General features: G+C 41.2%; 1 protein-coding gene across 4 annotated transcripts; it reads left to right on the top strand.

Moving 5' to 3' along the window:
- Positions 1-41,416: 41,416 nt before the first annotated feature.
- Positions 41,417-68,306, top strand: LOC131232939 (uncharacterized). 4 transcript variants are annotated; one of them, XR_009164998.1, is made up of 6 exons: positions 41,417-41,763; positions 54,527-55,805; positions 62,814-62,969; positions 66,820-66,942; positions 67,843-67,958; positions 68,104-68,306. XR_009164998.1 is itself a non-coding variant. In XM_058229479.1 (5 exons), exons 1-4 carry the CDS (start codon positions 41,756-41,758, stop codon positions 66,937-66,939), a joined length of 1,563 nt encoding a protein of 520 aa, XP_058085462.1. In that variant the 5' UTR covers positions 41,417-41,755; the 3' UTR covers positions 66,940-66,942; positions 67,843-68,306. The 4 variants fall into 4 exon arrangements, 3 of the variants coding, with proteins under 3 accessions (XP_058085462.1, XP_058085461.1, XP_058085463.1); XM_058229479.1 differs by having other exon boundaries at positions 67,843-68,306; XM_058229478.1 differs by lacking the exon at positions 67,843-67,958 and having other exon boundaries at positions 41,420-41,763.
- The last annotated feature ends 3,783 nt before the right edge of the window (positions 68,307-72,089 follow it).

Genomic DNA, 72,089 nt, shown 5'->3' with positions numbered 1-72,089 from the left:
GAGATTTTCTAGCTGATCTCAGTCAAACCCAATATAAAAAATTTTCTGGCTAATCTAAATAAAAAATGAAAAGTAAATAAATAAAAGTACTTATCTTCTTCTTCAAGATGCTGCTTGATGTAGCCCGCAGAACCGCTTTGCTTAATGTAGATGTTCAATGTCCAACAAATATAATCAAGGGCTCAAGGTTTTAAATAGATTTTAAATTATCTCAAACCTTGGGCTACTTGTTTGAATTCCTTGGATCTCAAAAGGTAAAGTAAAAACCCCCTTTAAAAGAAAATCAAATTCACAATACTGAGATCAAGGAATTACAAAAATAAATAAGTTATTTAAAAAATCTAAAATTACTGGACTATAGCTTGATAATGACAAGGACTTTTCTCTCAAAGTGGAAGCTTTCTGTGGCTTGAATTATTTGGAATGAGAAAAGACCTCTATTTATAGGCTAAAAAATGGTTCCTTCAACTGGTCTAAGGTCTCCTTCGACTGGTCTTAGATTCAACAAAATTTTAAATCTTCTAGCATGATCGAATAAAACTAACCTTCGACTGGTCGAGCGGCTTGCTCGACTGGTCGAGCATAGCCCTCGACTAGTCGTGGGATCAAAAAACATGTTGTTGGAGTTCAAGTCGAGCTCCCCACGAATGGTCAAGTAGATTTCCACGACTGGTCGAGCAGGATGCTCGACTAGTCGATTTACCAGAAAATTTTAAAAATTGAGTTTAAAACTTGGACTGGTCGAAGCAATTCTTGGACTGGTCGAACCAAAGCCTAGACTAGTCGAATTTTAGCCTATTCAAAGTATAAAAACCCGTAGATAATATACATGAGAAAGGACTTAAACCTAGGGTCTTTCTAAGGTCACTTATACCTGAAACATTAGACATTGAACTCAAATCTTCAATAGCTTCAAATCTTCTACTTGAAGTAGATTCGCATTAGAAGCTTGATCATGAAGTAAACTTACATTAGTAGCTTGATCTTGAAGTAGATCACAACCTTGTAGAAATATCTTCATGTCTTGTACTTCAAATCTTCATATGATGATGATCTTGAAGGTGAACTTTCCATCATGCTTCACTTGAAGGGGAAATTTCCATCATATGAACAAGTCATACTCTAAATTGTTGTCTTACCAAAATTTGACAACAAATGGTGCTTAATACATCATAGCACTTACAAATTTAATCATTTCTTTCAAGATTATTATCTGCAGCTACATCCTAAGCATATCAGGAAGGAATAAAGGACATTTGAATCCGCACAAGTCCTCTATCATTAAGATGGATGCTTTGCAAGCCAGAATTCTACCGGAATTGCCATTTTAAACCATTTTCCTTTACATCATTATATTCATTAAATACATTTTGTATTGGAATAAAAGGAAATATAAGGATGTAACTGAAATCTAGAATCAATAAAAATATTTGATGATGATTGTTCTTTCATTTTCCTTTATTATTATTAAATGTAGATATCCCAATCATGATACATTCATTTCTTGTCGAAACAAAATGGCGACTTTTCTGGGGATCGAACCCAGAATATCTAGTTGGGATATCAATATTTAATACTAATTTTGGAATAATTGAAAGAACGCTTGTCATCAAATGGCGAGCCAAAATGGCAACTCTCAACGGGAACATCCTCCCCTTCATCTCCAAAACAAAGTGTATTTTACTCAATCCGTATTACTAACATAATCGCCATCTTCTTTAGGAATTTCAACCTTTTTCAACTACAATGACTTTCCTCCCGATCAACACAGTTTTCTATTTTACGCCTAATGAATTCGCTATCGATTATGTCAATAACATGCGAACATCGTCTAAGATCTTAGTTAAGAAAGTTCGGTCAACTCCAATCAAGGGCCACAAGCCATGAGCAATGACCGGGGCGGTTTTTGCATCACCAATCATATAGAACAGTGAAGAGGAATGGACAGTTGTGTAATCTAAAAGAGTGAAAGTTCCCCGAACCAGAAGCCCAATTCCACTCCGGGCACTTAGCGAACCTATTACGCGTAATGCAGAAAGATGGAATCCTGAATTAGCTCCACCTCCACTTTATCCAGGACAAGTCAGAACTACTTCCTTTACTCCATAGGATTTTTCAGCCCTTCTGATCGTGACTTTATGATGGACTCGGAAAGAAAAGAGGCAGTCTCCTTTAATGAATAAATCGCCAACACCAGAGTACATTGCAACTACGCCATTGTGTATGTTGACATCGATTTTTCCCTCACCAAAATCGTTGGGATCGCACGAAAGCATTAAGGGGTCTAACAAAGGTTCCTTTTCTCTAAACGCTTCCATAGTGATGTATCCTTCCTTCTTCCCCTCCAACAACTAAACAAAGAGGAAGTGGAGAAGCAGCAATTTACATGGTAGGAACGAGCCAAAATCACCTGCCATCTGCAATTGAACGTCTAGCTGAAATGGCCCATCCACAAACAGTTCTCATGTAAGAATGTAAGAGTCTTAGCGAAGCACTGGAGCACCGGCTACATTGGCTCATAACGTGGCCCGGGTCATCAATTCTCCCATAATGGCTACAGTAAATGGAAATGAACAACAAGTAGAAGGTTCATAACCATCAAGGGTAGGGTCGCACAGATTGGCATCCGAGGTCCACATGATATCACAAGATGAAATACAGCAAGTAGTAGCAGAGGTTGTCATGGCAGAAAGAGAACGGGAACATCCTGGGAGATTCCGTTTCAAAACACCATACCCTCGTGAAGTCAAAGATGTGTCATTCCCTGCAAACTTCAAATATCCAGATTTTTTAAAATTCAACGGGGATGGATCACTGGAAGAACATCTTATGCACTTTATTACCACCATGGACAATTTCTCTATGGTCCTGCAATAGTACTTGCGATTGTTCGGATCATCATTGACAGGAAAAGCTTTCTAATGGAATTCTAGCTTGGCACCAGAATTTATACATACTTGGGATCAGATGTAAGATACTTTATGGAAAATTTATTTTCATTAGACTGGGATGTCAACATCACTGAATTAGCTTCTGTATGGCAACGGGAAGGCGAGCTAGTGTAGAATTTCATCGACCAGTGAAAGACCCAGGGGGCATCATGTCAACAACTCCTTGAAGAAAAAGAACAGGTGAAAATGTGTTTGAATTCCATAGAAACAAGAATCGCTTTTGGCCTAACAAGTGTCGATACACAGACTTTTTGTGACCTCTCTACGAAAGCTCACACACTTAAAATCATGACCAGAAAGATGCCCACCTTTCATGCTTAAATAGTACGGCGGAGACCAAGTGAGTAACAACAAATGTCACGGACCAAGAAAAAAGGAGAGAGGATCCTCACAACCGGCAGAGAACAGAAAAGAGAGAAGATGCGGATCGTTAAATAGGCAAGATGACTAATGACTGCCAAGATAATATGATTATTATGAAGTGTACACATTCATGAAGGAATATGTCCTCCTCATGATGAATCAACAACTGGTCGCTAGACCGATTGAGTTACCCCAACCTAAACGTCCGAAAGAAATAAAGAAGACGAAAGAAAAGAACTATTGTCATTACCATCGTTTTCTAGGTCAACTAACCGAGAATTGTTATATACTAAAGAATATATTACAGAAGATGATGAACAGAGGCGAGATTGTGATGGAGAAAGAAAAGAATGGAATGGGAAAGCAACAGCAAACATGGTGTTCATATGGAATTTCGCATATGAAAAGATTGAACATAAAAGAACTAAGCAAGAGTCGTGCAGGTCATATCTATACAATAAGTAGAAAAATGAAAAGCCTCGTGGACTGGGGCCATCTTCTACATGTGCGCAAGTAAACATGACCCATACAGTCCCAATAACTAGTTAAGAAATAAATCTCCAGACAACCAAAGATAATAATAAAGAAATCAGGCATCTTAAAATATCCCCCAAACAAATAGAAGACAAGGGCAACCAACTGTTGATACGCTATAAGAAGTGAACCTAGTGTCACTCCCCAAACTCATAAACCGAGCTTACAGAATTTCCGATCGCCAAAACCGGTGCCAACAGCCTCCGTAGTACCCCATTCTCGGCTCCCAGCGCCTATAAGCCAGATTTCGATCCTAGGATCCTACAAGGAGGATTTTCCAACATACATTTATCTTGTAAAAAGCATAACCACAAGTTTACCCAAATCACAAAGGCAACATCATCATCACATATCCACTAATATAAATAGTTGAATACAGTGCCGAAACGGAAATAAAGGTAAATGTCAAAAGCTCCAGAAGCTCTGCCGCACGCTCTTGCCTCAGCTCGATCACGTCCTATCATCACCTGCACGCATCTATCGTGCGTAAGCTTATAGAAAGCTAAGAGGGTGGTGTACGTGTGTGCGCAAGATAAGTGTCAAGCACACAAATATCAGCGTAAGCAGAATACTAGCAAGGCTATAAGTCATTCAATATCAGAGTAATGTGGAAACATGTCGGTAAGTCCATAAGTACTATCAGCCTTATCCAAGCTATGTGATGCAAAAAAATAATAAGCCAATATCATATACTGAGGAAGCAATGTAGATTAGTTATGCAATGCGGAGACATAGTAAACCAAATATCATATACTAAGGATGCAATGCAATATACAAATCCTGACGAGTCCACGAATACTACCAATCTCATCGAGGTCATATAAATGTTGAAACATAGCAACCCAAATGCCATATGCCACGGATGTAATGCAATATGCAAATCCTGGCAAGTCCATAATACCATCAACCTCATTCAGAATATGCAATACATGAGCATAGTAAACCAAATGCTATGTGTTGAAAATGTAATGCAATATGGGGTACGAATGAAATAACCAAGCTAGAGCGTGAAGTCGGGATGATAGTACGTAGTATCGTAAGCCGTGGGGTCCATCACAAGGAACTTTTATCCCAACCAGTACCATACATAAATTTAGATAGCTAGACTCAATGTGGCAAACTCCTGATCTCAGGTTAGTCGTGCGCCTAACTGAAATCCTGGCCATTTTGAAGGTACACATATCAAATTAGTTGCGCACCACCAGCCCAAGTGGATAGTGAATGAATGAGTAAAATATTGAGTATGCAACTCCTGCTTAATAAGTCCACATATCAGTACCGTACCTCTTTGGGATCATCACCGGGGTCTAGTACACTTTACGTCACCCGCCGCCCCATCAAGCACACAACTGGGTAAGTGGAAGAGACCTCACTATCCGCTTGCCAATATCGGGCCTGGCTCATCGATAGCAGACCCATTTATGAGCTGGTTAGACTCAGCCTAACATTGCCTACTCCCTCAGGCGGGTAAGGCCATACCCCCTCCCAACCAACCACGACACAACAGGAGATACGGCCTACTAGTATACGGCCCTCATGCACTCATATATATCCACTTGGTCTAGACATTGGGGCATCCTCTGGTACTAAGTGGGTCTAGGGACTTTCATCTAAGGACATCTTGGCACCCCATGTAGAAAAGATTTTCGGTGTCCCATCTGGCAATCCACGATATGCCTGTGGAGGCTAAGGCCCTGATGTCGCTAGGGCGTACAGTGGTCATATCGCAAAATGTGAGATGTATGAGTCATACCATCCAGTCATGCATCAAACCTGCACATACCGCACGCTCATATGAGATAACTCTGCCTATCAGGGAGTCCCATAAATAACCTGTCCAATGACATATGCAATGGTCAACCACATCTCATATCAAACATGCGAATGATGCGTATGGACATGTAACATATGCATGATTATCAAACATAATAATGATTAATCTCACACAATCACATTGGGCCTCTCACATCGTAATGGGCCTCATTTGGTCACAACGGGTCTCATACAATCACAATGGGCCTCTCACATCGCAATGGGCCTTATACATTCATAATAGGCCTCATACCATCACAACACAATGGTCCTCACACACATAATGGGCCTCATACATACATAATAGGCCTCATACCATCACAATGGGCCTTACATGGTCACGATAGGCTTCATACAATCACAATGGGCCTCACATGGTTACAATGGGCCTCACATGGTCATGATGGGCCTCATATAATTAAAATGTTATGCTAACATATACTCAGTGTGTATACCAACATAATCGTAATCGATGATCGGCCTATATATATGGCAGGGTCCATAGAAGGACAACTGATCTAATCCATAATATGAGGATCGATTCTCGATAGTGAATATACCAAATCAGATAACACAGATCCCTCCGTCTACGGTGATGTTGTACTCTCCTCATATCAAGGTTGGGCCTAGGTGGCCTACTTATATCCCTAAGGATCCGAAGCGGGCTTCTTTCGCCATACTATCATATGGCCCGCTAGATGCCCTAGGGGGCCCAAATAAGTCTTAGATGACTCCAAGATTAAAAGAAAATAATCCTACGAGTAACTAATGGGGGCCCAACGTTATGGGTTAACCCAGTATGAATAGGTGGGTCATGCAAATATCAATGGGGCCCAATGATTAGGGTCAACCCACTGAGAGAATAATGGGAATAGGCCTAACAAAGGCCTAAGGGAAGGTTACAATGTGGACATTTAACCATCATTGCCCATCAATGTGGACATTTAACCAACATTGCTCCCAAGGAGTGACTCACATGAAGCCTAACGTATAATGGGTCCATGGCCTCACATAAGGGTCTAATACACATCATAATAGGCCTCTCATGGGCCTCAAATACATCATAATGGGCCACATCACATGGGCCTAATACGTATCACAATGGGCCTCATACAAGGACCTCATATACATCGCATTGGACCACACTCATGGGCCTCGAATACATCACGTTGGGCCTCATTACACGGGCCGTATATACATCATAATGGGCTTCAAATACGGGCGCATATACATCACAATGAGCCTCAAGTACGGGCCGCATATACATCACAACCAGTCTTAAATACAGGCCACATATACACCACAATGGGCCACATCTCATGGGCCTTATATACATCGCAATGGGCCAGAACAATGGGCCTCTTATATATCAAGTGGGTGGTATCACATGGGCCACAACAATGGGCTTCATATACATCAAGTGGGCCGCATCACATGGGCCTCGTGTACATCAAGTGGGCTGTAATATATGGGCCTCATATATATCAAATGGGTCACAATACATGGGCCTCAACAATGGGCCTCCAAAATATCACAATGGGCCTCATATCTGGGCCTCAAATACATCACGTGGGCCGCAACAATGGGCCTCATATACATCAAGTGGGCTGCATCACATGGGCCTCATATACATTAAGTGGGCCATAATATATGGGCCTCGTATACATCAAGTGGGCCGCACCATCTACACCATTCATCTATTTTAAATATCATCTTAGTGCATTTCCAAAAAAAGAATCATATCGACGGATCATCTGGACCATACCACAAATAGCTGTGGAGATAATGATTTCCACTGTTTAATCCACATAGGGCCACCATAACATTTATTTTTGATCCAATCTATTCATATGGTCGCAAAGACCTAAATTAAGAGGAAAAACAAATATCATGTTAATCCAAAACTTCTGTGCTCCCAAAAGGTTTCAATGGTGGACGTTCAACTCTCCACTGGTTTGCAGCGTGGCCCACATAATAGACGGTGTGGATATACATATACATCAATGGTGGGTCCCACATACACATTCATCATGGTGTACGCCGCACAGCACCCTCCAGACGAACGGTGCAGATATAAAATATACATCAAGGTGGGTCCCACGGAACTTGCTGATGTCACCACATCAGCTATTTAGCTGGTGTGGGTACTCTAACCAATCTGCATCCCAGATAGGTGGGTCCCACATGGGGCCCACCACATACATATATATATATATATATATATCATATAATATTATATATATGTATGTATGATATATGTACATATATGATACATACATATATATATATAATATTATATGATATATGTATGATATATATATATATATATATATTAAATCGTCGAGAGTCCAGATGGTTGGACGTCCGTCCAACGGATGATCTGGATTTACTTACATCAAGGTAGGGCCCCACATGGCAGATGGATGGTGCTTATACATAATACATACATTGGGTGGGATCCACCTCAGCTTGGATGGATGGTTGAATATTAACATACCTCATGGTCAGACCCACATGCTAACATCATGTGGGTCCCACCGTCCCATGTGGACGGTGGATGTACAACACATCCATCAAAGGGACCTCACCGTCTAGGAATGGACGGTGTGGATATAGTATCACATCAAGGTGGGTCTCACCGTCTGGACAGACGGTATGAATATACAATACATACATCTGGTGGGTCCACACTTGTGGGACCCACCAGCCATAGGATAACACTGATATTTGAATTTTCTCTACATTTGGGCTTGTCCAGACGGTCGGGCAGCAAGCCCGTCCGCTGGACTGTCTAGCAAGATGGGCCCTACAAGTAGATGGCATGGATATAACACATCATGGTGGGCCATACACACACACCAAGTGGGCCACACACCTCATCATCATCATCACCATACAAAGGAAAAGAAAGAGAGAGGGGGGAGAGAGAGAGAGAGACGATGTAGTTGAGGGACCCCACTACTATGGGCCCCTCTTAGATCACAACACAAACATCAAAGTGGGTCCCATCATAAGTGGGCCCAAAATCAAAATCACGATATAAAGCTACGAACACCCACCGATTGCTAATCTTCTTAGTTTTATGGCTTCCTTAGCTCCTTGGCTTCTTCTTTAATGGTGGAAGATGAGAATTGAAGGGTTGGATGGTGAGATGAGGGGGTAGGAAGATGGGTCCTCTCTTGGTTTCTTTTTTCTCCTTAGGATTTTTCTCTCATGGAGGCTTGGGATTTGGTCGAGAATGGGATGGGATGGAATGATGTATGGGAGAGAGAGATGGTGTTGTAAGAAAGAGATGGGTGGAGAGAGAGAGTTAACTTTGGGAATGAGAGAGAGATGGGTAGGGTATGGGTGTTGTAAGGGGAGTGATGGGATGTGTACTTAGCTTGAGGTGATTGATTGATGTGATGGATAGTAGAGATTCTCTCAAAATTTACAATGCACGGTGTTGGAACCGCAACGACGGCGTGGTCGTTAGGATACAAGTTCAAGTTGAGTCGAGATATATATAGAGGATACGACTTAAGGTCGCATGCAAATGCTAATTATAGGTCGCGGGTTGCTGGAATTCAACCAGGAGGACCACGGGAGTCCACGGAATGGTACGTTCTAGGATATGGGCCTTACACCTGAGAACAAAGGAAAAACCTCAAAATACATATATAAGTGTCGACCTGCCAGAACAAGAAGCTAATTAATATGTTGAACTGCTAAAAAGGGACAAAGATGTGTTTGCCTGGACATATCCAAAAATGCCTAGATTAGAACCGGTAGTGGCAATGCACCGGCTCAACATCTTTAAAGATAAAAGACTGGTTAAATAGGCACAAAGGCGATTCCATCCCGATTTGATACCTTTAATAAAAGAAAAGGTGAACAAGCTAATTAAGGTCGGTTTTATAAGAGAGGTCAAATACCCCAAATGGATTTCTAATATTGTCCCTATAAAGAAGAAGAGCGAGTATATCAGAGTATGCATTGATTTCAGATACTTACACAAAGCATGCCTGAAAGATGATTTCCCACCCAAAACAGAATTGTTGATCGATAGCATGATGAAATATGTGGTCATGTCCTTCATGGATTGATATGCCGGATATAATCAAGTACACATGGCACCTGAAGGCGAAGAGGCTACGACATTCAGAACATCTTTAGGAACTATTGTTACAAGGTTATGACATTTAGACTTAAGAACGTCGGGGCTACATATCAAAGGGCGATATAGAACATTTTTCAGGACATAATGCACAAACACTTTGAATGTTATGTCGATGATTTGGTAGTTCAATCTAGCGATCATGAAGAACATTAAGAACATTTATCGTCAATCTTTCATCGGCTCAGGAAGAAATAGTTAAAAATGAACCCGAAAAAATGTGCATTCGGTGTATCGTCAGGAAAATTCCTAGCATTTGTTATCAGGCACTGCAGAATCGAAGTTGACTCAAGGAAAATCAGAGCTATTCAAGAATGACACCCTTGAAAATATTAAAAGAACTCAAGAGCTTGCAATGAAAGTTAGCGTATATACGACGCTTTATTTCAAACTTGGCCGGAAGATGTCAGCCATTCGCTCACCTTATGAAAAATGAAGTAGAAATCGTATGGGATCAAGCATGCTAGAACGCATTCGATTCCATCAAAGAGTTGTTGAAGTGGCCCCCAGTGCTGACAACACCCGTAAAAGGCAGACCCCTGATTCTATATATCGCCACATGGGAAAATTCTTTAAGGGCCTTGATGGCTCAATGCAATGAACAAGGGCAGGACACCTCCCTTTATTATCTGAGCAAGACTCTGATAGGCGCAGAATGAAACTACTCGCCCATTGAAAATATACGCCTAGCCCTTGTATTAGCAGTACAAAAGCTACGACATTATTGTCTCTCCCATGAGATAAATCTGATCTCACGAGTGGATCGGATAAAATACTTAATGATGAGGCCGATGCTATTAGGAAGATTAGCCAAATGGATGCTACTTCTCTCTGAATTTACAATCGCTTATGAGCCATCAAAAGTGGTAAAAGGGCAGGCAATCGCAGATTCCCTAGCAGCTCATCCAGTCCTAGATAATGAATAGATCTCTGATGAATTGTCAGATGAAAAGGTGTTGCTAGTTGAATCACCTAATTCTTGAAAAATGTACTTTGACGGTGCTTCTCGGATGTCAAGAGCGGGAGTCGTAATAATATTTATCAGTCCTCAAGGTAATCTATTACCATACTCCTTCACACTGGGAGCGGCATGTATGAACAATGAGGCCGAATATAATGCCCTCATTATAGGACTGGAAATAGCTCGTGAAATGAAAATACGGGTTCTATAGATTTTTGAGGATTTCAAGCTAGCAATAAATCAGTTGACGATAGAATTCAAGATAAGAAAACCGAAGTTGATACCCTATTGCTGACGAACACAACAATTGTTAGAAGGTTTTCTTAATGTTGAAATTAAACATATACTGCGATATGAGAACGTGAAAGCAGATACATTAGCCAATCTGGCCGCGGCTCTTTCCTGCCATGATAGGAGCCCTCTTCAGATAACGATTGAAGAACGAAGATTTTTACCATCACTAGAGCTCTTGAACGAGATCACCAAAGCCTAGCCGCTATCTTGTCTAAAAGTCACTATTAATGATTGGCGGTAACCCTTCGTCAATTATCTGAAGTATGGAATCTTACCAAAATAATAGTCACTGAAATTACAGATTAAACAGAGATAAAAAAAGGTTCGTCATATACAATGAGGTATTGTATTGAAAATCTTATAATGAAATATTGTTACATTGTTTGGATACAGAAGAAGCAGATAATGTACACTGTAAGAAGCCCACTCAGGAGAGTACGAGGCCCATCAGGCTAGCTAAAATTTATTCCATCATATACACTGCATGGGGTATTACTGGCCTTTTATGTTCAAAGATGCAATAACCTATGAAAAGTGATGTCATGAATGTCAAGTACACGGTGATATTATACATGTGTCGCCGGAAGATCTATATCAATCAGTGGCTTCATGGCCCTTCATGGCTTAGGGATGGGATGTCATCGGTCATATTAAGCCACCATCATCTAAGGGATGTCAATATATTCTAGTAGCGACAGATTATTTCTCTAAGTGGATAAAGGTGGTTGGCTTGTGTAGTGTCAAAGAAAAAGACGTCAACAACTTTATTCGTCACGCGATTATATATCGACATGGAATTTGGAAGAAAAATATTATTGATAATGGCACTCCTCTTAAGAACGAGAACATGGAAAACTATGTCAGAAATTTGGTATCCAACATTCCTTCTTGACACCCTTATCCACCCGCCAATGGGTTGGCAGAAGCTTTCAATAAGATCATAGTTATGATCTTGAATAAAATTGTCATGGAAAATAAGCACGATTGTGACGAGAAGCTATAGGATGCTTTATAGGCTAACCGAATGACTCATCGAATAGCAACAAAAGCCACACCTTATTCATTAGTTTATGGGGTCGAAGTTGTCATCCCAATTGAAACACAGATCGCGTCTCTCAGGATGGCAGTACATGAGTCGATAACTAAAGATGAAAATGCCAAAATAAGTCTTATGGAATTGGATGCTCTGAATGAAAGATGACTAGCGGCACAACAATGGTTAGAGATATATTAAGCACAAATATATGCCACTTTCGATTTAAAGAAAAAAAAGTGTTAAGCATCACTCCTTCAAGAATGGTGATAGGGTGCTAATGTTGAAAAGACCCATTATGGTTACCCACATAACAGGAGGCAAGTTTGATCCTAAATGGGATGGGCAATATGTTATAACCGAAGTTTATTCTAATGGAGACTATAAAGTTGTGAACCAAAATGGGCAAAGAATCGGAGTACCCATCAATGTCAACTTTATTAAAAAGTATCATCCTTGAAAGGAAAGAGATTTTGATGGTGAAGATTATCAGAAGAAAATATTACCCAATCAAAAGGGGGCAATATAGCATAGTTATACAATGAATGCAATGAGCATAATGTCACAGAAAGCCCTGCAAAATGGCAAGGCATGTATTTTCTATGTACTATCTCGAACGAGCAACGATTATAAATGAACAAGTTTAAAAGCACATTGGTCTGAGAAGAAATGATCACTAATCTACTGAAACAATAATTAACAATAAGATGATAAGACAATAATCAAACGATTGGCAATGGTAGCAATATCGCGAATAATAATCATGTCTGAAGCAAGATTAAAATATCATTATGATATTATTATGGCAGAATATTAACAGCCAGCAAAATTAACTTATAATATGCTGATGATTATCGCCGAATTTCTGAATTGATATTATCGCCGATTATCACCAAATGGATATTATTGCCAATAATTGTCGATTTGATATTATTGCCAATTATCACCAAATTGATATTATCGCCAATTATAGTATTACTTCATCTTATAAAGTAGCGGTGAGAGCTAGTGGGGAAAGCCCATGAATGCCAACCACGCATAAGACATATGTTATATCAGTGACGATTTATCATGCAAGGCAACGGTGACAGCCAATGGCTAAAAGCCACAAAGGCCAACCACGTATAAGACCTGCACTATATCGTCAATTCACCAAATATTATGCAGGCAACAATGAGAGCTAGTAGCCCTAAAAAGCCCACGAAGGTAATCATACGCTTAAACCCATTTGGGCAGCGAAGAAAGCTAGTGGCTTAAAAGCCTGCGAAGGGCAACCATGTGTGAGATCAATACCGCCTGTATTTCTCTTTGACGGTGCCATGTGGATGGGTGAGAGAAAATGCATTTTCATGAATGGATTCGGGTTATGCAGGCAAAGAAAAAGAAGGTCGCAGTATGAGCTCTTTGGTTCATTCATAGATAGGCCAACCATGCGTAAGACCACCCAGGTTCCTGGCTTGATTTCAGTAGAAACTCATGGGGAAGGGTCGACATCCAAGTGAGCTCCCCCCTCATTAATGGACTAGCGGCCTTAGATCTGGAAACCAAATAAGTAGCCTTGTGAGTCCCACGAATTCTAGAGAGTTACTGAGGCCAACGCTGTGTGTAAATCTTACTGAATTCATCGCCCCAGTAGCTTCAATGGGGCCCTTTAATGGAACACAATTTGTGAACTCCCCAGGTTAGGGTGGTTCAGCGAACTCATAAGAGTTATAGAGGTCATTTGCATAAGTCCACCGGCTCCAAATACTCAAGAGCCTAAAAAATTGTGCTTACGCCAAATACTGAAGAGCCTAAAAAATTGTGCTTGCTCTAAATACTCAAGAGCCTAAACTATGTATGACGCCTTAGGAATACTAACCGAATCTTAAGATAATCCCTCCCATTAAAAAGAACATCACATAAGACATACTAATAAATGAAAAATCATATTATCACCATGTCGTGTCTCCAAGCTATGAAATTATATCAAAACATGCATTGAAATATGCAATTGAAACATAAACTAATATGTAAAAAACTTATCATTAATAAACATGTGCTCATCATATTATATACCCCAATTATCAAAGCATGTAGTTAAGAGAAAAATATTTGTGACTACGCGTCATTCATACTTAAAATTTTATTGTTCTGAAAAAAAAATACCAAAGTTATATATGTATGTGAGAATAATTCTCGATACTGGAAAGCTATCAAGCCATTATGATCATTCAGAGACACCCAAAGCAAGCATATACTTCTGCAAATCTTGTTTTAATTAAATTTGAGCCATTGCAACACTGAGTTCGGCATCAATAATGAGCTTGGCTTGATCAGGAGCGTCAACCAACTCTTATTCAATAAAAGTGGTAGATGCTCTATTCTCAAAATGTTCTGATTTTTTAAAATCATATATATCGACAATCTCCACAATATCATCTTTGATCTTACTTATTTTCAACTATTCCTTCTGTTTCTGAGCCTTAAGATTAGCTATTTGCTCGTCGATGGTCACTATAGTCTGTTCGGAAACCTTTAATTATTCTTAAAAGGCATCATACTCCCTATCACAACCGAAAATGATGGTTGAAAGCCTGAAAATTTTATTATTAAGAAGTAGTAATTCTTTCTGATAATTAAAAATGTTTGGTGTAACAACCATAGTACGAGCTGATTCGAGCTGTCGCAGAGAAGCGCATAAATGAATTAGAGAATTATGCAAAGGCGAGATATTGATATTAGCCATCTTTACGGAATTATCTAAAACTGTTAGAGTATTGCTAAGAAAGGGCTACTACTCTAAAGCATGTTTAAGATTAACATATTGAATACTCAACTATCAGAGACATTCGAAATAAAAAATTTAGGGGCTGCAAAGAAGATTCTCGGCATATACATACACAGAGTCGGGAGATGAGCATATTATAGTTATCTTAAGTGGAGTACCTAGAGTAGGTATTGGTGAAGTTTAGAATTGACAAGGCTAAGCCAATTTGTACACCCCGTGCTGCTCACTTTAGGCTTTCTTCAGAGTAATATCATATTACAGAAAAAGAAAAGCAAGTTATGTATCATATGTCTTATTCGAACGTGGTTGGTAATTTGATGTATGTCACAGTTTCTATGAGACCAAATATTTCACATGTAATTGGTGTTGTGAGCAAATATAAGTCAAAACCCAGTAAGCAACATTGGGAGGCAGTAAAATGACTACTTCATTATATACAAGGTACAACGAACTACGTCTTGACATTTTAGAAATTTAAAAAAAAAGTTGTTAGGCTATGTGGATTCAGATTATGTAGGGATATTTAGATAATATGAGGTCAACTTTCGGCTACTTATTTGTATTAGTGTGTGGAGTGATCAGTTGGATGTCAAAGCTTCAATCAGTCGTTGCCCTTTCCACAACAAAAGCTAAGTATATGGCAGTGATGTAAGCTTGTAAGGAAGGTGTTTGGTTAAGATGAATGATGAACAAACTTGTGCTTTAATAGGAGGCCGTGCCAGTTAATTGTGACGATGAAAGCACGATCAATTTGGTGAATAATTTGGTTTATTATTATCATACTAAACATATTGATGTTCATCATCATTTTATCTAACATGTGCTTGAGGAAGGCAGTGTAACTCTTGAGAAGATAGATCCATACGAGCGTCAATCTGGCGAACATGATTACAAATGTGATTTCCACAGAAAGGTTCCGATTATATTCGACTTCTCTAGGTCTAACGAAAGGTTGATGAAGACGGAGTGTGTACAAATGGTGACGCTGATGGTAAAGCTATGATAGAAGTGATTAAATATAGAACTTAGAGTTATGGTTCATGAATGAAGATTAAAGTCATGGTGGAGATTGTTATAAGATGTCTTAAATCTATACATGAAATAGGGGTTCAATTGAATGACCACCCCAGTCGATCAATCGAGTGAACCCCAAATTATGCAGATTGGTCTCTGTCTAATTTTGGATAGTCTCAATCGTTCGAATTCTCAGGTTGATCGATCGATAGAATTCAGAAAATATCGTTAAACTCTCTAGACACTTTTGGGCGTGTTCGATCGCTTAAACACACTGGCTTGATCGATCGAGGATTGCTCTATTGGTGTCGATTGATCAATGCTTCGATCGACAACGCGCACAATTTTAAATAATTGCACGATCAATTTCCTATTCTGGGTGTTATGCTATATATATATATATATATATATATATATATATATATATATATATATATATATATATATATATATATATATATATATATATATATATACATACATATATATATACATATATATATATATATACATATATATATATGGGTGTAATTACGGGACTAGGATATTCTAATCGGGGTTTAAAGGTTTATAAGGTTTAAAGAGGAGAAAATGATGGTTCTTCACATTGTAAGTTCTTCTATTATCTTATAATTCTTTTTTTAAATGGTTTCGTTGTTACTTTATGCCGTGGTTTTTTACCGCGATGGGTTTTCCACGTAAAAACTCATGTGTTCTTTGCGTATGTAATTGCTTGCTTATGTTTATCTTTCGACCATTTGATCTGATTTCAGAGTTTGCCTCTACAGATTTCCCACCACACCATGATATATGCTTGACATCCAATTTGTTCATAAGGTCACATAGACATGGATGAAGGGAAATACAAATATCAGCTTGATCCAAAACTTTTGTAGCCCCGAGGAAGTTTTCAGCACTCATTTTTCAATATCTATTGTTTTCTATGGTGTGGTCGGCTTGAGCTTTGGATCTACCTCATTTTTAGGCTCATGCCCTATATTGATATGAAAAAGTGAATGGTAGCCAGACTAAAATATATACATCATGGTGGGCCCCACAAATTTTTGGTTTGGAAACACACAATGATTGAGTTATGCATTATTTTGAAGTGGAAATAAACCTCTTGCCCAAACAAGAAGCATTTCTCATTATCATGTTATATCACTGCTTTACCTGTAATTACACCTAATTAAATAGGCCTTTAGTGTCAAATTATAATTGTTGATGACAAAATCTGGACCACCCTCCACTCGACGCGGCGAACCTCCAAGGAACCTTGGTCTTGCACAAAGGGTTAGCAAAGGAGACCCTGGCTATTCCAGGGGACCCTCCGATGCCTAAGTCAGGTCAAGGGAATCTAGGTCTAAGTTGATCATAGAGAGAGGGTGTGAGATGTTGTGTACCTATAGCAATGGGGTCTTCATTGTATTTATACCTGACCATCAGACGGACTGGGTCCGTTAATCTTGACACGATTCGCTCAATCAGTGGGATTTTCGAATTGTAGAGATATTGTCCGCAATCCAGGGATCGTGTAGCATATTATGCATATTTGTAGGAGAGGTAATCGGTCATGTCTGCTTAAGGTAGTTTCTTATTTTAGCGCATGAAGTGTCCACATTCCTCCCTAGCCTCGGCTCGGGACTTTTGGCCGAAGAGGCCCTGACTAGCGTGCACATGGGCCTTCACTGTTGGTTTGTTAAACACGGATTGTGTCACGAGTCTGAATCGAGTTCTAGTCTGGACGGAATGTGGACTTGGCTTTAATCTGTTGAGCTTTCTAGATATCTTCTCCCTGTGCTCCGAGGCGGGTGGCGGGTCTGTCCTGTCGAGTTGAATCTTCCCACAGCTGATGCAAGTAGTTGAGTTATTCAGTTCTGGTCGGGCAGTAGAGGAACGGTCTGGAGTATTCAGTTTGAGCTCCACACTAACTATTCCAGTCCCAAATTAATCCGAGCCAATTACCAGCCTTGGAGTTGCAGTACCATTGTAACCTAGCCACGAATCTTCCTTCCCCTTCGTAGCATCATATCATTTCAGATTGACTATTATGAGTCCAATCGGATCAAAGGGATGTCGGTCCTCGGAATTGTAAGTGGCTCGGATCTTCCCATAACAGAAGCCCCCTACTCTTTGGGTTTGGACTAGAACTCGAAGAGTAAACATACACGGAAGATCAACTATTTCCCCTGCCATATCTTCCATGCGTGCAGTTACAATTATGAGCTTCACTTTTAAATATTTAAAAGGGTACGTCCTTAAGGTTTCCCATCCACGAGCCAACCTTCAGTGGACGCGTGGCAACGGTTAAGATCTCGCATCATCGTTAAGCCTATGGATGATTGCCACGTATGCCATGGGAGACGTTCGAACGACGCTTCCCCTACTCGAACGTCGCTTCCGCTACTCTGTGCTCGCAATCCAATGCCAGAGGCACGTGGCCTGGCAGAGGTTGAGCCAGTAATCTACAGCCACGTATGCCCTTGAAGTCAACTCGTAACAGTTCATCAGGGGCTATTATGCTTCGCCATTAATGCAGAGATTCTCCTCAGGCTATATAATTCTGAGCATTTTCGAAAACGCTTCTTACTCAACATTTTGAGTTCGTGTTCCCTGAGGAGGCGATTTTCGGTGAAGGCGATTTCGACCGATTCAAAGCTTCCGGCGAGCCGATTCCGACCGATCAGGGGTTTTACGGTGAAGGCGATTCCTGGTGACCATCCGATAAGTCCTCTTTCCTTCTAGTATTTCTCTCTTCCCTGCCAGATGTCGTCCAATCTGGAGATGGTCCGAGATGATTATGACGACTCCAAGCTGGGAAGCTCAGATGACCAGAGAGGGGTGTCTAAAGGCCCCTTGGAAGCAGTGCCTTTATACTCTCCGTCCTGAAGGAATAAGGAGGTGGGGGCTCAGACTCGTCAGGTCAGTAAGAAGAAAGCCACCCGAGCCCCTCGAGACTCGATGGCGGGTGGTGCTGAGATGCCGGCGAATGAGCTAGCATCGGAGGTCATCCCGAGAGGCTCCATATTGATGGAGTCTTAGATGGGATGGATCCGTTCGGAGTTTGAAATCTCAAACTCCGTTCAGATAAGGGCGCCCGAGCCCCTTGAAACCATCGGTGCACCTACTGAAGGGGAAGTCATCATTTTCCTCTATGCCTTGTAATGTAGGCTCCGACTCCCCATGCACCCTTTCGTCCGTGCCCTTACTGCTTACCTGGGAGTAGCTCCCGGTCAATTTGCCCCCAACGCTTGAAGGACTCTTATCTCTTCCTTCATTATCTGGCACCAAGTTGGGAACCCCGAGCTGACACCAGAAGAGTTAATAAGCCTGTACTTGGTCAAGCACAATAGCCACGAGTCGTGGTACTACTTTGTGACTTGACGCAGCAAAGGATCAGGACTGGTCCTGAATCTTCCATCCTCTAATAAGGACAGGAAGAATAAATGGTTCTGGGCTTCGGGCGAATGGGAGGCACCGGTGGCGAAGCTTGAAAACTTGGTGGTTCGGGTTCCCACTCGATTCACTACACCAGGTCGGACTCTACACACTTTTTTATATCCTTCTCCTTTCTGTCGTAATCGTACTAAGGTTTTCCTTTCATTCTTGTAGATTTTTTGAGAGGTTCGCCTCTCCTCACCTCGGACCTGAAGAATCAAGTCGCCAAGGCTAAGGCGTGATTAGAAGAACTTTGCTCCTGGTCAGACCTAATCATAGCTATCAATCTTCACTAGTCTGGGCTTTGCAAGTCCGAGCCTCTCCCTACCTCCTTCAGTAAGTTTCTCATACATCTCTTCCCTTGGAATGACTGAACTTCCTGGCTCGTTGTTGATTCATTATTTTTCATGTAGGCATGGCCAAGGCAGACGGGTCCATGAGGAGGAAAGCTGCCCCTACCATCGACGAGATGTTGAGGGCCAAGCCCCGGACAAAAACAACTGTTCGGAGAAGGCAAGCAGTCTCTCGCGGTGAGGGCCCGTCGGCTCCAATTTTTATCGCTGCAGCTCCAGCTGTAGCTCCAATTTCTATTGCTATAGCTCCAGTTGCAGCACCTGTCACGGCTAAGGCAGCGGTCATTAATGCTTTGGCTCCAATCCTCCCTCCTATCGCCGCTCCTCCCACAGCGAGGCCCCTCCCGTAGCCCCAGAACGCTGCATTGTCGTCCCTTCTTCATCCGAGTGGGAGGAGGCCGTTCGGATGGTCGATGCCATGCTCTCCCCTCCCGAGGTTGGGAATGATCTCAAGGTCGAGGCTCAAGCCTCGGTAGGCAGTAGGACTGGGGCTAAGGAAGCAATAGTGTCATCCCAGGTGGGGACGAGCGGAGGAAGGTTTGAGCTGGGCTACCACATGTCTTGCTTGGTTCCTTGGGCCACCAAACACGCCCCAAAGGAGGAGATAGCTAGCCTTCTCACCAAATAGGATGACTCTTTCCTGAACGACATAGCTTCCATTTTTTATTGGGCATTTTTTGTTACCCTTCTTGTTTCTTAGCTTATATTTCTTTCATATCCGTGCATTCATTCTTCTGTTTTCATTCAGTCTGTCCTAAGGCTCCTCCTGACTCAGGAGAGAGTGCAGGATCTCGTGAGGAAAGACGCCAAGGTGGTAGCCCTCAGGGGCAAGGCTAAGATCTTATGGGACGAAGCGGCCTTCCTCTGGATGGAGCAGGCGGAGCTGCGCCAGTAGCTTGAGGACGGGAGAGCTCGAGAGCTTCAACTCCAGGGAGTTGTGGCTGATCTTGAGGCACGATGTGGTGCTGCTACAACCGAGCTAACCCAGGCCAGGGCTCACGCGGACTCGCTTGCCAAGGAGAATGCTCGGCTGAGGGAAGTGCTGGAGCGGACCAGGGCTGAAGCCGCAGAAGAGTGGCATAAGGTAGTTTCCCAAGCGAGGGATGTCTAGTGGGCTGAAGATGAGGCGTCCCTGGCCTCATCCGTGGCCTCCGCAGTAGAGGCTTTTAAGGCTTTGAAGGAGAGGGCCACTAAAGCCACTAAGTTTTATAACTGTGGCTTCGACACTTGTATTGAGGCGATCCAGGACTTGTACCCGGACCTCAACCTCGAGCCTTTGCTGCCTGAAGATGCAGGAGAGAAGCCTGCTGAAGATGTTCACCCGGATCAGGCCCCTAGCTACCAAGCTCCTCCTCTGACTGCGTAGTTTGGAATATTTCTATTTTTATGGCTTTTTGAACTTTTCTTTTTGATGAATGATTTATGGATATTATTTTTTGACCCTCTGGAGAGGGTGCATGGATGATGATGATTTTTGACCCTCTAGAGAGGGCGTATGGATGATGATTTCTTTGTGTGTTAATCTATAGTTGGTTCTTGGATGATGATTACTCGACTGCCGAACTGACTTGTTGATAGGCTGGTCCATTTCAGGGCATTACTGAGCTGACTCCTCGACGGGTCTGCCCGTTTCGATGTCGTCCTGTAGACCTTTTAATTTTTGTAGTATTGTCATTATTAAGCCTGGATCCTTAGGGGATCGGCTCGTCCCACGATTGGCGGGCTACTTTCTATGTATTCGTTAGTTGGGCGACAAACCAACCCCTCTATTAGGGAGTCAAGTCATCCATTAGTTTTTCCCCTAACCAAGAGGGGATGCCTTGTAGAATTTTTGTGGGATAATGTTCTGACCCCTTCTTTAAGGGATCAGCTCGTTTGGTCCGCCCTTGCTTATGAGAGGAAACTTTTTCTTAGTAGATAATTCTTTTGGAAAGGAAGAGGTGTGAATTTTATTACGAGCCTTAAAGGCTAGTTGCCCGAAGGCGTTTATTGAGAGCCTTAACGGCTGGCCGCTCAGAAGCGTAACATATTGGGAGCCTTAAAGGCCATTACATCAAGGATAGTAGACCTTTAGGTGCTTGGCATTCCAGAGGTGGGGGAGCTAGCAACCCTCGAGATCTTCTAAGTGGTAGGAGCCCGGTTTAGTCGATCGAACCACACAGTAAGGCCCTTCCCAGTTAGGCTCGAGTGCCCCAACCCTCGACTCGGCGGTGTTCTGAAAGACTCAGCAAAGGACTAAGTCCCCTGGATAGAACCGCCTGGTTTTGACCTTAGTGTTGCAAAATTGCGTCACCTATTGATGTCGAGTAGTGACTCGGAGTCTGAAGACTTCTCTAACCTCTTAAAGTAGGTCTAGGTTAGTCGTCATCTGCTCGGCATTCTGGTTCTCTTGATAATTTTTGACCCAAGCCGTGGGGAGGTCGATTTCAACTGGCACCATTACTTTCGAGCCGTAAGATAGTGAAAATGGGGTCTCCCTAGTAGACGACTGAGGTGTGGTCCTGTAGGCCCAAAGGACGAATGGGAGCTCCTCGGCCCAATTGCCTTTTACTTTTTCCAACTTTGTCTTAAGATAATATTTGATAACCTTGTTAACAACTTCTACTTGTCTGTTAAATTGTGGGTGTCGAGGCGAGGAATATGCATTGGTGATGCTGAGCCCCCGACACATGCCTCGGAACTTGTCGTTGTCAAACTGATTGCCGTTATCAGACACAATGGTGCGTGGAATCCCGAACGGACAGATGATATTTTTTCAAACAAAGTCGATCACCTTCTGTTCTGCGATTTTTGCGACGGGCTCAGGCTCGGCCCACTTGGTGAAGTAGTCGACTACAACAATGACGAATTTGACTTGTCCTTTCCCTATGGGCAGAGGTCCGATAATGTCAATTCTCCACTGAGCGAATGGCCACGAACTGCTCATGGGAGTCATTTCCTCTACAGGTTATCTCAGCACAGTCACATATTATTGGCATTTATCGCACCTTTGAACATAGTTCTTCAAGTCTCCCTGAAGGTTGGCCAAGAGTATCCCTGTCGAAGAATCTTGAGAGCCAGGGCTCGACCGCCAGAATGGTTTCCGCAAATTCCTTCGTGAATCTCCTGAATTACATAATCTACCTCGCCGGGTTGGAGGCACCTGAGGTAGGGCTGTGAATGCCCTTTTTTGTATAGTATACCATCCGGGACTACATACAGCGCCGCTTTGACTCTCAGGCACCTCGCTTCCAGTTGATCCATAGGGACCTCGCTAAATGTGAGGTAGTTATAGATCGGATCCATCTAGCTCGGAATATCATCCACTAGATTAACCATTTTCTTCTCCGTCTGATTAATGCTCGGATGTTCTATGAATTCTATGACAATGATTCACGGGATTTTCCCTTCTGGGGATCTGATGGATAGTGCAGCTCCAAAATCCTTCAATCAATTTTCTTTCCTCACCTAGATAAGCCATCATTCTTGTTTCCTTGGCTTCATACTCGGTGGAGATGTGGTTCACTACTAGCTAAGAATCACATCAGACCTGAATAGACTGGACCCACGGACTTGCCGCCAGTCTGAGTCCAGCGAGCAGATCCTCGTACTCTGCCTTATTGTTAGAGGCCTTGAAGCCAAGTCTGATCGCGTACTGGATGGGTGTGGAATCAGGCGCGATCAAAACAATTCCCACTCCAACACTTTTGGCATTAGACGACTCGTCTATGTAGAGAACCCATCCTGGTTCTGATAACGCCTTTTAATCACTTGGGGAAATAGGTGAAGGAGTCCTCTCGACTTCGGTACTGATCCCTTCTTCGCTCAGAATAGTGAATTCCGTAATGAAGTTGGTCATGGCTTGACCCTTAATTGTTGTCCTCAGACGAAACTAGATGTCAAATTCACCAAGTTCGATGGCCCACTTGGTTAGCCGATCCGAAACTTCGGGCCTCTGGAGAACTTGTTTGAGAGGAGAATCTGTCAACACGATGACGAAATGAGCTTGAAAGTACGGACGTAACCTCCGAGCTGAGACGACGAGACTGAGCGCTAGCTTCTCCAGAGCCAGATATCTTGTCTCGGCAGGCACCATGGCCTTACTCACATAATAGATGGGATGCTGTTTACCCCTACTTCTCTGATCAGGGCTGAGCTGACAGCTGAGGCAGAGACCACGAGATATAAGAACAAGGGTTCACCTTCTTCATGTTTAGATAGTAGGGGTGGTGAACCTAAATACTATTTCAGTTGCTGGAAGGCCTATTCGCATTCCGATGTCCATTCTGCCTTCTTATGACCCTTCAACTGTTAGAAGAAGGGGAGGCATTTATCCGTAGCTCTAGATATAAACCGTCTGAGCACTGCTACTCATCTAGTGAGGTGTTGTATCTCCTTGACAGTCCAAGGTAAATTCATGTTTAAGAGTGCTTTGATCTTGTTAGGGTTTGCTTCAATGCCCCTCTGGCTAACCTGAATCCTAAGGAATTTACCTGAATCGACTCCGAAGACACACTTGACGGGATTCAACTTCATCTGATATTCTCAGAGGATGGCGAAAGTTTCTTCGAGATCTGTCAAGTGATCGGACACCTTGACGCTCTTTACTAGCATGTCATCGATGTACACTTCCATCGTATGTCTGATCTGCTTGGCGAACATTTGATTCACCAGCCTTTGATACATAGCCCCAGCATTTTTCAGGCCAAACGGCATGACCCGGTAACAGTAGAGTGCCTTGTCTATGACGAAGGTAGTCTTCTACCTGGCTAGAGGGTGCATCGTGATCTAATTATACCCAGAGTAAGCGTCCAGGAAAGAAAGTAGTTCGTGTCCTATTGTGTTGTCCATCAATTGATCAATCCAAGGCAAAGAAAAGCTATCCTTCGGACACGCCTTATTTAGATCCGAGTAATCTACACAAATCCGTCATTTCCTATTGGCTTTCTTGACGAGGACAACGTTTACAATCCACTCGGGATAATATACCTCCTCTATAAAACCGGCATCGAGTAGAATGGAGACTTTGTCGCTATGGCTTCGTACAGATCGGCATCAAACGGTCTCCTTTTTTTGCTTCACAGGTTTGTGATCCGGGTCCACATTCAGCCTGTGGACCATGACATCCGGAGAGATTCCAGGCATATCTTCATGCGACCATGTGAAGACATCTCTGTGCTACCGCAAGAAGGATAGCACTTCAGACTGCAGCTCAAGGTTCAACGATGTTCCGAGTTAAACAGTTCTACTCAGGTTTGCCTCGTTGAGCGGTACTTTCTCCAGGTCTTCCACGGATGAACCCTCCGCAGGTCCTCTAGGATCTAGAATATGGACGGTAAGTGCTTGTTTCACAGACCCTTTCTTTACTGTTATAGCATAGCATCTCCAAGCTTCGCGCTAATTGCCTCGGAGGTATCATGTTCCGCCCTCGGTGGGAAACTTCATCATCAAATGATAGGTGGAAACGACTGCTCTCATCGCATTGAGGGAAGGCTTACCCAGAATGACGTTGTGCACTGATGGTACATTGACAATAAGGAAGTCTACTATGAGTGTGGCTTAATATTACCCTTCTCCCATAGTCACGGGGAGGGAAATGGCTCCTTCAGAGATTACTCTTTCTCTGGCAAAGCCGTGCAAGAGGTCTTCACAGGTCTGAGATGCGACCTTGGAATCCTCATTCTTTCAAAGGCTTCAGAGTAAATTACATCGGCCAAGCTTCCAGTGTCGACCAAGATGCGGTACACCTTGTGGTTTGCTATGGTCATAGTAACCACCAGGGCGTCATCGTGCGGGTGCTGAATTCCACATGCATCATCTTTCATGAAGGTCAGACTACACGTGCTAACTCGGAGTTCCTTGCTAGGCCACTCGATCAAGTGGATGTAATGCTCTGGATCAGACTTCTGAGAGTGGGCTTTTTTAGCCCGGTTTGAGTCTCCTCCACCAGATAAGCCCCCGAAGATGGTGTGGATTTTAGCTGGCTCTTCTGCGGAGTTACTCGGCTGTTCCCGCTCTCGCTCTTCTTTCCGAGCGATTCTTTCTCCCTTGGTGTATTGGCGCAAATGCCCCTTACGAATAAGGGTCTCGATCTCATCTTTGAGGTCCATGTAGTTTATTGTGTTATGGTCGTGATCTCGATGGAAACGACAATACTTGCGTTTATCTCGATGTTCCAGGTTTGCCTTCATGCAGACAAGCCAATTCAGAAGTTTCTCCCCTCGGATGTCCAGTAGGATCTGTTCAGTGGATGTGTTGGGGGGGTCTAGGAACGAAATTTTCCACTTACAACACTTCCTCATTGAAGCAAGTAATATAGTCCTTCAACAACTTCTTAGGCTCTTGTTTGATAGTGAACAGGTGATTATTCGACTTCCGGCTCTTCTTACCGCTTATGAATAGGGTAAGGAATAACCAGCTAAGTTCTGCGAAGGAACCAATGGAATTGGGCTTGATTGACGGTACCAACTTCAACCGGATCCTATGAGTGTGATTGAGAACCCCCTACACATCATCGCATCTGTTGCTATCTGGATTTGCAACCATAAATGATATGCTTCTACGTGCTCAAACGAGTCACCGGAACCAGAGTATTGGATGACAAGAGGTATCCGGAACCTCTGCGGCATCACCTTGTTCATGATCGCCGAGGTGAAGGGAGGCTCGGTCTCTTCCATCATCGCCTGAACGGCGAAGGGAACTAATGGCGGCTGCTGCTTCTTTTCTAGTGTCAGAATTTTGTTATTGAGCTCCGCGAACCGTGTTTCCCAAGGATCTTTGTTCTCAGCCACTATCTCTTTGGTGTTTTTTATCTCGAGAGTCCTCCTTCCCCTCCACCGTTCCAGCTCATAGCGGAGATCAATAGGTGTCAGAGCCGAGGTGACCGAGGCATTTGTCAGAGCTCGAGTAGCTATGTTTCGAGTCAAATTTTGGATTTGGGTCAGGGGAGGATTCTGAATCAAAACTGGTGCACGAGGGCGTTAAGGCTCCTCAGGTCTCATACTCCTTGACGCGGAGTGGGCTTCCAGGACCGCACCAATCGGTTCAGGAAAAGGATTTTCCTGAGCAAGACGTGGTTGCGGCTCCTGTCGCTGCTTCATCTGGTTAATCTCGTCGCACAGGGCCTGTATCTCGCTTTCAAGAGCTTGGTATTTGATTGCTCGATTACGAGAACGTTGGGAAGGCCTTAGAGCTGATTCAGCGTAAAGCAGGGAAGAGGAACAGGTCTGGTCATTTTGCTCTGGTTCCATAGCAACTACTTTCTTCTTTCCCCTCGCCATTATACTTAAGAATAGGAACCTAACCATTCGTATTAGATTCCCACAGACGACGCCAAAAAATGTTGATGACAAAATCTGGACCACCTTCCACTCGGCGCGGCGAACCTCCAAGGAACCTTGGCCCTACACAAAGGGTTAGCAAAGAAGACCCTGGCTAAGCCGGGGGACCCTCCGATGCCTAAGTCAGGTGTAACATCTCGAAAAAATTCATACAAAGACTCGAGTACCACCTCAGGCAGAAATCCTTAATGACCGAATCCTTTAGAAATTAGACGAAAATTAGTTAAGTACTAAGCTAAATTAATCGGTGAATTATCTTGCACCACTATCTATATGAACTGCAAAACCCAAAACTATTAGAATGCTAACTCAACATTACTAAAGACCTAGGGGCAATCTCAAAACCCAGTCGCTCTCGGGAGCACATTGAAACTCCGTATCGGACCTGAACCGCACGTCAAAAGTCCGATTACCGCAAAACTATAAGGTTATGACCTTCATACTGGGCTTGACAAGCATCATGAGAATCGAACCCAAATAGTATCCAGAAATGCACAACTTGAGCCCTGAGCAAAGTGTGTGAGAAACACGAATATCTTTAGAAAATGAACTTAAACTTAAGTGAATCGGGCCATTCGCTTACAGGCGAAGTTGAAGACTTCGGACCATCAGATTCTGACCCAAATGCACCCATGGGTTAGGGAAATTTCGCTGCTCATATCTGTATACTCGTGGCCATGATCGAGGATCGACGACCGTTGATCTGATTCGGGTCCTTCACGACTGATCTATTTGTTAGATCACACTATAAACAGTCCTGTCATAGATCCATTGTCAAGGAATTTACTCCATGACTTGGGTGAGAAATGGGCCTCTAGATTAGTCTTGTTTACCCGAAACAGACACCCTTTAGCTATAACCTAAGTATACCATGGCCATGGGGCCATTGACATCAGTTCTAGGCCCATATAATGCCCTTAAAACACCCATCTCTCATTCCATACGAATTCTCTAACCCTAGGAGAGAGAAGAGAGAAAAGAGGAGAAAAGAGTGAGGAAAAGAGAGTGAGATCAGTGGATCGTTGCTGGGATTCACTCCCACCACCCCATGGGCTGAATCACCTCTCCCATTTCGCTAAACCAACAATCCTAGCTTCAACTTAGGTAAGAAATCCTAACCCTAATCTTGTTTTAGGAATCCAAGTAGAGGAATCGACGAAATAGCTAACCTATTTCGTGATTTAGGTAGCTGTTGTGCTGTAGGCGGAAGAATAGTGTACGAACCGAGTTCGTAACGAGCAAACCGACGAAAGGTGCGAACTATAAATATTTAGGTTATGGTTTTCAAGGCTTTCAAGGTCAGTAATGGTTTATGTCTGACTTGATTGCTGTCATATGATGTTAGTTACGAGGTATTCAATAAATTATACATGCGTGTGAATTATGTGAATATAAAATGCATTCCCTATGTTTGTTGAAATGTTTGAATGAAGGTGAAATTATGATTTATGTTTGCCATGACTATTAATCTAAAATACATGTGTGTTGTGTGTATGACAACTCCTTTGTGAAAAGATTTGCCAACATATATGTTATAACTAATTTAGTTTGTGTATATAGTATTATGTAGTCTAAGTATTTGATAAAATGTCTGAATGAGAAATTGTTTGATAAATCGCTTCCAACAAGGGTGTTGAGATAAGATTCTCAACTACCTTGTCCATAGTTATAGTTTCTTTCATGTAATGTAAATTGCAACTACGTGATTTATGGTTGAAATGGATATGTGTAACAATACGTTCAATGTGTTCGATAAAGTGCTCGAATGGGATTTACATTTAAATTGTCTGTTAAATGTTGTTATGAATATCACATATATCCACATGCTGCGTTTGAGTATGTTTGGGACTACCACCTGTCCAGGCAATCGGTAATGGCTCCTGATTGAGTGGCCGAACTTGTTTCGCCACATTAGATATGTTCAATGAATTCGAGCCATACGCTGATTGTCGACAATGGTTAGGTCATGTGGAGTGCTTACGCGCTTCATGTCGACTAATTCAACGTGCGCTCATACCAATCGAACTTGTCAAATAACCCGATTGGCCTATTGTGTGTTTACCATGTATGGACGCTACTGTTTGAATCTAAGGTACTACTTACCAATGTAAAGCCCATTTCAACCATGGTACCAAGATTCGACAAGACTCCTGAGCCGAGCATGGTGGTATGGGACACCGTGGTCGAGCTGTCAGCCTACGCTAGGGTGACGAGCCTCCTCGTAGTGACCAGTGAGCAACCCAAACTCATGAGCTAAATATGGTGGTATAGGACACTGTATTCGAGCTGTCAGCCTATGATGAGGTGACGAGCCTTCCCGTAGTGACCTCGAGTATAAACTAGGCCTACGCTAAGGTGACGAGCCTCTCCATAGTGACCTCGAGTGTGAACTCATGAACTTACCTATCCACTACTTTTCATCAGGGGTGATGCCCTACAACTTGCCTATCGTATATGATTAACTAGGACTGACGACCCTAGATGGATCATTGTTTGGGTAAGTGATATAAAGGGAGGTATCATAGCTTCCTGAATCTGCTGTATGAATAAGCCTAATAAATTACCTAGCTAACATGATCATGCACCGCATTGCATGTGCTTTGGCGAGGAAGTGCACGTTTAGGGAGTTTGTCATGCGCGACCGTGAGACGAAGTCGCTGTGGGAGTGCAGACGAGGGTATACATCATTATAACATACCATTCCTGCATTAACAAGAGTATTTAGGACATGATTGTGGTACTGCTTTATCATTACTACTTAACTGAATTAATAACATGTTAACCTTTACCTTATAGTACCACTGAGTTGATCACTCACTCTCACTCTGGGACGGTGTTTTAAAACACCAACCAGATTCTATTTAGATGCAGGTTATGCCAAGGCTTTCGTGATGGAGCCGGACTTCTTCGACGACGAGGAGGAGTTCCCCTACATTCAGCTACCAGGTGGGTCTCTGTCAACGTTGTTCTGATTCGACGGGATTACAGGGTTACATGAATTAAATGGACAGTTGCATTTTGATATTTTGTAAATTTTGGAACAACACATGTATATATTCAGCCTAGAATAGATTCATACTCCGAATGGTGAAACACTTTTATGTTATAATTTAAGACTTAAGTCTTCCGCTTGCTTAACTCAATTGCACCTGGAGTATAATATGTTATTTTAGGTTAATCCCACTCATGTTTAATACAATAACATCGACAACATTTAAACATCATTATCTATGTTGCATAAGTGATGCACCGGATCTCAGGAGTTGAGCCTTTGCTCGACCCTTGATTTTCGGGGCATTATAAGTTGGTATCAGAGCATGATTTGGATTAAAATGGACCTGGGTTATGGTAACATGATGCTCATTGACGCATTTTGACTTAGGTGGGGGCATTAAAACGTCGAAATGATCATAAGATCCTAAGTTTCACCGACGGGTGAAACTGACCATTGAAATGTGACTCGTATATGTCTGGGATCATGTGAAATGGTCCCAACTCCTTTTAAGACCGTCAATTAACGGGTTTAGACAATGAGTTGGCGAATCCCATACTCAAATGACTCGAAAAGCGCAAATATGTGAGAGATGGGACCCGAAACCACCTCAAACAGAAGAGGGGGCCGAACCGCAAAATACAGTGGGACCCAGGGGACCCTGCGCATTTCTTGCACCCCGGGAGGGGGGCGCACCCCGGTCCACTCCAGCGGGCCATGGTGGGCCCGTGGGTCCGGCGGCACTCCGCCCCTCACACACTCATGTGGGCCTCCCCCACATGTGGGACCACTCTATTTCTTCCCTTTTTACTTCATTTCACTCCTCACCTAACTTCTAAACCCTTCCAACCCCTTCAAAATATGATTTTTCTTCTCAAATCTTCATTCCATACTCCATCTCTTCTTCTTCTTCAATACACATAAACCCACCATCATTTTCCTCAAAACCCATCTCCTACCACTTTCTACCTCCCTATTTCTTCTCATTTGAGCACACAAATCCCTCTTTGTGTCTCATAAAACCCAAAACCCACCAACCTATCTCACCTTGCAAGCTTTTCCAACCCTATGGCCCTCTTTGAATAGTGGCCACCGTATTCACGCTCTCCACACTCCTTTCTCTCATGAGAAAGAGAAGGGCGTCCACAAATGAAGTCGGACCTAGCCGCCCAATCCGTCCGAGTAAGAAAGTGGGCGCAAAAGCAAGTACAAGCACTGCACGAGAGCAAATGACGAAAAGGGATCTCGACCTCCAGATTCTACTTGAAAGAGTTCTATCGGCAGTTATCGGATACGGTAAGTTTCATGACCGTAAAGTTATGTTTGAAGCACATGTGGACGAAAGGCTATTTGGGCTATATTCGGTAATGGACCTCTTGTTGGACTCCGGGTGGGGTCCCATATTTGAAGGCAAGTCTCATGCATGCAAGAGCATTGTCAGATCCTTCTATGCCCACATACGGGATCCACTACTGGAGCCTCTACAGTTCACTATTCTTGTAGGAAGGCGGGAAGTAATAGTCAATGTAGATGTGATGGCCCGAATTATGGGAATTGTATGTGGTGAAGTGCATGCTAATGAATCTCATCTCAAGAGTATGCGAGAAAGAGATCACCGCACGAGGTTTTTTGGTGGCCGACTGGTTCACTGGAAGCGAGGCAATTGCCTCCCATCGACCAAATTGACAAATAATTTCCTCCTGCTCCACCACATATTCACATATAATGTGTATCCTATGTGGGGCACCTCCCTTAAGCGATAGCCAAACGGACCCCAGTTTGGGCCCTGATAGTGACACCATGCCGGATTCTCAGCCGCCCACTAGCCCCACAAATGGGCTAACACCTAGTGCACCACCAGTTCCAAAATAGAACCGTGCGTCTACCTCGATGCCACACATACCTCAGGCGACTCCTCCTCCTGATAGATTGGAACAGATGATGCTCCTAATGCAGCAGCAACAGCAAATTTGGACCACAATTGCGGGGGCCCTTGCCCAAAACATAAATGCGGTCCCGCCTGCACTACCTGTGCAGCCTGCTGGAAATATAAATGCCACCAGTTTATTTGAGCGCTTTCAGCGCTTCCGACCTCTCACCTTCACAAGCACTCATAGGCCCAAGGAGGCCGAATACTGGCTCGACTGCATCTCTAAGATGCTGAAGCCACTGCACTGTAATGAGGCAGAGCAGGTAGAGTTGGTTACATACATGTTCGAGAAGGAGGCCCGTCTATGGTGGGACAACATCCTATGAACAGTTCTCACAGGACACGTGTGGACATGGGATACGTTTGAGACTTACTTCCATGGAAAGTACTTTCCCCTCACATACCGCAATAAAAAGGAGGGTGAGTTTCTTCGCCTCCGACAGAGAGGGATGACTGTGGCAGAGTATAAGAACTGCTTCACGGAGCTAGTCAGATATACTCCTTTGATACTAACAGATGAGCCGATGAAGATGCGGCGATTTTCTAAGGGCCTGCGGCATAAAATCCGTACAAAGATGTGTTGCACTAGCATTCTCAATTATGTTGAGCTAGTGAACATGTCCCTGCGAGCTGAGCAAAATGGGGACAGACTATCCTATACATGTGTGCCCATGGGCTCGAGGCCCCGACCTGACTTGCTGAACCGACCATTCCTCAGCAAGAGGCCACGTGCAGATTCGCCTCCCAGGCTTATGGCTCCAACGACCCAGCAGAGGCAATCTAATCTATGGTGTACCTACTGTAAGAGAATGGGCCATACGGACACTTATTGCTTTACTAAGATGAGGGATAATGGCTTTAGCTGCCTCAAAAGATCAATCGTCAATTGCCACAAGCCATTTCAGCTCCACCTCTACGATCAGCACCGCCAGCACAGCCTTCTTACAGACTGAATGTACCTCGAAGTAGGCCACCTCAACGACCTATGGCAGCGCAACTAAATTGTCCTCAACAAGTGCGTGTGCATGCGCTTGCAGCTGAAGCATCTGAGTCAGTAGTTACAGTGCCTTTAGCCTTCGAAGTCACTGCCCCACATCCAAGGTATACCATTTTTTCTGTTGGTGGACACCGGGTCCACTATTTCGATGATATCATATTCTACGGTCAAGCATTTAGGGTTGAATACTACCCCTATAGTTGGGGTGAGAGTTATTGCGGCAGCATGAACCTTCACAGATGTCACTAAGCTTTGTAAGGGTTGCTTGATAGACTTAGGAAGCAAGGTGGTGTCTGTTGACCTGATCGTCACCACGATATACCATTACGACGTCATCCTCAGCATGGATTGGTTTACTGAAATAAAGGCCGAGATCGATTGCGAAACTCGACTGGTGACAGCACATGGGCCCGAAAACACGACCTTCACTTTTCCCGTTCAGGTCAGTTGCCTCTTCCAGGTTCTTTGTTATGCTTCCCTATTGAAAGACATAATGGTCCGACACTTGAAAATATGTCTGTGGTCCAGGACTTCTGGGAAGTGTTTAAGGCGATCCCTGGATTACCTCCTCGGCGCGAGATCAACTTTACTATCGACTTTGTGCCTGGTGTGACACCCATTTCCTTACCCACGTATCGCATGCCTCCATGTGAAATGGAGGAATTGAGGAGACAAATTGATGATTTGTTGGATTCAGGTTTCATACGACCGAGTGTATCTCCTTAAGGAGCACCTATGTTGTTTGTGAAGAAGAAGGATGAATCACTACGATTGTGTATTGATTATCGAAAGTTGAACCAAGTGATAGTCAAGAACAAGTATCCTTTGCCCAGGATAGATAATCTATTTGACCAGTTGAAACGGGTATAGTATTTCTCGAAGATCGACTTACAGTCCGGGTACCATCAGTTGCGCGTCAGGGATGAAGACGTGCAGAAGACGGCATTTAAAACCAGTTTTGGGCACTACGAGTTCCTCGTGATGTCGTTCGGACTTATGAACGCACCGACAGTGTTCATGGACCTCATGAACCGAGTGTTTCGGCCGTACTTGTATCGGTTCGTCATCGTATTTATAGATGACATTTTGATATACTCCAAGAGCCGAAAGGATCACGAAGAGCACCTATGAGCAGTCTTCGATACTCTTAGGAAGAACCAGTTATTTGCTCAATACAAGAAATGCGACTTCTGGAAGGAAGAAGTCAAATTCCTGGGACATGTTGTGTCCAAGTAAGATATCGTTGTGGACCTTGCCAAGGTGAACGCAGTTCAGAACTGGGAGTAGCCTGGTTCGGTTACAGAGGTGAGGATTTTTCTGAGACTTGCTGGCTACTATTGCCGATTCATTAAAGACTTCTCCAAGATAGTCAGACTGTTGTCTCAGATTACTCGAAAGCATCTTAAGTTTGCCTGGAATGAGAAGGCAAAAGTAACCTTTCAGGAATTGAAGGACAAGTTGACGTCCACACCCGTGCTAGTATTACTAGAGCAAGGGGTCAGATATACGATATACACCAACGCGTCTCGTGTTGGTTTAGGTTGTGTTCTTATGCAGAAGGATAAAGTGATCGCCTATGCCTCACGACAGTTGAGGAAACACGAAGAAAACTACCCTACGCACGACCTAGAATTGGCAGTTGTTATCTTCGCATTAAAAATCTGGAGACATTACTTCTACGGAGAGGAGTTCGAGCTCTTTTGCGACCACAAGAGCCTCAAGTACATATTCACGCAGAGGGACCTGAATATGAGGCAGCGGCGATGGATGGAAACCTTGAAAGACTTCAAGTTTGAGGTCTCCTACCATCCTGGTAAGGCTAACCTTGTGGCAGATGCGTTGAGCCGCAAGAAGACAATAAAATTTGAGGCTCCGCTAATGATTGAAGAATGGAACATGGTAGAGTTTGTGCGAAACTTCGAACAGAAGCTTACGGTAGAAGAGCCATTCGTGAGCGTCGCACATATTCGTATACAGCCACTTATTGATGACCAGATCATTGTGGCTCAGAAAGAAGATGAATGGTTGATGAAGATGAGGAAACGAGCTAGTGACGATGAAGAATACGAATGGAGAGTTAGTTCGGATGGGGCTTACGTTATCATGGCCGCTTATGTGTCCTGAATCTTCATGACTTGAGAAAGGAAGTTCTCGAAGCCGCTCACAACTCAAAGATGGTGATGCATCCTAGTAGTACAAAGATGTATCGAGATATGAAGCATTCGTACTGATAGGATAACATGAAGGCCCACATATCAGATTTTGTATCCCGTTGTTTCACGTGCTAGCAGGTCAAGGCCGAGCATTGTCAACCTCCTGAATTGCTTCAGCTCATGCCCATAGCTAAATGGAAATGGGATTTCATATCTATGGATTTCATTTCAGGGTTACCGAAGACGAGGAAGGGACACAACTCCATTTGGGTGATTGTGGACCGATTGACAAAATCGGCTCATTTTCTCCCGATTAGAGTCTCAAACTCAGCAGATGATTTAGTCAAGCTGTACATTAAGGAGATAGTACGTCTGCATGGAGTTCTTATGGAGATTGTGTCAGATCGAGACATGCGATTCACGTCTATCTTTTGGACTCAAATCTAAGAAGCAATAGGAGCGAAACTGAAGTTCAGTACCGCGTTCCACCCACAGACTGATGGGCAGACGGAACGGGTAAATCAGGTGTTAGAGGATATGTTGCGAGCATGTGTACTCGATTTCAGAGACAATTAAGATGACTGTCTTCCATATATAGAGTTCGCTTATAACAACAGCTTTCAAGCAAGCATTGGCATGGCTCTCTACGAGGCACTGTATGGGCGCTCATGTCAAGCACCCCATTACTGGGCAGAAGTTGGCGAGAGGAGCCTGATTGGCCCAGATTTAGTACATGCGACCTCTGAGAAGATTGACATCATCAGGTGTCGACTTCTTGTAGCATAGAGCAGACAGAAGAGTTACGTCGATATGCGACAGCGGCAGTTGGAATTCGAGGTTGGGGACCACGTGTTTCTTAAGGTTTCCCCAATGAAGGGAGTTATTCATTTTAGGAAGAAAGGGAAGCTTACGTCGCGATTCATTGGCCCATTCCAGATTCTAGACCGAGTGGGTGTGGTAGCATACCGCCTCGCCTTGCCCACACCACTCGTAGGCGTGCACAACGTATTTCATGTATCGATGCTAAGAAATACGATGTTACCTTTGTACTGTGGCCAACACGTATTCTGGATAGGAAGGAACAGGTGCTACGCAACAAAGTTATCCCGCTTGTGAAAGTATTATGGAACACCACACTGAGGAAGAGGCGACCTGGGAAACGAAAGCTGAAGTCCATAAGAACTACCCTCAGATTCTCGAGGAGTATAAAAAGGTACTAATTTCGAGGACGAAATTTTTCTTTAAGGGGGTAGATTGTAACGTCTCGAAAAAATTCGTATAAAGACCCCGAGTACCACCTCAGGCAAAAATCCTTAATGACTGAATCCTTTAGAAATTAGGCGAAAATTAGTTAAGTAATAAGCTAAATTAATCGATGAATTATCTTGAACCACTATCTATACGAATTGCAAGACCCAAAACCATTAGAATCTCTAACTCAACATTACCTAAAGACCTAAGGGCAATCTCAAAACCCAGGTGCTCTTGGGAGCACATTGAAACTCCATATCGGACCTTAACCACGCGTCGAAAGTTCGATTACAGTGAAACTATAAGGTTATGACCGCCATACTAGGCTTGACAAGTGTCGCGGGAATCGAACTCAAATAGTATCCAGAAATGCACAACTTGAGCCCTGAGCAAAGTGTGTAAGAAACGCGGATATCTTTAGAAAATGAACTCAAACTTAAGTGAATTGGACCATTCGCTTACAGGCGAAGTTGAAACTTCAGACCGTCAGATTCTGACCCAAATGCACCCATGGGTTAGGAAAATTTCGCTGCTCATATTTATATACTTGTGACCCTGATCGAGGATCAACGACTGTTGATCGAATTCAGGTCCTTCACGACCAATCTATTTGTCAGATCACACCATAAACACAGTCCTGTCATAAATCCATTGTCAGGGAATTTACTCCACGATTTGTGTGAGAAATGGGCCTCCAGATGAGTCCTGTTTGCCCGAAACAGACACCCTTTGGCTATAACCTAAGTATACCATGGCCATGGGGCCATTGGCATCAGTTCTGGGCCTATATAATGCCCTTAAAACACCCTCCTCTCATTCCATACGAATTCTCTAACCCTAGGAGAGAGAAGAGAGAAAAGAGGAGAAAAGAGTGAGGAGAAGAGAGTGAGATCAGTGGATCATTGCTGGGATTCACTCCCACCACCCCACGGGCTGAATCACCTCTCCCGTTTCACTACACCAACTATCCTAGCTTCGACTTGGGTAAGAAATCCTAACTCTAATCTTGTTTTAGGAATCCAAGTAGAGGAATCGACGAAATAGCTAACCTATTTCGTGATTTAGGTAGCCGTTGTGCTGTAGGCAGAAGCGTAGTGTACAAACCGAGTTCGTAAAAAGCAAACCGACGAAAGGTGCAGACTATAAATGTTTAGGTTATGGTTTTCAAGGCTTTCAATGTCAGTAATGGTTTATGTCTGACTTAATTGCTGCCATATGATCTTAGTTACGATGTATTCAATAAATTATACATGCGTGTGAATTATGTGAATATAAAATGCATTCCCTGTGTTTATTGAAATATTTGAATGAAGGTGAAATTATGATTTATGCTTGCCATGACTATTAATCTAGAATACATGTGTGTTGTGTGTATGACAACTTCTTTATGGAAGGATTTGCCAAAATATATGTTATAACTAATTTAGTTTGTGTATATAGTATTATGTAGTCTAAGTGTTTGATAAAATGTCTGAATGAGAAATTGTTTGATAAATCGCTTCCAACAAGGGTATTAAGATAAGATTCTCAACTACGTTGTCCACATTTATAGTTTCTTTCATGTAATGTAAATTGCAACTACGTGATTTATGGTTGAAATGCATATGTGTAACAATACGTTCAATGTGTTCGATAAAGTGCTCGAATGGGATTTACATTTAAATTGTCTGTTAAATGCTGTTATGAATATCACATGTATCCACATGCTGCGTTTGAGTATGTTTGGGACTACCACCTAGTCCAGGCAATCAGTAATGGCTCCTGATTGAGTGGCCGAACTTATTTCGCCACATTAGATATGTTCGATGAATCCGAGCCGTACGCTAATTGTCGACAGTGGTTAGGCCACGTGGAGTGCTTACACGCTTTATGTCGACTAATTTAACGTGCGCTCGTACCAATCGAACTTGTCAAATAACCCGATTGGCCTATTATGTGTTTACCATGTATGGACGCTACTGTTTGAATTTAAGGTACCGCTTACCAATGTAAAGCCTGTTTCAACCATGGTAATAAGATCCGCCAAGACTCATGAGCCGGGCATGGTAGTATCGGACACCGTAGTCGAGCTGTCGGCCTACGCTGGGGTGACGAGCCTCCCCGTAGTGACCAATGAGCAACCCAAACTCGTGAGCTGAATATGATGGTATGGAACACTATATTCGAGCTGTCAGCCTACGATGAGGTGACGAGTCTTCCCATAGTGACCTCGAGTATAAACTAGGCCTACGCTAAGGTGATGAGCCTCTCCATAGTGACCTCGAGTGTGAACTCGTGAACTTACCTATCCACTACTTTTCATCAAGGGTGATGCCCTACAACTTGCCTATCGTATGTGATTAACTAGGACTGGTGACCCTAGATGGATCATTGTTTGGGTAAGTGATATAAAGGGGGTACCATAGCTTCCCGAATTTGCTGTACAAATAAGCCTAATAAATTACCTGGCTAACACGATCATCACTGCATTGCATGTGCTTTGGCGAGGAAGCGCATGTTTCGGGAGTTTGTCATGCACGACCGTAAGATGAAGTCGCTGAAGGAGTGCAGGCGAGGGCTTGCATCATTACAGCATACCATTCCTGCATTAACAAGAGTATTTAGGACATGATTGTTGTACTGCTTTATCATTACTGCTTGAATGAATTGATAACATGTTAACCTTTGCCTTATAGTACCACTGAGTTGATCACTTACTCTCACTCTGGGACGATGTTTTAAAACACTAACCAAACTCTGATTTAGATGTAGCTTATGCTGAGGCTTTCGTGATGGAGGAAGGCTTCTTCGACGAAGAGGAGGAGTTCTCCTACATTCAGCTATCAAGCGGGTCTCTGTAGACCTTGTTCTGATTCGACGGGATTACAGGGTTACATGGATTAGATGGACAGTTGCATTTTGATATTTTGTAAATTTTGGAACAACACATCTATATATTCAGCATGGAACAGATTTATACTCCATATGGTGAAACACTTTTATGTTATAATTTAAGTACTTAAGTCTTCCGCTTGCTTAACTCAATTGCACCTGGAGTATGATATGTTATTTTAGGTTAATCTCACTCATGTTTAATGCACTAACATGGACAACATTTAAACGTCATTATCTATGTTGCATAAGTGATGCATCGGATCTCGGGAGTTGAGCCTTTACTCGACCCTCGATTTTTAGGGCGTTACATCAGGTCAAGGGAATCTGGGTCTAAGTTGATCGTAGAGAGAGGGTGTGAGATGTTGCATACCTGTTGCAATGGGGTTTTCATTGTATTTATACCTGACCATTGGACGGACTGGGTCCATTAATCTCGGCACGATTCGCTCAATCAGTGGGATTTTCAGATCATGGAGATATTGTCCGCAATCCAAGGATCGTGTAACATATCGTGCGTATCTGTGGGCGAGGTAATCGGTCATGTCTGCTTAAGGTAGTTTCTTGTTTTAATGCATGAAGCGTCCACATTCCTCCCTAGCCTCGGCTCAGGACTTCTGTCCAAAGAAGCCCTGACCAGCGTGCACATGGGCCTTATTGGTTTGTTAAAACACGGATTGTGTCACGAGTTTGAGCCGAGTTCTGGTCTAGACGGAATGTGGACTTGGCTTTAATCTGTTGAGCTTTCTAGAGGTCTTCTCCCCGCGCTATGAGGCGGGCGGCGGGTCTATCCTGTCGAGTTGAATTTTCCCACAGCTGATGCAAGTGGTTTAGTTATTCGGTTCTGGTCGGGCAGTAGAGGAACAGTCTAAAGGATTCGGTCTGAGCTCCACACCGACTATTTCGGTCTCATATTAATCTGAGCCGATTGCCAGCCTCGGAGTGGGAGTACCACTGTAACCGAGCCACGAATGTTCCTTCCAGCATCGTATCATTTCAGATTGACGGTTGTGAGTCCGATCAGATCAAAGGGATGTCGGTCTTCGAAATTGTAAGTGGCTCGGATCTTCCCATAACAATAATCAAAATAGATTTGTTGTCATTGTTGGGATTTTTCTCAAAATAAGTCTTTAGTGTCAAATTATAATCAAAATAGATTTGTTGTCATTGTTGAGATTTTTCTTAAAATAAGTCTTTAGTGTCATCACTACAATACACTAATGTCATTATTTGAATTTAATTTTTTTATAAAAATGTGAGCAAGATTATGTCCAGTGAATACATATGTATTTGATCAATGATATATGTGTTTTATTTGATAGTAGTAAAATTATAATAATGGCATATTTGGTTAACTTACTAGAGTATGTGGAGCAACCCGTCCGTAAAATACAAAGGATCTAAAACTTGATTCACTCTAAAAATTTTTTCAATTGTGCCTTTTATTTCATTCTTGTGGTATGATTTACTTTAGGTGCTAATGGATCGGATAACATCTGGATTGCTCATTTGGTGCCAGTAGCGAAGTGGCTATTGGACAGTGCTACATGGCCCCACCATATGTGGCTATTGGACAGTGCTACGTGCCCCACCTTAATATACGTGCTTTATATATGCCGTCCATATACTTTTCATATCATTTTAAGCCATGATCTAGAAATGAGGCAGATTCAAATCTCAAGTGGACCACACCAAAAAAAATAGTGATGATTGAATGCCCACCATTAAAATTTTCTCACGGCTCGTTCTAATATTTATTTGCCATCTAATTTATTGATTATGTTAAATAGACGTAGACAAAGGAAAAATACAAATATCAGCTTAATCCAAAACTTTTGTCCTCTAAAATGTTTTTGATGGCTAGCGTTCAATCACCAATCACCAGTGTTTCTGTGGTTGGTCCAAGTGAGATTTGGATCTGCTTATTTTTGTGCCCGTACCTTAACATGATATGGAGAAATGGAAGGATGGAGTGGATGAAACACATGCATTATGTTGGGACCCACGTAGCACTGTACAGTAGGCTACTGACAGCTTCCGCAATCCGCGTGGCAATGGATATAACACAGATATCACGGTGGGCCCACAGAGGCTTCGGTTAGGGAGACGGCTTGCGTCCGACCCCGGTCGGACCTTTAAGTGCTGCGACCAGATATGTGTAGGACCCACCGTTATGTATTTGCTTATCTAACCCGTCCATTCCTTTTCTAAAATTATGTTAAGGTACGAGCCTAAAACATATCCAACGTTCTAATGGACCACACCATATATGATTCTTGCATTTAATGCTTATTTAACACTAGAGCGTTAGATCTACTTCATTTTTGAGCCATTACTTAACATGATGTTTTAAAAGGGATGGACGGCGTGGATAAACAGATAATTCACGGTGGGCCCCCAAGCAGATCTGGTCGGACGCCTAAAGGTTCGACCGGGGTCGGATGCAATTCGCTTCCGTCCGAAGAAACGTATCGGTCTCAGCGGACGATGGTGGTGCTTGGATGGTAGAAAATGCCGGCAAGAAACGATCACCACGAGCACATGTTAGCTAGAACCCTTCCTCATGTCAAGGTTAGCTCCAACAGCTCTTCCTTCCTTGCTTTTCTTCTCCTTTTCTTTTACGACAGAATTCAAAGCAGCGATAATATAATATAATATAAAATAACGTAAAATAAAAATCGGGTCTTTTTTCTGCTTCCAAATCATCAATTGATAATCCCTCTCCCGTTTGATCTAATCTCTCCTTCAATCCCGATCGTTCGACTTCTCCAACCAAAACCGTTCTTCTCCTCATACAGACTTAAATTCCGCTGCGTTTGGATGCACAAGTGAATCTAATCGCGAATGTTCAGCAGCCGTCAGATTGCAATTGCCTTCGTTTTCAAGTCCCATCATGAAAGAAACCCACATCCAAAGATAGCCGCGATCGATCCAATAGCATATCCAAACGCCGAGTAAAAGGACGGTCCTTTTGCCCAAATTTCAAGCTAGAGTATAATGCACCTTCCCTTGCTGAGGAATTGCCTAAGTGAACCCAAATAAAAAGACGTTTGATATAGTCAGAAATTGTACATATGACATACATGTAACTCAAATCAAGCCATCTGATCGGGACAAAAACTACACATATTAGTTTTCCATGTTTCGGGACAAAACCATGCACTGTCAATCATAAATGATATCATATCCAAAATGGTTTCATATCATTAAGACATCATGCAATACAAGTTCTAACATACAAACAATCCAACCAAAAACTAAAGAGAACGAAATATGCCATTTTGCAAGAACTATTTTATTTTATTTTTCTGAAAATGGTTAGGCTAGTTAGTTAATAGAAATATACAAGGGGTCACCCACTTAATATATTTATTAAACTATATTATTTTAAAAAATGTCTTTCTATATTTTTTCAATTTATATATATATATATATATATATATATTTATTTCTTTCAAAGAAAATGAAAGAGTGCGGCACGAACATATAATTTTTCAAAGTTGCATTATGATTTTTTTTTTTGAAAAGTGAACTTGCATTATATTTTAAAGGGTTAAAACGGGGGACATTTGGATTTTCCCTATTTCATCCATTTTCACCTTCAAAAATCTGTTCTTTTCTCCATCAAATCCATGTCAATGCTTGAAAATCATATATAAACATGGATTTTTATTACAATCTATGCTAATATATAGAGAAAAAGAAAAATAAGAAATTTAAACAAGTTCTTCTCACATTTGAGTTCCACCCCATTCCACTTTTGAATTGTGATTTCTCCACCAAAATCACCTTTGGATGTCAAACAACTCAAGCAAAATTGTTAAAACACCCCAGGAAGAGATTACCCTAAAAAAATCCTGAAAAATTGAAGGTTTCTAGATTTTTATTTGTTCAATTTTCTGATTTTTGCACTATTTATTGATGATACAATGTATTTATAATAAAAGAGAAATCGATATCTCACAATATTTTTGTTGTCATGAGATATTGGCATATATTGGCTGATATCAATGATAACACCGGCGATTTTTTGTGAACACCGAATAGTGAAGATATCAGCCAATATTATCATTTGTAACAGCGATACATAAAACACTGGTCCTCCAAGATCCTTTCTATGCTCTATGTTTGTCAGAACCCACTTGGTCATATTTTGGTGTCATTGCCGATATCTTCAATAAAGGCTATGTCCAAAAGCTCTTGCCTTGGGCTTCAACATAAACCACCATCTAGAGGAGTGCATGAGATTGAAGAAGCATCCTTAAAAAGCCTGAGGTTTAGCAACTCCAAGAGAAGTACAACATGAACCGGCATCTAGAGGAGTGCATGAGATTGGAGAAGCATCCTTAAGTGGCCTGAGGGTTAGCAACTCCAAGAGGCCATTGGGAATGGTATCTCATTTTGCAATACTAGCTTGACAAATCACCTCCTATCTCTGAAATGTATAAGTCAAACGCATTGTAAGTAAGCAACTGGATTTCATGAAGCAAACACCAACCTGAAACCAAAAGAAAAAAAGTAAAATTTTCTAATATGTCATTTATTTATCACCATATGAATTGCTTGGACTTATAGCATTTGAGTTTGGTTTGGAAGGTACTTGAATAATAAGTAATAAATATTCTATAGATTAAGGATGACTGATGAGATCTGTCATGATAATTTATGCCACATTCTTTTTCTTCTTTCTTCTTCTTCTTCTTCTTTTTTAAAGTAATCTCAGGGATAAATACCAAGTGGCTTGGATTTGTGCCAAATTCCATGAGCTGTTGTGATTATCAATACTATCTTTGCTATTATTTGTTTTTACTCTTATTTAAGGGAGTGGAAACCTATTCTATGCTGCTGGTTGGGAGATTGATCACCAACTCTCTATCGTTTCAGAAACTGAAGAATTCCTGCTCTTGGCATGAATTAGATAGCTACATCAATGAATTCTAGAGATGGACCTTTACCCATTAGACACATCAACTGTATATACAATTGTTTCACCAACTACTTCTGGAGAAGGAAATAGCATCCATAATTATTTTTGATAGATCTATGAGCCTTTAGAGGTATACAGTGCTTGGGCTGAATGTTTATACGGTACCATAACACTTTTCAGTTTCTACAAGGAGTGTGTAATTCAAACTGTTGATATTATGGGTCGCACTGTGGATAGTTGCGGCACCAACAGTCTCCCAGATGAAAAATCCTAACCCTTCAATAGGGGGATCAACGAGTAAATGGTTGAGAAGCAAAGTATAGCAATGGTTTAAATTCAAAAGAAATAAAGCGGAATATTCAATGGCTATGCTCTTCCATTCTATGGGATTTTTGGTGCATGGACCATCCAATTGAGGCCCATAATATACTCATTTGGATTACTAAATCATGTCCTCCACTTGTATAAACTGAAAACCAGAACTATATTGTACAAACACTCGCTCTGATCATCTTATGGTACCTCCTGCCTTTTTATCTGTAGGTTAAACAGATACCTATATATTGTAAGGTTACCAGTATCTGCATGATGTGATACCAATTCTGGTACCAAATGCCATGTGAATACTTGTAGGATACGGTTTAATCATATCCTATGGCATTAGGTTTGCCATTTTCTGAACTTTAACACTTTCCTGCTGGAATCAACATGCCAGATGGGGTAGTTGTATCTGTATACCTGTCCTGAGTTTTGAGAAATGCATAACTGTATCCCTGCTGTGTCGATGTCCGGATCTTTATGTGTAGGGATCATATTATAGCTGCACCTCCATCTAATTTTCCCCTTTTTTCAGGTTTATACATACATTTCTAGAATGTAGATTTTTGCTAAATTCCAGAAGCACATCCACAGTTGGGTACATGTGCCACATGTGTGACATCCAAGCCCTCCTTCAACAAGTTACCATCATGCAGATGACCTGGTCCAAAGATCAGGCAAGTCCAGTTGTCAGCCCTGATTTTAGGTTATGTCATCTACAGGTGAGGCCCACCTGATGACAGTGCTGGATGTCACATTTATATTGCATGGGTATGTGCACCTTGATGTAGGTTGCATGTAGAGAGATTCGTGTGAGATTAGTGAACCCATCTGTAGAATATATTTTAAGTATATCCTAATGTATGCAAAACAAATCAAGAGAGTTGTGATATTATTTAACCTCTATCTATAGAATTTATGTATAATTGTAGAGAAATGATCCACTGCTCCCTAGTTGCATCAGAACACTTGGACAGTCCAATCAATTATCTGGACTGTCCATAAGGGTACGTGATGTAGAGTGGGTCGCGGACACTTTCATGGCAAAGATGGACCAGAGAAGGCCCGATCGGAGGCGGAAGTGATTAGGACCATCAGAAACCTTAAAACAGTCATATCTCGCAAACCGGAATGAGTTTTTCAATGTATCATATATGATTTTGGGGTAGGAGTAGTGTTTTAAATATCGACAATATCAACCGATATATCCCACGATATATCTTGTATCCTACCTGTGTGATACGAAACACACAAGCAGTGTCGATATATCCTACCTATTCAATCCAGTGAGCATTTTCGATTTTTGATCTATGTTTTTGTTGTAAATCATTTTAAACTAGTGTCAAATGGTTACAAATATATGATTCTTCATGTTTTTCATGAAAAATCATGGCTTTGGAATTTCAATTTCGAGATTTGGGGGAGATGAGTCAAGTTCTGAAAATTTGAGAAAAATTGAAATTTCTTAATTTCTCGCAAATTAGTTGCAATCTTTGTATCCAAACTAGTGTTCTAAATATCGACGATATCGGCGATATATCCCACGATATTTCTTGTATCCCACCTGTGTGATACGAAACGCATAAGTAGTGGGATATATCTCACATGTTCAATCCGGTGAGCATTTTTTATTTTCGATCCTTTATTTCTGTAAATCAGTGTCAAATTGTTACAAATCTATGTTTTTTCATGTTTTGCATGAAAAATCATGGATTGGGAGATTCGATTTTGAGATTTGGAGGAGAAGGACCGGGTTGCAAAAAATGAAAAAAAAATTTAAAAAAAAATTCAATATCTCCCAAATCGGTTGCAATCTTTGTGTCCAAACATAAAATTAAACATGTATGTAACCTGATTTAGTGATTCTTCTTTTGCTTTTGAATGTATTGCTTGTGTTTCCACACATCTTCTTACATTTATAAATTATATGAATAAACTTTGAATATACTTGCATCAATTCAGTTAGACAACGCATAGATTAGGACCCCATACAAAGAAACCTATTATGTGCACTTGTTTTTTGTAATGTTTTGATTTGTAAGTGTGTATTGATGTCTTTTTTAACAATCACTGAAATTTCATTAAAAAATTCAACCAATTTCCAATGTTTCCCCATGTTTCCAACAACAGTGATACATTACGCGATACAACTGATATATCCCATGCGATAACCGATACGTATCCGTATCCCAACGGTGCAATAAGTAATGCAATACCGATATTTCGAACACTAATCTAAACACAAAACTAAACATGTATGTAACCTAATCTAGCGATTCTTCTTTTACTTTTGAATGTATTGCTTGTGTTTCCATGTATGTCTTCTTACGCTTATAAATTATATGAATAGACTTTGAATATACTTGCATCGGTTCAGTTGGAAAGCGCAAATATTAGGACCCCATACAAAGGAAACCCCTATTTTGTGCACCTTTTTTGTAATGTTTTGATTTCCAAGTGTGTATTGATGTGATTTCCAAGTGTGTATTGATGTCTTTTTCAACAATCCATGGAGTTTCATTGAAAAAATCGACCAATTTCCCAATGTTCCCACATTTCCCAACAATAGGGATACATTACACGATACAATCAATATATCCAATGCGATAACCGATATGTATCCATATCCCAAGGGTGCGATACAGTATGCGATAACAATATTTAAAACATTGGGTAGGAGAAGCTACTTTAGCCAACCAACCCCGCTGTGCCAGGTTGCCCATGCCGAATTTGCGAGTTCCACTAGATCGACGGTCAAAAGTCCCTTTTATTTTTGTTTTTACTATAAATATTAAGTTTTAGTTTGATTATAACTTTTGATCCTTTGAGGTATAGGAGTTGTGCCCAACATGAAAGGGCTTAGAAAAATTAGGAGAATAACGTGGTTAGGCCAAATTGGACACTTACTATTTTTGGCCGAAAATCACGAAGTCTAATAGGAATCATGACCGTCTATAAATAGTAAGTTTACTATTTATAGTAAGTCACGTTTTAAGGGTGTTTGAGTTGGAGTTTTAGTATAAAACTCCATCCTAGGGTTGAGCTCATTATTTAAAGGATTGTAATTTCGTTTTTAATAATTAATCAATTTATTTTCAAATTTATTAGAAATTATATCTATTTTATCCCTCGTGGATTCGAGGAAACTCTATGAGGAATTCAGAGAGCTTCATGGATTCGGAGTAGTTATCCTTGAGGAAGATAGTGATCGTCACGTCCTTCCATACGTCAATTGGTATCAGAGCGAGGACTCTCCTAGGGCTGATGGAAACTAACGACAGAATGGACCAAAATCCTGTGGACGGTGATCCAGAGATTCGTTATCTATTGGGAAGAACGGAAGCTTTCCACCCGTAGAGTCAGTTGACATGCAAGGGCTGCAGGCAACCCTCGACCATATTGCAGATGCACTAATTCCGTCCTGAGCCCAAGGCGATGCTCAGCTACCCGTGATCGCTGTACGACACACCCCTGATTTCCGTAGAGCACTTCCGGAGGTGAATTGTATGGCTACACCAGATGAGTCAAGCTCCAATGATGAGGACATCGGTGGCGTGGTTACCCGAAGACCGGTCCATGGAGACGATCGACTAGATCATGCTAAAAAATACTATTGAAGTAAAGCCAAACTCCCCAGTTTTAATGGCTTATTACGTATAGAAGACTTCCTCGATTGATTAGCCGAAGTAGAACGGTATTTTGATTACATGGACGTACTAGAACATAAGAAAGTGAAATTGGCAATGTTCAAATTAAAATCCAGTGTTTCTGCATGGTAAGTGCAATTACAACTCTCACGTGCCTGACAGAACAAGGCTCCCATCCGATCATGGCTGCGGATGAGACGCCTTCTTTGATTACGATTCCTCCTCAGTGATTACGAGCAGGTATTATTCCAGCAATACCAAAATTACTAGCAATGGAATCAAACCGTCACAAATTACATCGAAGAATTCCAGCGTTTGACAACACGGAATGATTTGTTAGAGATCAAATCACGGAAGGTAGCGCAGTTCATAGGCGGTTTACGACCGACAATTCAGGACCGAGTTCAGATGCATCTGGTCGGGACCGTGGATGAAGCAGTTCAATTGGCCGGTAGGGTAGAAACGCAGCTTGCAAGAGTCCCTACTCAGTTGTATCCTTCGACTCGGCCCCCCATGACGAGTCCCACGCAGGATTTAGCGTTGGCCGAGAGAAAAGAACCAGTGGGAGGGCATCCTCAACCTCCTATAACCGCTAACCGTGACACGAGGAGCGGTCCATTTAGGCCTCAACGTTCAACACGCACAATTGTGGGTCCAAGTAGGATTCGAAGTCCTTACGGTCGACCAAGGCTAAACAGTTGTTACTGATGTGGCCAACCGGGCCATTTATACCTGCCCTCAACACCTTGCAGCCCACTTAGCCATTAACGAAGGGGGCACTGAAGGTGAGGCAGCGGAAGAAGGCCCCAGATTTGATAAAAATAAACAAGCCGTTGAGGAATGAACTAGTGACGAAGAATGGTTGGCCGAGAATCATGGTAAATTCTTGGTCATAAGGCGATTATTGCACACTCCAAGGAAGAAGGTGCACCCGCAACGACACAATATATTTCGTATGCGGTGCACCATCAACGACAGGGTCTATGATGTAATCATAGACAGTGGCAGTAGCGAGAACATTGTCTTGAAGGTGATGGTGGACAAGTTGTGGCGACCTACGACAAGGCATCCTTCCCCATACTCGATTGGCTAGAAAAGAAAAAAGGTGAACGAGACCAAGGTAACGGAACAATGCATTGTCTTGTTTTCAATTGGTAGAAATTATAAAGATTAAGTACTTTGTGACATGGTTGACATGGAAGCATGTCATATGTTACTCGTTCGACCATGGTAATCAGATTGTGATGCGACCTACCAAGGACAAGACAATGTTTACGTATTCATCAAGGACGGTTGAAAGACAATCCTTGCCCCTATGGCACCAGAGAACCACCCTGAAACTTCTAAAGTGGAGGGGAGCTCCCTCCTGACCATTTGTGATTTCATGGAGGAATCTAAGGAAACCGGTGAGGTATACGCCGTGGTGGTAAAGGGCGAGGAATCGGAGCCCTTAAACATTCCTCCAAGTTTAAGGCCGTTGCTGAACGAATTCAAAGAAATCTGACTCAAAGAGTTACTCGATGAATTGTCTCCCATGCGGGATATTGAACATCACATAGACCTCGTTCATGAGGTTAGCTTGCCTAACCACCATCACTATTGGATGAGTCTGAAAGAGTGAGATACTTCAAGGGAAGGTGGAGGAATTGATCCGTAAGAGTCTTTAAAGAGAGAGCATGAGCACATGTGTCGTGCCAGCATTGTTAGCACCTAAGAAAAATGGGAGCTAGCGCATGTATGTCGACAGCCAAACAATTAACAAGATTACCATTAAATATCGGTTCCCGATACCGCGGTTGGACGACATGCTTAATATGCTAGAGAGGTGCCAAAGTATTCTCTAAACTCGATTTGAGGAACAAGTACCATTAGATTCGTATCCGGCCTGGTGATGAGTGGAAAACGACATTCAAGACCAGTGAAGGGTTGTATGAGTGGTTGGTCATGCCCTTCTTTCTATTGAATGCACCAAGCACTTTTATGCGTCTGATGAATCAAGCGTTGAAGTCATTCATTAGCTAGTTTGTGGCAGTATATTTTGATGACTTCCTGATATATAGACAGGGTGAGACGAAGCACATGGAACATCTCAGACAGGTGCTACAGGTCCTGATAGTTAACAAGTTGTACTTCAACTCGAAGAACTGCAGATTTTTAATGGACAGCCTATTGTTCTTAAGATTTGTTGTGACATCCACGGGCAGTGTGGACGATGAAAATGTGTGAGTTATCAAGGAAGGGCCGATCCCAACGAACATTCATAAGGTGAGGAGTTTACACGAGTTAACGACCTTCTATCATCGATTCGTGCAGAATTTCAACACTATAGTTGCACCAATCACAGATTGCATGAAAAAAGGCTTATTTTAGTGGACCGATGAGGCTAACAAGAGCTTTGCTGAAATTAAGCATCGATTGTCCACAACATCGGTTTCGGTTTTTCCTAGTTTCGACAAACCGTTTGAGGTTGAGTGTGATGCCTCATATGCCAAAATTGAGGAGTCATATCACAGGAAGGTAGGTCGGTAGCCTTCTACAGTGAGAAGCTCAGCGAAGCCCGAGAGAAGTGGTCAACATACGAGCTTGAGCTGTACACAGTGGTGCAAGCGCTGCGACATTGATGGCATTATCTGATTCAGAGGGAGTTTGTTTTCTACACTGACCATCAAGCCTTAAAGTTTATTAATAGTCACACTAACGTGAATTGTGGGCATGCTAGATGGGTCATATTTTTGCAGGAATTCACGTTCGTTCTGAAGCACAAGTCCGGGCAGTAGAACAGGTGGCCAATGCACTTAGCCACCGTACATCACTACTTGTTACAATGAGCAATGAGGTGGTCAGCTTTGACGATCTCAAGGAGCTGTATGTCGAGGACAAGGACTTCAAAGATGCATAGATGAGGTGCCAAGAGGGTCATCCCAGTGACCTATGTATGTAAGAATCAACTGTGCATCCCCCAAAGTTATCTGAGGAAGCAAATTATTCAAGAGCTACATGGAGGTGGCCCTGGTGGACACTTTGGGCAAGACAAGACACGGGCTCTTGTTGAGGAGCGGTATTACTAGCTGCAATTAGTACGTGATGTGGGTAAAGCAGTGCAACGCTGTCATGTTTGTCAGACCTTCAAGGGGCAATCTCAGAATACAGGCCTTTACACCCCGTTACCAGTGCCTCACGGCCCTTGGGAGGACTTATCTATGGACTCTGTGCTTGGTGTCCCATGAACACAGTGCGATATGGATTCAGTGTTCGTGGTGGTATATCGTTTATCAAAGATGACGCACTTTATCCCATGTAAGAAGACCCTCGATGCAACACACGTGGTGAATCTATTCTTTAGAGAGGTCGTGCGGCTACACGGGGTTCCCAAGACCATTACTTCTGACTGTGACATGAAGTTCATTAGCCACTTCTGGCAGACTTTATGAAATCGGTTCAGTAAATAACTTCAATTCAGTAGTGCTTACCACCCACAGACTGATGAGCAGACTGAAGTTGTGAATTGCACATTGGGAAACCTTCTTCGATGTATTTCAGGTGACAAACTGAAGCAGTGGGATTTGGCCTCATCTCAAACGAAGTCTGCATTCAACAATATGGTGAACCGCTCGACAGGGAAGTCCCCATTCCAGATTGTTTATGGACGAGTGCCTCACCACACACTTGACTTGGTCCCTTTGTCCAAGCTCCTGGGCATAAGAATTGCAGCAAAACATATGGTAGACCAAATTGTGGGCATTCATGTAGATGTGCAAGCCAAGTTTCATGCCTCGAACGACAAGTACAAGGAGCAAGCCGACAAACATCGGCGGTAAAATGTGTTCAAGGTGGGCGACTATGTTATGGTCCATCTACGCAAGGAGAGATTTCCAACCGGGACCTACAACAAGTTGAAGAATAAGAAGATTGGACCGGTACCGATCCTCCGAAAGATCAATGACAACGCTTATGTTGTTGATCTTCCGGATGACATGGAGATCTCGTGTACTTTCGACGTTGCGGACCTGACCGAGTATCATGAACCGAAGTTGAACGACAACTCGAGGTCAAGTTCTTTTGAGGTGGAAGGGACTGATGTAAAGCAGGTCACGAACACTTTCATGGCAAATATGGACCAAAGAAGGCCCAATCGGAGGCGGAAGTGATCAGGACCATCAGAACCTTAAAACAATCTATCTTGCAAACCGGAATGAGTTTTTTGACGTATCATATATGATTTTGGGGTAGGAGAAGCTACTTTAGCCACCCAACCCCGCTACGCCGGGTTACTGACGCTGGATTTGCGAGATTCCACCAGATCGACGGTCAAAAGTCCCTTTTATTTTCGTTTTTACTATAAATAGTAACTTTTAGTTTGATTATAACTTTGATCCTTTGAGTTTTAAGAGTTGTGCCCAACATGAAAAGGGCTTAGAAAAATTAGGAGAATAACGTGGTTAGGCCAAATTGGACACTTACTATTTTTGGCCGAAAACCATGGAAGTCTAGTAGGAATCATGACCGTCTATAAATAGTAAGTTACATTTTTAGGGTGTTCGAGTCTAAAACTCCAGCCTAGGGTTGAGCTCATTATTTAAAGGATTGTAATTTCATTTTTTTTATAATCAATCAATTTATTTTCGAATTTATTAGAAATTATTTCTATTTTATCCCTTGTGGATTTGAGGAAACTCTGTGAGGAATCCAAAGAGCTCCGTGGATTCGGAGTAGTTATTCTTGAGGAAGATGGTGATCGACCTCATCACATCCTTCCTTGCATCAGTACAGTACCCATTTCATGAGCTACCATGAAAAAAATCACGACTGGATCATGGATGATACGATCTGTAACTTTTAGTTGCATTTTTCTATAGCCATTCATTTTCTAAGCCATGGACAGGATGGTTGTAATTGCTAGATAAAAGTGATTCTTTGGAAGCATAAGCAATCCATGATAGGACCAAACAAATAGATGGCATGAATTGTTTATTGGATCAATTTTTGTATATAAAATATTTGCCATCTATTTTTTAGGCTAATGATCAGATGGCTAAATCATTGAATCGGTGTGATTTTTGCATCATAGCCCATGAATGTGTGCTGGACGTAGTTGATCATTTCTCATAATTATATAGTAATAGATTAATGCACAAATCTTCTCATAATTATATGGTAATAGATGAATGCACAAATCAAAGTGATTAACTTTTGTAGTTGCTTTTATTGGGTTCCTGAGGATTCCTAAGTCCACATACATGTGGAGTATTCCCAGCCACATGCAGGCACATTTGCCAATATGGAGTAGGTGTGCAAGATCCAAGTTTTCCATCAGGTGGACCACTCCGATTAGAACAACCCGAGTTCAGGTAGGGTTGGGTAGGTCAGGGTCCCTGGGTTGGGTTAGGGTTGGGAAACTCCAACCTGTTTGAAATCGGGTTGGGTTTGGGTTGAGCAAATTCCAGTCAGGTTCGGTTGGGTTTGGAATTATCACATGTAGTTGGGTCGGGTTGGTTTAGGGTTGAGCAAAGTGGAATTCGGATTGTATTCGGGCTGGGCACCTCGGGTTAGAATTCAGGTCTTATTGGGTTGCAGATTGGTTCCTATTGAGTTCCAGTTGGGCTTAGGTTGACACTCAACCCATTCAAACCCGCCCGAGTTGTGCTCCTAAACCTGATCAGATCTTTTGGGTGCAAATTCAGGTCCTTTCATTCCTCAAGAGATCCATAGGATACAAACCAAATGGATGGATAGAACAAATTTTAGCCATCCATTTATTAATATTGTGGCCTGCCTGAGGAGTGTTATGGCCTGATTATTGTGCCAAAGGATCTAATCAGTGTGACATGCCTGACAGAAAACCCAGATCTCAAACACTTGGTCCATGTTGGCAAATGTGCCTATGTGTGGACAGGCAGGGCTCGACACATGTGTGGGCTTAAAAAACCTCCTGGTTTCCCATACGTAACATATTCTTGATCCAAGTTGTGGAATCTCTTTTATCATTTTGAAGAAATAAATCATCTCCCAAGTCATTGTTTGCCTTCACATATAACACAAAAGAGGAATTATATGATTCTCTGGAGAAAGAAACAATTTCTTTTGTTTGAAGCATAAATGGTACAGGTGGGTCCCATCTAAGCTGTTAATCTGGTGGGCTTCCTTTTGGGATGGGCCTTGCCTCATCTCCCCGACAGACAATCCTGGCATCTAACAACAATGGACGGTTGCGTCCACATTTAGCAGGGGTCCAATTGAATGGATAGGATTATCCAAGGGGACAGATTTCCAGGTTCTCCTATCCACCATAGGGCCAACCATAAGAAATCTGGAAAAGGTGGGCCCCACATGCACAGTTTATGGGGCTGAGGAAATGCTTGATGGAACATTGTATATTTCCTCTTTAAGAATTTTATGTAGATCTGATCAGTGAAAAAGCTAACAATCTTTCTCTAGCATGCAGGTTTTTGGCATTTCGAAACATTAGGAAGGTCTGGAATTCCATTATTGCAAACCAGAAACCCAGCCTTTCAGTCATAAGGAAACATGGAACACTTGTTACAATTAGAATGCCTTCACAATCCAAGTTTCCTGCTAGACAATACCTTCCATTTATGTTATACAAAGCTGAGAAGACTCTTTCATCAAAGAATCTGCTGACACATCACTCCAAAGTCACTTGGAAAAGGCTTTCTCTTCCGTGTTCTTATAGTTGCTCAGCTCACCCACCAATAAGTAGGATTGCTCGTGCTGTGAGCTTTTCCCTTTCCAGACCAAACATTGCTTCTAGTGTTTTTGCCATCATTGTTGGAGAGGCAGCATGGACTCAAAGGTCATGGGCAGATGCGGGATTCTTCCCGACAAGGAATATGCTGTATATGCAAGCACGAGATGGGCATGTTTCTTTCACGTTCTTCATTTCTTCAGTTTTAGAGGGTTTCATTTTGCTTTTGCGAGCAGTCTATTTGGCAATTTTGTTCTCGCCAGCTATAGCAATGGCTCCATTTGCGGATTGTTTTGGTGTTCAGTTCAGGAGAACATGGCTTCGTCTTGTCCATCTTACTCTAGAAAAAGCGGGTCCTGCATTCATTAAATGGGGCCAATGGGCAGCAACACGCCCAGATCTCTTTCCCAGAGATCTGTGTTCTGATCTGGCAAAGCTTCATAAGAACGCACCAGCGCATTGTTTTGCTTACACTAAGAGGACTATTGAGAAAGCATTTGGACGTGAGCTTTATGAAATCTTTGAAGATTTTGAAGAGGTGCCAGTAGCATCTGGAAGTATTGCCCAAGTGCATCAGGCTTCTTTGAGATTTCGATATCCAGGTAAACGAATCAAGCCCATCCAGGTTGCTGTCAAAGTTAGGCATCCTGGAGTTGGGGAATCGATCAGGAGGGATTTCGCAATTATTAATTTGTTCGCCAAAATTTCAAAGTTCATCCCTACGTTGAATTGGTTAAGACTAGATGAAAGCATACAACAGTTTGCTGTTTTCATGATGTCTCAAGTTGATCTGGCAAGGGAGGCTGCCCACTTGAACCGTTTTATTTATAATTTCCGCAGATGGAAGGATGTGTCCTTCCCGAAGCCTTTGTATCCACTCGTGCACCCAGCAGTTTTGGTTGAGATGTATGAGCAAGGAGAAAGCATTTCCTACTATGTTGATGAACTCAAGGGAAATACTCGGATTAAAAGGGCTCTTGCTCACATTGGGACTCATGCACTCCTGAAGATGCTTCTGGTGTGCTTTCTACTAAATTCTACTCTCCTGTAAGAAGTGAATTTTTTTAACCACCAAGTAGTTGGTTTTTTCATCTGCTTAACTTTCATACTCAGTGGAAGAGAACCCCTCTTCAATGTATATACTTTTTCTGGCATAAACAAATTTCATTAAGGAGGTGTTTGTTTTTCCATTTACCACCGTAAATTGTGGTAAATAAGCAATTATTATTTACATTAAGGATTACAACTAGTCTTCTCATGTGACAGTGACAGCTATGGCTCTTTGAATGGCTTTGACGCACCAAGGAAGAAAGAGTATGTGTCTGATCCACACCATCCATCTGTTTTACCAGCTCATTTTAGATTATGATCCCAAAATTGAGGCAGATCCAAACCGCAAGTGGACCACAGTACCACACAACAAGAAACAAGGAAAAATTCTTGTGGGCCATGGAAGTTTTGGACCATGCTGATATTTATGTTTTCCTTTCATCCATGCAAATGTGATCGTATGAACAGGTTGGATGAAATATACACATCAGTGTGGGCCCTAGGAAGGTTTAAGCTTTCAACGGTGGACATCATTAGCCCCTTGTTTCCTGTGTTGTGGTCCACATGTGCCTTGGATCTGGCTCATGCTCTAAAATGAGCTGGTAAAACGGATGGACGGTGTGGATCAGACATACACCACAGTCGGACCCACTAATTATCCTCATGCAATCCCTGTCCGAGTGAACACGGTTTTCGAGGCTCAATCCTCCCCTTCCAAATGGTGGTGAAAAGTAATAGTTGTTGATTTACCACCATTTATGGTGGAAATTGGAAAAACAAACACCCTCTAAATGAGAAGGGAAAGAATTTCAAATCCATTAAGACAATGGGTAGGAATTGCTAGTACAAAGTGTCAGCAATACTCATGTTTGGTTATCTGATCAGGTTAGTGTTCTGTAGTCATGGGTTTGTGTTAAGCATCTGATTGGTATTAAATGATTTTTATTGCATTGTTTGCTCATTTCAAAGACAAGAATAGGAGTGATCTTTTCGCGTGACTTCATGTGACCTTTTAGGAACCATGAAGCAGTTACATGCTTACGCTCGACTTCTTTCATTTAATTTTCCATGGTTAAGACATACAGAAAGATCAGTAATTCAGAATTACAGACTCTGACAATTCGAGTATCATCAAATTTCATTTCTCTCAAATTCCTTGATCCTTTCAATCAGCTCAGGCCAGCCAGATTTGGTCTGGACCTGCAAACTAGGTTTAATCAGCTTTCGAATGCTGAAATTTGACATTGCCAAGATTCTACTGCTTCTCTCCTTTTTTGCCTGTTTTCATTTCTTTTAATCATTTACAGAATTTCTTTTAATATATGAAGTTTGATACATCTCCAACCTCAACTACATTTCTCTTTGAATCTCATACCATTTGATCGACATTGATCAACTTCATGTAATTTCCATACCATCTTTCTTTAGTTTTTTTCCTTCAAAACACAAAAATTGTCAATTTTATTTTGTAACTTCCATTTTTTTTTCCTTCTCAAATCCTGACTCTTCACTTGTGATTTGTATTTGGTGGTGAGATGAACTCCAATATCTTGTACTGTAAACATGATGACCCAGTGTTCGAATTATCTCCGATATTATGTTTATCTCCAGCTCTGCGATACCGATAACACTGGTAGCGATATTGATAACGCTGGTAGTATCAGAAAGTCCAAGTATTAGTAATGTATCACTAAGTATCACCAACGTATCAATATCGCTAATGTAATCGCCAATATTTTCAACTATGTAAATTCTAGGTGTCGCTTGTATTGCCAATGCATCAATATCGCCAATGTATCACCAATATTTTTTACTATGTAAATTCTAGTTAATGGTTGTATCATAAGTGTATTGACGATATTTCAATAATATTGCCAACGTGTTGATATCATCAATTTTTTGTTTATTAGAAAAAAATTATTTCAATTTTTTTTTCATGGGCACATGATTGTATGTGGTGCTCAATTTGTCATTGATAATATTGATAATATCTTGATATTATCGATATCGCAACGTGCACGATATTGAGACCACAATTGTTTCCTTTCCAATTGTTGATGATTTCTTGGTAAAATATCATGTGCTATTGATATTTTGCAATATCGATGGATGTTTGGATGGAAGGTTGGATGGTTAAAGAGGCCGGATGGGATGGTTGGACTGATTTCTTAAAACAAAACGTGCTTTTAAGGCTCCATTAAATGGAAACTTGTTATATATGCATTCTTTTTACAATTTTATTTTATTTTTTTCTAAATATGCAAATATGTACATTTTAACAACTCCTGAAGTTTCGTTGAAAATTCCACCGTTTTTCCCATGTTTCCCCGCATTTCCGGTTATCAGTGATATTATTGGCGATATCGATATTGTTTCTGTATCCCTGGCTAGGGAAACTTGTAGCGATAGCAATACTTCGAACACTGCATGAAGCCAAACACAATCTCAACATCTAGAATTTTTGGATCATGGTTTATCAGATTCCTGGTATTATGCTCATTTCAACTCATTTAAATTAACATAATTAATATTCTAGGGCAGAAAGTTGAAAATCGATAACCCTCTTAATTGGGTTTTATTTTCTATGCCCCCCAAAATGCTTGTTGAATTCAAAACAAAGCGAATCCACTGCCAAATTTGACCAAAATTAGTTCAGGCCATTGGGCCAATTGTCGATTTCATGGCTACTTCCAAATGCAGACTACAAGATCCAATTGATACATGGTTGAGTTGATCAGGCATCAACGGTCACAATATAGAGCTGGAGAGGTTCATGGAGGAATACAGGTCTGCGGTTATCGTTTCCAAATACAATCTAGATGGTGGTGGATAGTTCACTCTTATAATCTTCTCACAATATAGAGCTTCTGGCTATTTGGAAACCAGTATTTAGAGTCATTTCTCCTTTTGGAAGGGAGGGAGGTCTCCTTTCTCTTGGGGATGGTGGCTGCATCTATTTCTGGAAGGACAGACACCTTCCTACACCTCTTTAGAGTGACTCTAAAGCAAGATGCAAGGGTCTCTCAATGTGTCTCCTATTCTGGGGGCAGATTGTGGCCTCTGCTTCTTTGCAATAATCTATATGATGATGAATTTGAATAATTTTGTCTCATGGTGTTCTAGAAGGTCAAGGTGGTGATCCAAAGGAGAGGAACATATGGAGTGGAATCTAGAGAAATCAGGTTGATTCTAGGTGTTGGACCTTATCCGTCACATTTGGAAATATTCGGGCCATCTCATGTCCTGGCTTTCAGATGGTTAGTCAGAAAGGACAAGGTTCTCATGATTGATCACCTAAGGAGCAGGCAAATCATCATTCCATACGCATGCATTTTGTGATTTCAAGATGCATAATCTGTGGGCCACCTCTTTATGCATAGTAGCTTCGTGTAGATCTAGAAGTATGATTGATTGGCGAGTTCTTCATGTCATGGTGCTTGGTTGTCATGGGACAAAAGGGAAGATATTGTGCCAAATTGCTTTTCTTGCTGGCATTTGGTGGATCTGGCTTGAACATAACAATAGGACTTTCTGAGACAAGCCGAGCATGATTGAGTACATTTATTTAAAAGCCAAGTGCCTCATAGTTGAATGCAAAGTCCACTATTCTCGCTAATATCTCTATGGTGTCTTTTGTGGTTAGTTAGGGTTGGACTAGTTCTGATGATTCTTCGCCATCAGTCCTGTTGTTCTTTCCCTTCTCTTTTATGATAAATTTTCTTTGTTACCCCTTAAAAAATGATGGATTCTATACATCCAAAGAGCCCTTAAATTTGTATCCAGTGAATTGTGTGGGAGTCCGTGGTGTTTTCTTTTACGTTCAGTAGCTCATTCTAGTTGTGACTTAATGTGCATTATTTTGACAAACAACATTACAATGCTTATTAAGGCTGCATTTGGATGCTTAATTGCAATTGTGAATTGTGTGCAAGTCTGTGGTGTTTTCTTTTATGTTCCGTCGCTAATTCTAGTTGTGACTTAATTTGCATTATTTTGACGAAAAACATTTACAATGTTTATTAAGGCTGCATTTGGATGCTTAATTGCATTGCATTGCAATAGTTCAATTCGATAAAGTGGAAATGACCAGAGTCGGGCTTGGCCCTCTCCATTCACAGTGGGGGACTAGCACCCAAATTGCAATCCTGATTGTTTCAAATCCAACTTGAAACAACTTAAATTTACACCTGTGGCTTCTTCTCAAGTTTTCCAAGTCTAACTTTTGACTTGTTTTTGTTGATTTATTTGTTTTCAAATCTTTTTCATCTCTTGGGCAGAGTCAGCTAGGGACTTGAACTCCATATTTTTGCAGAGGATGTATGATCCTTGACCCAAGAATATGCATTGTATTATCAGGTCCTTGGCTTTTGAGGTGGTTCCCATGGTTTGGTGATCCAGAACATTGATTATGATGGGCCCTAAATGGATGGACCACGGCGAAAAAATCTCCTCAATGGGACAATCCTAAACATGGTATTCAAAAACAGCTGTAACAGCAGTTACATGACGGTAATGATGTTGCCTGTTATGCAATATGGGGCCGTAAGACCCAATTTGGAAACAAAATGGCCCGTAAGGAGCCTTCAACGGCTGTAACAGCCGTTATGGGCATGTAATGGGCCGATATGGGGTTGATACATGGCCAATACATTGTTTTCTTTAAATAAAAAGTTGACTGTTACAGGGCCATTACAGCCCGTATTATAACAGCCATAAGGCTGGCCATTACGGCCACCATTACCGTTATTGAATACCTACATCCTAAACACACACACAGACACACACACACACACACACACAGAGAGAGAGAGAGAGAGAGAGAGAGAGAGAGAGAGAGGCTTGTAATTCCTCATTGCGCAGATATGCATCCGGGAAATATCCTTGTCTGGGCAGCTGAGACCAGGACTTCAGGCAAGCGGCTCTTTAAGTCCAGACCTCATATTGTTTTCCTTGACGTGGGCATGACAGCTGAGCTTTCTAGGATTGATCGTGTGAATTTGCTGGAGTTCTTCAGGGCTGTTGCTCTTAGAGATGGACGCACTGCTGCAGAGTGCACGTTAAGATTGTCAAAACAACAGAAATGCCCAAATCCAAAGGCTTTCATTGAGGTGAGTAGTTAGTTTTGATGACCTTATGCTTGAGGGAGTTAAAATGAGACTTCTATTGGTAATGATTCTGAGATAACACCTCGGTTGCTGTTTCTTATGTCACCCTGTGTACTCCGGTTATCTCTAGATATTGAGTTGCTTTTTCTGTATGTTCATTGGCTAAGTGATTTTGTCCTTGTTAATTTTGTAGAGTTCTGCCAAACACAAGCACTTCTGCACATAGTGTGCTACATCCTAAGCCATACATCAAGTGGGCTCATATCTAGATGACCTCGCCCAGAATGAGGTCGGTGCTTTCAATAGACAAACCCAGGTGTATGTTGAATGTACACCGTTGGCATTTCTTTTAAACCGCATGTTGCTTCCACGTGTGTGTGGACCACTCGATAAGTTGACTGGCTTGGATTTGGAGACCTGTGGCAGGGTGTAAAGGTACCTGTGGGCAAAGCAAAGCTCTCATTTCCTAGTAGCTAAGTTATCTTTCTGAGTTGATCTCTTACTCTGAAAATATAAATTTTGTTTAAGGAAATGGTCAAGTGCAAAACACCAGCAATGGGTTTTGCTATTGGTTAAACGTAATCATCATCATCATCAATTTATTATTGTTGTTGTTGTTATTGTTGTTTTTATTGTTATTGTTATTGTTATATGTATTGCTATTGAAATAGTAATTGTTATTGAATTGTGATGATATTTTATTGAAAAAGCAGGGAAAAAAAAAAAAAACTAGAAAATAAAGCAGAAAAGAAATAGCAGGCAAAAGGGAGATGGGGAGTCAACCCAATTAACCCTAAAAGCATACTATACACTATCTAAATGCAAATTATCCACCTCTTCTAAATTTATAACCCTTGAACAAGGGAACCCTATAAGCCCACCCCATATCTGAAAGATCCCATGATTTTTATGGTTGGACTAGCATGTAATGTATGTATGTATGTACACTTCACACACATACGCACCATACTAGCACTTAGACCCACATAACTCTATGTACACTTAGCCATTTACAATTCTGATTGACCACAATCAATAAACCATAGATCTAGTTATTCGACCACTTGACTATTGGACCACCCGATTATCCAAATAACCTTTTATTTGATTTTAGCCATCCATACACCACTCATCCAACATTCATTCTGTTCATTCTCTTCTTTATGCATTTATGCCCCTATTCTACCGTTCGTATTCCCATCACATCATCCTACTCAATTCTAGCCATATGCCTTGAAGTATAAGGGTTCACACATTCCTTACCCATTCCATATATCTCTCCAAACGCCAATCGATCCATGATTCCACACCCTTCATTAACTAATCCATTTAAATGACAAGTTTATTATGCAGAGACAAAATAACTACTGGCATGTATGATGTATGTATGGCTCATCTCTTAAACACTCCCAACAATGTGTAACTACTGACAGTGGCCAACTTGCCTTTCCTGTATATTTATGTATGTATGTATGTATGTATGTACGTGCAGATGGAGAGATGGTTGGATGAATTCATGGATGTGCATGCATGCACATGTATGATTTATGTATATATTTATGGGTTTTCATACGCAGTTTAGCAAATATATCATCAAGATGATCCTTAAATGGTACAGATTTCAAGCATTAAATTTGGAAATATAAAAGAAACTGGATTTTCAAGATGTATAATGCATCTTTAACTTCTTACACAGATATCTCAACTGATTAATTTCTTACTGCCTCAGTTTCTGTGTGCTTGTACGTGTTTTCCATGGTTATGCCCAAGCTTTAGAAGAATTCATAATTTCCTACAAATCTTCCTCCATTTTATTTCCTTAAATATGATGATTGGCGTTTAGATAATTATCTCCTTTTGCTGAGAATTAGGAAGTGGAGAAGTCGCTCAATTTTTGGGGTACCCTAGAAGGTGATCTTGTCCATCCAGCTGAATGCATGCGTCAATTACTTGAGCAAGTTCGGCGCCACAGAGTCAACATTGATGGCAATGTTTGCACTGTGATGGTAACCATTTTGGTTCTCGAGGTAATATCTTTGTTAGTACACTTGGATTTCTCAAGTACAGATATTGAATGGCTGCATGCTTGTAATAACTAAGCATTTATTCAATATATGTTTGTCTGTGTTTGGAATTTTTCAGATGCAGTATTCTGTTTCTTTCTTTCCTTCTTTCTTTCTTTTGTTGAATTTCAAGTTTGACAACTTTTTACCTGTGTATTCTTTTGTGACATGACTATTCTGGTTTAATGAAGTGAAATTTCACAAGGGTGGATAGTTATTTCGTTATTTGTGTATGGATAGCTTGGCAAGTCAGTTGTGGTGTTTTATATTTCTTAGCTGATTTGCCAAATCTTTTCTGTATTTTTAACAATCATTAGTTAAGATGTTCTTAATTGTGTCATTTTCCTTGTTAGGTTAGGCATTGGGCACCTAAATGTCTATTTATAGTTGCATTTTGGTTTATGCAAGACAACTTTTGGATTTGAGAGTTGCGAAATAGGCCAGCAAACCCTCCAGAAAATCATGGGCGTAAAAAAATGTCATGGAGTTTCCACTAGCTGGATTTTGGGACTCTAAAATTCCACGGATGGCTGGTGAATCATTGAATCAATTTCTTTAATGCAATTGAAGATTAAAATTTTGACTCCACCAGTGGTCTCTACTTCCAAATTCCGGGTAGAGGTCTCACTGAAAGAGGAAGAGATGGCAAGTAGGAAAATATATGTAATTGTGTGTTTGTGTTATCTGTGTACTCTTGTGGAGCACTATATGTTTCTCTCATGTTTATACATTTGTGTGTAGTATTATGGGCTAACAATTGCTCCCCTAAAACTTTTTTTTCCCTTCTCTTCAGTTCAATCTCTTCACTTTCTACTAGTTATCAGAGCATTTTTCCTGGCTGATCAGAGTCTAGGATAGTGGGGCCCATCTGCTGACGTCATCTGGCTGTACGAATGGCATCAGCAGTGTACAGTCAGATAGTCCTCTTATGGGAAAAGGTATGGGATCTCAAAGAGCTTGATTTTAGAAAATTTATGCTGATTTTTTTAGGATATTTAGTTGAGTTTTTGGGGATGTTTCATGCAAAATAGAGAAAGTAGGGAAATGGTTCAGATTTCCTTTTTTCCTTTGTATTTTTTTACGAGGACTTTCATGGTGTTTCTTCACATGTATTTGGTGTGGTTGAGTGTTTCCCAACCATAGCAACAAGTTTCATGTGATTAGGATTAGATTTTAGTGAGTTATAAAGTTTTGTATGGAATAGCTTCATTGTACATGCAGAAATAGCTATGTTTCGGCGATTTTTTATTTTATTTTATTTATTTATTGAATTATCGCTCTAGTTTAGTGGCCATATATGGTAAAGTTTGATGAATGATGGTTGTTTGGGTAAATTTGGGGTTGTTTTATGTCTAGTTGAGATGAGCTTCTTCCCCCATTGGCTGCACATCGGGTGTTTTGCAATTTTCTAAAAAATTTTTGGGATTGTTTTCAAGGATGATTAGTGATTGATGTTCTGAGGTATTGTAGTGGGTTGAAAGTGTTCTTGGTGTGTCTCCTTTCATGCTTTGAGGCATCATCACAGGTCTATATATACCAAGTGAAGGTGAAGTAGTCTAGGTGCGGTACAATGGACACAAAATGTTTGACGTAATGCTTAATCTCACCTGATGTGAAAGATTTCTACTAGCATTAGAGTTTTCCTTTTCTATTCATCGTTTCTTCCTTTGTTAGCCTTTTGTTATCAGTAGTGAGTGTAGTTCACTCACATGTTGTGCACTGTTGCACTTGTCTTCACATGCCATTATGGATGTAGTCCCCATCTCAACTATTGTGAGTGTGGTTCACTCACCTGTTTTGTAGTATTGCACGTCTTTGAGAGGATTTTGCATGTGATTGGCAATTTAGTGGCTTGATGCCTGTCGAGATTGGCTTGGCCTTCTATTTCAAAAGAAGATTCAATGGCTGATGAAAGCTCAATCTACCGTATTTGAGGGGGAGTGATGGCCCATGCTGATCATCATCATCTACTTCATATGTGTTCCAAGCTGGGCATGATTGATATACATGCTCCAGCTTAGGAGGGAGTGTGGGTATGTATGTAATTGTGTTATCTGTGTACTCCTGTGGAACACTATGTTTCTCTTCCTAATGTGTGTGTGTGTGTGTGTTAATCTTTTGGGCTAACACTTGTTGCCCTAAAACTTTTCTCCTCTCTCTTTCTTCCTTCTCTTCCCCTTCAATCTCTTCACTTTCCACTTGGCACACTCTTCTCTGCCCATGTCAAAACATGGTCTTCACTTTGTGGGAAAGAAATCCTTGAAATAGGATTTCGGTGATGTGAAGAAAAAAAAAATAGACAAAGGGTTTAGTATTGTAATGAAAAATGTAGCTAGCATTTGTGTCGGAAACTCCGTCTTCAATGTTGTTCTTGCTCGATTTGACAGAGGTTCTTGACTTATGAATGCTCTCCTTGGAAGAATGTGATTCAATGTTTTGGAGGGAAGCTCAAATGAATCCTCCCTAGCAATGGTTGTTGGAGCTGTTGTCAAAATCTAGGAGGGTTGAGGTATTCTCCTTAGCCGTTTGTGAGGGATTGATTCAAGAGTTGAATCCTTGCACCATTCTCCTCTTACAATGTTCCTCACATTTCACTCTATTTTTGCAGGGGTTTCTACTAGGAGAGTTTGGTTTTAATGTGGCAAGAAGGGGAAAGGGAAGGATGGGAGTGTATAGGGAATTAATAGCCAAAGACCCTTTATCATGGGAAGACGGATCTATTTATAGATTTTTTAGGAAAGATTTTGGTAATTCTTAAGAACGTGTAAGCTATCTTATAAGGTCCTTTATCTTTTCATTTATTCAGTTTAGTATTGTTAATCATTTACCCAAAATTCTGTTCTGAGAATCTCATCTCCCACCAATTAGAGACAGTGTTAACATGTGCAAGGAAGGGTGCCTTCCCTCTAACTGACGCCCTTGCCCAGAATCCTTTCAATTCAAGACCATATTATTGGAGTCTATGGATAAAATCAAATTCCTTATTAGAAATTTGACTCATGGTCTTTTAGACATCCGTGGAATTGCAAATAGCTAGTGGCAACTCTGATTCTTAGTTGCAGGATCTTTTTAACTAGCCAATCATGCTTCAAACTCTTGTTCCTGCTTCCGCTTCCTACCTATTTATACATGTTTACATTCTGAAACAGCCGCTTCCCTGCTTTCGCACTCAAATCTGTTGCCACTTCGTTTCACACCTCATGCAACTGTACTCTAATTTCCACATCCTTAACCTTCTGGCAGAATTGGCCCAGTCTGCTTCGCGAGGTGGTTTGGAGTGTTTCCTCCATGACAACCCCCACAAGCTATAGTTTTCATCAATTTGCTACAGAGTTTGTTTTCTTTATATCTTGTAGGGTACCTTACAAAGACTGTCTATTGGTTTTTGTTAGAAGATAGGATATGCATAGCTGTACATGCATCTCTATACACTAGTTGATAGGTTTTAGGAAGATTTGTGTTTATCTTTAAAATCCACTTACATTGTATGTGTATTGAGTTTATTCAATGGAACAAGACACACAAGCTGATCCATGCATAGAGATATGTGTGGGTTTAGCAAAATCCTGTAACTCATTAGTTTCTTGAAGTCTTTAGGCATTTGCAATTGCAATCAAATGATCAGTGCCAGATCAAACTGTATCCTTCATAAATGCACACCATCCAACAGATTTGCAAGTGAAGAGCTTTTTTACTTTTTATTTTTATTTTTTTAGATGGGCTCACTGAGGACAGAAAGGGAAAAAATCTAAATTTATCAAAATTTTGATAATCTGTGTTTCTTCTTCTGTTTTTCTTTTTTGGTTTTCTGTAGGGATGGCAGCGCAAGCTCGATCCGGATTATGATGTGATGAAGACATTACAGACATTGTTATTCAAAGTTGACTGGGCGCAGTCCCTTTCCTACACAATCGAAGGACTCATGGCCCCATAAAAGGTGCCGTATCCTTTCCTTCTCTCGAACAATTTTTGGACATATTTTAAGCCAATATGTGCTAAAACAATGGCAATGCTTTTAGAGAAATAGAATATTCACTATTCAATGTGAATTAGGTCTGTTTGTGCATTATTGTCTATTATTTTCTCAGATTAGTATGATTTAAGCTTCACAACTCAACCAGTGTATATGTGCATGTCTTGAAAGGGAAAAAAAGGGGGAAAAAGTCTTTGAAACTAGATGAGCTTTGGCTCAAGGCGCACTTCCTGGAGATAAATTCATTTTCAGGCCAGACTATAATAAATTCCAATGTTCCTCAAATGGTGGTGATATTCGTGGCATATATGCATGTCAATCCAAATCCCCCTAGTCATGGGCCTCATTATGGGTGGAGCATAGCCCAAAATCACACTTGCTGGACAGTCATAACCATCTGATATCAACTGTTGAATTTGGATCTATCGATTTTATTTTAACCGATTGTTTGATAGATACCAAATGGATGGACACAATCATCTGATCACTGTGATATTTGGATATGGCCCCATCCATAGCAGGGCTCTTGATGTGGAGCAGTGGAGGGTCTAGAGCATGGTTCAAATTATCGTGTATTTTATCCATATCGATGACCACCAATACATAATACAATATGTATTTTATGGACCAACGCAACCAATTTATCCGGCCTATCGGTGTGAATTTTCTTGTATATCCTTGCATATATTTTTTTGCAATTAAAAAATATTTATATGTATTGATAAATGAGATTATATTTAGTATAAGTATTACATAACAAAATATGTAAATTTGTATTTCTTTTTTTTCATTGGAATTTTTCTTTGATACACTATAAGAATTGATTTATCGTATCATCGACGATTGATTCACGATACCTGTCAGGTGATGCGATGCGTATCAGCCGATATTTAAAACGATGGTCTGGAGTGGCATACATCTGTGCCAAGTGTATTGTGGACAGGTCATCACCATTGAAGAAATGATCAGAAATGCACCTAGTAGTTATCCTTCATTTATCAATAATAAAGTTATAGATTTGGCAAGGACTTATAGGATGCCTTATTATCATATTTTAAGCAATTATCAACCGCCCGATACATACAGGTTTCATCCCTGAATGATATGTTTTTATTGGCTGAACAGGGTGATACGGGGCGATACGACCTTGTATCCTGATGGTGAACAATATGGTACATGCCGAATACAATATTCAATCCCGGACTGTAAGATATGCAAATGGCATTGCCAACTCTCTTCTTAGTGAGTAATTCATGGATGTATGTATTACAGAGACATCTTGTGAATACATTCTTCTACAATTGCGGTTTCTTTTGATTATTTATTTTTTTATTTCTGTTGTCATTTATGCCCACCAATTTTCTTCTGTTGCATGGATGTCTTTATTTTATGACCTGTACTGAGATGGTGTTTGTTGCTTGGACCAACAGTTCTAGAGGTACAACCCACCTTCCATCAATTCCAGTCATTTGTTCATTCAGCCCTGCCATGGTATGGGTCATGCCCGAAAATCACCTAATCAGATTATCTTGATCATCTGATTCGTGGCTAGCAGATGGACAGTTGCAAAAAATAGAGCCAACCATCCAAATTTAGTGAGAAGAACTGGGAGATTTTGAGTCTGGCCCATCCATGATGGGCTCACTAGGAAAACAGTTTAGATCAGCAAAAGGTCGGCCCACCAGCTGCTGGGCCATATGCTGTAGTCCTGTTGCAATTTGGGTCATTTGTAAGTGATCTTAACCTGTCATTTTCTTCTTTAAGTATTGGTAAGGGAGTGTTTTGGAAGGAAATTCAAGCAGGCAGTACAGTTTCCAGTGCACTTTCAGTCTCTGCAAGTGGGGCTCCTTGGCTCATTGGTTCTAACCATTAATATGACTGGACCCACACAAAATATCTCCCAGATTGGAAAATCCTTTCTATACATGTTCATCAAGTCTATGCAACAGCAGAAAACGAAGCACCATTTTATAATTGGATTCTTTACCTTCCTGTGAATCTGTATCTTCTTCGACTACTATGATTTGTTTTGGTAAATTACAAAATGAAACAGAGTGAAATGCTTTTGTGTATTTGTCAGACCTCATTGTTTTCGAAGGTAGGGTTTTCCCCTTGAAATTCCTTATTTTCCCAAGACTGTCTTGACTAATTTGAAGTCGTGAATGTTTTCAGAAGGTCAAATGCCCAAAAGGTGCACTGCACCATGATGATTAAGCAAACCAAAATTCAGGCTGATCCATTCATTGGGTGGGACACAGCATGGCAAAACCATGTATGCCACCCAAACCTTCAAATTCATGTGGCCCACCTATTGAATACATCGGCCTGATTTTTGTGCCATCTGATCATTGTGGTGGGGTCCTCTTGGATGGGTTGGATTTTTATACACACCACATGGTCTCCACAATGCTCGAGTCCACTAAAAAAAAGGGTGAAGGGCATTTTAGTCACTTAACCCTCTAAAAAGCATGTTTTTGAACTTTAAATTAGTTGCATTTTTATTTTTATTTTTATTTGTGAAAATCAGATGTGTGAGGAATTTGTGGTAAAAATCCCAACATCCTCTTTTAGCTTGTATAATTTTTAGTTCTAGAGATACCTAAGAGAGTACATCCATTGGTATAACCATATGATGGCCTGGGTACAATTTTGTCTACATGTGGAGCAGCAATACTATGGCCAACTGAGTGGGGACTAAGATGATAGCTTTGAGCTGGCTCGTAACTCCATATAGGTTGAAGGATAGCCAGATAGATATGTTTTTCACTTCTCTTAGTTCATGGATACATTATTTATTACATGCATATATATATATATATATATATAATGACAGTGCATGGTTTAGGCTCCTATTCAATGGAAACTTATTGTGTATGGTTCTTTTTTGCAATTTTGTATTCCTAGTATCTCATGAAGTTTCATTGAAGAAAAAAAAAATCCTTTTCTTCATGTTTTCCCAATATTTCCCTGTCAATGATATATTTTTGAGTATCAGCGATGTTATTAGCAATATTGATACATTTTTCCATATCCCCAGTCAATGATACTAACTAATACCAATACTAGGGACACTGCTTACAGGCAATCAAAATTTTATGTTTTGCTAGCTTTTAAAGTGTTTGGCTACCCATGTAGATAGTGGGTATTCATGCCACGCAAATTTGGAGTGGTAAGTGCCACCAAAATCTTTGAATCACATAAAAAGAGCTTGATGCTTTTAGGGGCCCCTAAAAGAGCGTCACCAGACGCATATGATGGATGTATTGGGTGTCCTACACTTATCACAATGGCCCCACAAACAGTTTGAAAGGTTTTTAGTGGTGGGCTTCCCATCGTAACTGTTCTCTGTCATGTTTTCCACCTAATAATCAACTAGTCTGTGTGCTTTTTCAGTCCCCTAGGAGAGTTTCAAGGGACGCACATGATGGATGGATTGGATGTGGTACACATCACAATGAGCCACACAAATAATGCGTGTGTATCAAACCATTGCACTATGTTATGTATGTCTTTGCAAGTGTAATTCAAAGACTACTTGTAAACTCTTTAAAATAAATGATTTTACAGGCATCCAAACAACCTTGCAGTGTTATATAATCTCAGTCATGCTCAGAGCAACAGCTAGAATGGTAGGGCCAATTTTCTAGCAATCCGGGTCATTCGTTAGTAGTTGGCACTATCCACTGTTCGAAGTATTGGAATCGCTACAAGTTTCGCTGGCCAAGGATACGAAAACAATATTGATATTGCCGATAATATTGCTGATAACTGGAAATGCAGGGAAACATGGAAAAAATTGTGGAATATTTAATGAAATTTTAAGAGATGTTAAAATGTATATATTTGCATATTTAGAAATTTAAAAAAAAAATGCATGCATAATAAGTTTCTATTTAATGGGGCCTTAAAAGCATATGCTATGTTGTAAGAAATCAGTCCAACCATCACATTCAGCCCATTTAGCCATCCAACATTCCATCCAAATATCCATCGATATTGTAAAATATCAACAAAACATGATGTTTCACCAAGATTCACCAAGAAATCACCAACAATCGTAAAGTAAACGAAAGATTATGATCTCAATATCACGCATATTGCAATATCGATAATATCAAGATATTATCAATGACAAATTAAACACTACATACAACCATGTGCCCAAGAAAAAAATTTGAAATAAAATTTTTTTCTAATAAACAAAATTTTGATGATATCAATACCTTAGTGATATTATTGAAATATCGTCGATACACTTATGATACAAGCATTACCTAGAATTTATATAGTCGAAAATATTGGTGATACATTGGCGATATTGATGCGTTGGCAATACAAGTAACACAGAGAATTTACATAGTTGAAAATATTAGTGATTACATTAGCAATATTGGTACGTTGGCGATATTTTGCGATACATTGCTAATACCTAGAATTTCTATACTACCGGTGTTATCGGTATCGCTGAGTTGAAGATAAAGATAATATTCGAGATATGTCGATAATATTGGAGATAATTCGAACACCGGCCCTATCATGGTGTGGGCCACATCATATGATCTTAACTGCTCAACTAGTGGCTCGTAACTTATCACTTAAAACATAGATCCAATAACCCACATTTAATAATAAGAAGTCGCAGGTTGGATAATTGAGACCACTGAATGCTTAGGTCTTTTGGAGCTTGGGCCACCCATGATGAGCCCAGCAAATGAACTGTCTGGATTACCGAAATGTGTGTGGGTGGATTGGAGGCACCTCTAAGGCAAAATGGATACATGCGTTCCGCTTACAACATTCTATTTATATAATGGATTTTACTTGAAACCACTGATTATTCCTTATTTTAATTATAGACTGTAAGCTTTAAGTCTTTCCGTCATTTTTAGGTGCTATATGGATGGGTGGTTATGAAGAACATTATAGATTTTAAGTAAAGAATCTATTATAGAATACTTTATTGTGTTAAAAGCTAGTGTTTGGAACACTCGTTCTAGTTGTAATTTTAATGTATTATGCATGTCTTAATGCACAAAAGCATGTTATAATGCACTTTGTCTTAATTTTTTTAAAAATTAATTATAATTAGGGTTTTTTTTTCTACCTCCCCT

The sequence above is a fragment of the Magnolia sinica genome, chromosome 18 (assembly GCF_029962835.1).
Source record: "Magnolia sinica isolate HGM2019 chromosome 18, MsV1, whole genome shotgun sequence".
Taxonomy (NCBI): Eukaryota; Viridiplantae; Streptophyta; class Magnoliopsida; order Magnoliales; family Magnoliaceae; genus Magnolia; species Magnolia sinica.
This window is presented reverse-complemented; position numbering and strand designations above follow the sequence as displayed.

Coding starts and splice junctions, on each gene's coding strand:
- LOC131232939 (XM_058229479.1), top strand. Junction 55,806..62,813: donor CACTCCTGAAGATGCTTCTG/GTGTGCTTTCTA, acceptor GCTGAGAATTAG/GAAGTGGAGAAGTCGCTCAA. Junction 62,970..66,819: donor TAACCATTTTGGTTCTCGAG/GTAATATCTTTG, acceptor GGTTTTCTGTAG/GGATGGCAGCGCAAGCTCGA.